Source organism: Bufo gargarizans, chromosome 6 (assembly GCF_014858855.1).
Source record: "Bufo gargarizans isolate SCDJY-AF-19 chromosome 6, ASM1485885v1, whole genome shotgun sequence".
Lineage (NCBI taxonomy): Eukaryota > Metazoa > Chordata > Amphibia > Anura > Bufonidae > Bufo > Bufo gargarizans.
Genome location: NC_058085.1, coordinates 13,486,328 through 13,558,416, shown reverse-complemented (window position 1 = coordinate 13,558,416; position 72,089 = coordinate 13,486,328). Strand labels below are relative to the sequence as shown.

The window sequence follows — 72,089 nt, the reverse complement described above, 5'->3', positions numbered from 1 at the left end:
GAATTAGACTTGGAAATGCACAGTAGCGTGTGTGTGAAGTTATTCAGAATGACCCTATGTGCACCTTGAATCTGATATACCCTTTTAGGGAAAGATTTAAAATGGCTCTGATACAGCAGAAACCACTAAATTAGTAAATTGCTAAATTGGGAATTGTATTTCAACCCAGAACAAAAACTGTGCTTTGACGGACACTAAATAACTTGACCAGCCACAGCAGTAACGACAGATTTAGCTGGATATAAATTTGAGGCCTAGTACTTAGGCGCTGGGTGACAGGTATAGGTTTACTGACAGAATTAGACTTGGAAATGCACAGTAGCGTGTGTGTGAAGTTATTCAGAATGACCCTATGTGCACCTTGAATCTTATATACCCTTTTAGGGATAGATTTTAAATAGCTCTGATACAGCAGAAACCACTAAATTAGGAAATTGCTAAATTGGGAATTGTATTTCAACCCAGAGCAAAAAATGTGCTTTGACGGACACTAAATAACTTGACCAGCCACAGCAGTAACGACAGAGCTGGATATAAATTTGAGGCCTATTATTTAGGCGCTGGGTGACAAGTATACGTTTACTGACAGAATTAGACTGGGATATGGCCAAAAAATAACCACACTATTGATGGTTAAATGCACTTGGTGTGACAGCTTGACCCTGATGTAGGATTTAGCCAAAAAACAACCTCACCATTGAGTGTTAAATGCACTTGGTGACAGCTTGCCCCTGATGTAGTATATGGCCAAAAAATAACCAGACTATTGATGGTTAAATGCACTTGGTGTGACAGCTTGACCCTGATGTAGGATTTAGCCAAAAAACAACCACACTACTGAGGGTTAAATGCACTTGGTGACAGCTTGCCCCTGATGTAGTATATGGCCAAAAAATAACCTGACTATTGATGGTTAAATGCACTTGGTGCGACAGCTTGACCCTGATGTAGGATTTAGCCAAAAAACAACCACACCATTGAGTGTAAATGCACTTGGTGACAGCTTGCCCCTGATGTAGTATATGGCCAAAAAATAACCAGACTATTGATGGTTAAATGCACTTGGTGTGACAGCTTGACCCTGATGTAGGATTTAGCCAAAAAACAACCACACTATTGAGGGTTAAATGCACTTGGTGACAGGCTCAGCTTGCCCCTGATGTAGTATATGGCCAAAAAATAACCAGACTATTGATGGTTAAATGCACTTGGTGTGACAGCTTGACCCTGATGTAGGATTTAGCCAAAAAACAACCACACCATTGAGGGTTAAATGCACTTGGTGACAGGCTCAGCTTGCCCCTGATGTAGTATATGGCCAAAAAATAACCACACTATTGCTGGTTAAATGCACTTGGTGTGACAGCTTGACCCTGATGTAGGATTTAGCCAAAAAAACAACCCCACCATTGAGGGTTAAATGCACTTGGTGGCAGCTTGTGCTGGCGCACCACAAGACACGAATTGGCCGCCGATCACCCCAGAAAAAAGTGACTGAAAAACGCTCTGGGCAGCCTAAAAACTGTGAGCAATTCAATAGCAGCAGTTCAATCATCCACAGCTGCAGATCGATCTCTGAATGAAGTCTTTTGGAGGAGTTAATCACTGCCTTATCTCGCCCTAACGTCGCAGCTGCAACCTCTCCCTATGCTGATCAGAGCAGAGTGACGTGCGGCGCTATGTGACTCCAGCTTAAATAGAGGCTGGGTTACATGGTGCTCTGGCCAATCACAGCCATGCCAATAGTAGGCATGGCTGTGACGGCCTCTTGGGGCAAGTAGTATGACGCTAGTTTATTGGCTGCTTTGCAGCCTTTCAAAAAGCGCCAAGAAAGCGACGAACACCGAACCCGGACTTTTATGAAAATGTCCGGGTTCGGGTCCGTGTCACGGACACCCCAAAATTCGGTATGACCCCGAACTATACAGTTCGGGTACGCTCATCCCTAATTCTGAGGGAATTTGGAAATTTAAAGAATGGAAGTCACTCATTAAGTACCGATGATGTAAGTTTTGATTATGACGTGTATATAATGTTTTTTCTTTGTTGTATGTGAGTGTTTTTTTTGTGTAATGAAATATTTCAATAAAAAAAAATATATATAATCTGTTCTTATCAGTTTAATATCTGATACGTCCCCTATCTGGGGACCATATATTAAATGGATTTTTCGAACAGGGAGATGGAAAAAGAGCTTGCTCTGTCCTGGTATTGCAGTACCTCCAGGACCGGTGCACCCTTTCTATTCCAGTATAAAAAAACTGAATGAAATTGAGTGATTGATTTCAAGGATCCTTCCAGCAAGCAAGTGGAAAGTTGCTGTGTCCTGCTGCTGCCTCAGGAGTCTGCACTTCAGCTTCTCCTTCGTCTGTGATGGCTGTGCTGCTTTCTGCATACCTGCTGCTGCTGCCTCTAGCCTGTCAATCTCCTAATTGCATCAGCTGTGTGTGGGTTTGTTCCAGCACCAAGCAACCCAGCCAGCCATTCAGTCACCTCTCCTCACAGTCCAAATCCAATTAAGATTGATGGCTTAATTGTTAGGTAAATTGGCTTATCACCTGAATGAATGAAGTGTTTGGATATCACCTGAATGAAGTGTTTGGACCTCCACTCCACGCACCTTGGGATTGATTTGGGCCTGTTGTGCACACCTGGGCGGGCTGCTGAGTTGTTCCTGGGAATTGACCCTTTTGTAGCAAGGTGGATTGAAGTAACCAATTTTGTTTTCCTATTTCTTTATTAAATAAGTGAAGTTTGTTTTCCTGTGTCTTCCTCTTGTGGCTCTATTAAACTGGATGACTTGTAGGTAGGCTAAAATGTAGTCCAGCACTTCCTATGTATCAGCAGCAGCTGGACCTGCCTTGTCTGGCCAATGGACGGAACACTGCACGTGTCACAAGAGGCCTGTCAGGTCAAAGGTCAAGTAAGGTAAGGTCAGTGGATGACATCACAAGGGCCCTGACAGAACACTCAACAATGGGCCCGTGACATCACAATCAACAATGCATACCCCTTTTTAATTTTTTTCCTCACTACTCTCCATTCACTCCTTATCGGTCTTTCTGCTTGGCGTGCTTTGGCACCAGGAATTTCGTGCAAATAAAAGGCGCGACCAAAAGTGGTGGGCGGAGCTATGCAGATACGAAAAACACAAAGTGGAGCATGCTGTTGATTTCAGAGCGTAGGACGCACGTTTTCCCTGGTTTCTGAGAGAAATAAGCCTCCCGGACTGTCTCTGCAGCTGGGGCCTGTAGCCTATCGCCTTCACAAGTGTTCTGCATTGAGGACCATAGGCCTGTAGGGCGAACCCTTTTCTGGTTATCGCTTCTCTGCCTTTTGGCTAAGATCAAGTGTTCTTTTAAGAGCAGCGAGTTTGACTGTGCTTAGCCAGAGGGTCTAAAGGGAAGGCGAAGTCGAGAAAGAAGCTGAGTTATGGCTGGCGAGTTCCCGAGTGCTCCGAATACAGTGAGGCTGTTTGTTCCTGTGGAGAAGAAAGAGACCTGGAGTATCGTTAATGTCCATGGCGGAATTATCGAAGAGACTCTGAAGATGAGCCGAGAACAGATCTTCTGCGTCCAGGTGTTCAAGAGTCAAGGTTTCTACGACATTACCTTTGTGAACCAGGATGCCCTGATGACTTGTATGGCGAGGAGTCAAGAGTTGAAGGACCACCCGGATCTTCAGGAAGTAAGGTTGGTGACTTCTAGCCCCAGGGAAAGGGGTGAAAGGCGGAAGAGAACCCCTATCACCGTGCAGATGTATAATCCTTTTGTCATGCATGAGGAAATTATAGCCTTTTTGAAAAGGTATGCAAGCTATGTTTCACCTGGGGAGAAGAGGCGTAATGTTTTGGGGACATTTAATGGCCAATGCCGATTCTGGGTGGAGCTATTGCCTGATACTGATGGATACATGGGGGTGTGTCATCCACCCCAGACTTTTGCTATTGGTCCCAATCGGAGTTTTCTCTTTTACCCAGACCAGCCCACTTTTTGCAGAAATTGCTTTTGTTTTGGGCACACTAAGGAGGAATGTACAACTGGCCCTGTGTGTCGGAACTGTTTCATGGGCGGTCATAGAACCGCAGATTGCATGGAGGCCAGAAAGTGCCACTTCTGTGGTTCTGAGGATCATCTGGCCAGGTCCTGTCCGAAAGTGAACGTGCCCAGTCAAAGATCCTTTGCGGAAGTGGTGGGAGGGAGTGGGCCAGCACCCATAGGATTTGGGGGCTCTTTAGAAGTCCCTTAGGACATTGAAACCCAAGGCGTGGAGCAGGATGTTGTGCCAGAGACTGTCCCGGACCCCTTGGTGGCAGAGGGGGATGAGCTCCAGATGCAGGAAGGTTTAGAGGTTGGAACTTCTCTGGAAATGGTTGAAGAGACTCCAGGAATAGAAATTGAAGTGGCTTCTCTCAAAAGGAAGTCAAAGACTGAGGACTCTTAAAAAAAAGGGGGAAAAGGTAAGGCTGTGGCCCCTCCAAGCCAGGGAAGTGGGGAGGAGGGAGAGGCTTCAGTGGACTCGAATATAGACTCTGACAATTCATCTTTAAGTCAGGAATATTTAGACAGTAGATCTGTTTCCAAATTGACCCATACCCTAAATTTTGTAACGGTAGTGCAGGATGTTATAAAGGGGAGTGCAGAGTGGAAGGAGATGCAGGGAGTACATATGCCCAGCTCCTGCACTCCACCCAAAGAGAGTAGGGCTCGGGCTCGAAAAGAGAAATGAGATGCATGATATGTATGATGTTTTCTTTTCTACCATTATGTAACATATGACGAAGCTTACTATAGGTTCCTTAAATGTGAGAAGTCTAAGATCTGCTTCTAGGAGGGCTGCAATTTTTTCTGTTATTTCTGCATATTATAACGATATGATTTGTTTACAGGAATGCAGTCTGGAGGAGGAACCTTTAATAGCTGGGTGGACAGGAGGACCTAGTGTCTGGTCCACTTGTACACAAAAAAATGGTGGGGTGGGAATTTTATTTTGAGGTTTCGATATACAAATAAAAGAAGTTACTCATATTATCCCAGGTAGGGTAGGAGTTATTAGAAAAATTAAATTTTTTCTTGGGTGGGAGAGAACATACTATTTTAGTTGGGGACTACAACTGTATAATTAGGGATGGGGATAGAACAGTTGGTGGGGATAGAAAAATTGATAGGAGTGGAAAACAACTTAAGGAGATAATTAGTCTTTTTGGTTTACAGGATGCTTTTTTACAGCAAAGTGATCATCCTGATGGTTTTACCTTTTTTTCTGACAAAGGAAATGTAAATTCTCGTATTGATTTCTGTTTTCTTTCCAGGTTCTTTAAGGTTAAGAGTTTTTCGTTAAGACGAGTTCCGTTCTCGGATCATGCCTGGCTTGAATGTGTTGTAAGCATTGATGAAGAATGTCCGTATGGAAGAGGGGTGTGGAAGTTGAATGTGTCTTTGTTAGATGATGAGCGTGTGTGTGATAATTATTGTGAGTGGTTTAGTAGTTGGGTGAATAAAAAAAGTGAGTTTGAGAATGTGAAGGATTGGTGGGAATGGGTGAAGGGAGAAACAAAGAGTTTTTTTAATAAAAATATGATGTGAGAAAGTGAGGAAGGAACGTGAGGAGTACGAGAGATGGCAGGTTAGGCTGCAATACTTGGAAGATTTACAAAAGCATGGCTGGGATATGAAAAATGAAATTAAGGATGCTAGAGAATGTGAGGGTGTTTTTAAATGAGAAAGGGGAAAAAATTATATCACAGGCAAGGATGTTAGTGAAAGAGAAGGATGAAAAGTGCACAAAATTTTTCTTTAAAAAGGTTTATGGGAAAAAGGTTGGTTTTGAAAGCGTACTTAATGAAGTGGAGGAAGTAAAAGGGAAGGATGGTGTGCTGGATGAGATATGGAAGTTTTATTCTAAGTTGTTTGCAAGGAAAGATAGAGAGGTAAGCTTGGAGGAAGAATGTATAGAGAATATTGAGAAAGTATTAGGTAGAGAGGATAGAGAGGGCTTGGGTGAAGATTTTAGGATAGAAGAGGTCGGGGGTGTGTTAAAGAATATGAAGAAAGGAAAGGTGGCTGGAAGTGATGGTTTGCCGGTGGAGTTTTATAATACATTTTGGGGGCTGATTGGGAGTCATGTGTATGAGGTATTCAAGGAAGTTCTAGAGAGTGGGAGATTAACTAAAAGTATGGGTGAGAGTGTGGTGGTGGTGTTGTATAAAAAGGGGGATAAAAGTCATCTAAAGAATTGGAGGCCTATTGCGCTCCTTAACTGTGACTACAAAGGTGATAGCTGACAGACTGAGGAGAGTGATAAGTAAGATGGTTGGTGAAGAACAAGTGTGTGCTGTACCGGGTAGGCAGATTTGTGAGAGTCTGGTGAGTTTGCGTGATGTGATTCATGACTGTAAGGAAAGGAAGCAGTCGGTCGCCGTAGTAACGGTGGACTTTGAAAAAGCATATGACCGGGTGGAACATGACTTTATGCTGAGTGTGTTGCGTAAGATGGGTGTACCTGAGCAGATGGTTGAATGGATTAGGGTATTATATAGCGGCATAGTGAGCAAAATACAGGTCAATGGCTTTTTACGTCGTGATGTAGAAATTAAGTCAGGGGTGAGGCAGGGGTGTCCTCTGTCTCCCATATTGTTTATTTGTATTATTGAGCCTTTGTTGGGGATGTTTAGAAGACATAAAGTAATGCATGGGGTAGAGGTACCAGAAAGTCGTGGGAGAGATTTAAGAATGATTGGATATATGGATGACGTGACTATTGTGTGTAAATCTGATGCGAGTGTGAGGAGAGCTAAATTATTAATTTAGTGTTTTTGTCTTTCGAGTGCTTTTAAGTTGAATGTGGAAAAGAGTGGGTGTAAGTATTTTGGGGAGTGGAAAGAACGTGAACCGTGCGTTTGGCCAATGAGGGAAGGAGGGATTGAGGTGTTGGGAATTACTTTTAATGATGATTTAATAGAGAGACAAAGTTGGGATTTAGTACATAATAAAATAAAAAAGAAAATAGATTTTTGGTCTCTTAGGACTTTATCGCTAGAAGGCAGAGTACTTGTCATTAAGGCAGTTATTATTCCAATTATTTTATATGTTAGTAATGTGTTCCCAGCTCCATATAGGGGTCTAAAGAAGATTATTAGATTCATTTTTGAGGTTTTTTTGGAACTCTAAGGTGGAGAAATTGAGTCGTGCGAAAGTGAAGAAAAGTAGGAAGAATGGTGGTAAAGGTGTACCTGATGTGGAAAAGTTTTTGATTGTAAAGTATGTGAGTAATTGTATAAAAATGTGTAATAGTGATAGTGTGGCTGGTTGTATGGGGAGATTTTTGGCTGGGAGTGTCTTGAGGAAGTATAAATTGTTGGATACCGATTTAAGAAGACCTCTTAAGTTCAATGCGCCATGGTTTTATGTTAGGATCGAGAGGTGCATTAGGAGGTATGGTTTGGATGAGTGTGATAGTAAAAAAGTAATGCAAGAATTAGAAACGAAAGAGATTGTAGAGTGTGTGAATGGTTTGAATTTGACAGAGAGTGTACAAGTATGGAAAAAGGTGAATGACAAGGCTTTAGTCAATAGACGGAAAGACATGGCCTGGATGGCAGCTCATGGCTGTCTCCCAACAAGGGAGTTTCAAAGGAGAAGAGGTCTGGTTGACAGTGAAGTATGTCCTAGAGAGTTAGAGTGAAATAGACGGCTCTACCACTTGGGTAAATGCTAGAGGTGCGGGCTGCTTGAACTGACTCACCCAGTCAGGGGCATGTAATCATAGAAAGAAGGAGATTAAGCAGGCACACTCTATTTGGGTTCAATTAAATATTTATTTATATTAGTAATATGATGTTAGATTATTTAGTGTTTGGGTATATATGATTATGAGGGTACTGTATGAGTAATATCACTCTATAGTGAATGTCCTGGAAACGAGGTGGCAATATAAAAAAAAGTGGATAAAAATAAAATACTCTGTGGTGAGTATCTTGGAAACAGAGTAGCAGTATATAAAATATATAGAATGGTCTGGAATAAAAAATGATGCAATAAAAACTGCTGCAATAAAAAGACAGCTATAATAAAAGATTTGAAGTAGGCAATAAGTCTGTTAGGTCTTTCAAGTACTGTTTTCTTTGTCACAGTGGCTGCTGTTAAAAGGACAGAGATAAATCAAGTATAGTTGGTGAGGATGTCCTGAGTACAGTATTATTCCTTTATAGAGACAGTTCATCAATAATGTTGCCGCTTAATCCACGGTAAGTGCTGCGCTTGTATCAGTGTTTTTATATATCATTAGCATGTATGTATCTTTGCTGTACACGCTGTGGAAGGAAGCGGGGCTCTGTGCCTGGGTGCGGCGTCCCGCACTGTCTCTGGCTACAGAGATCACTTACCCTTCCTTGCGCTGGCACTGTTCTCTTCTGCTGCAGGTCGGAACTTCCTAGGAGGCTCTCTGTTCAGTAGCGTCCCTCGTGTTGCCTTGGATGCTGGGGGCGTGGCTCGCGCGTCTTGGTGGATGACGTCAGCGGCCCGTAGTAGCGATCCTGGTCAGCGCTTGAATTTCTCTGCTGCTCGTACTCTAGTCCAGAGTAGCAATTAGTGTGATGATCCCCGGCTGCTTAAACGCGTTTCGGGACTTATTCCCTTCATCAGTAAGTGGAGGATCATAAATATCACAACATGGACTATGATCCTCCACTTACTGATGAAGGGACTAAGTCTCGAAACGCGTTTAAGCAGCCGGGGATCATCACACTAATTGCTACTCTGGACTAGAGTACGAGCAGCAGAGAAATTCAAGCGCTGACCAGGATCGCTACTACGGGCCGCTGACGTCATCCACCAAGACGCGCGAGCCACGCCCCCAGCATCCAAGGCAACACGAGGGACGCTACTGAACAGAGAGCCTCCTAGGAAGTTCCGACCTGCAGCAGAAGAGAACAGTGCCAGCGCAAGGAAGGGTAAGTGATCTCTGTAGCCAGAGACAGTGCGGGACGCCGCACCCAGGCACAGAGCCCCAAGGAAGTGTGGAGATGTATGAGAAGTATGATTAGAGGGTTGACGGATGTAGAGTGCTTATCTGTAAGAATGAGGATGTTTGGGTTGTCAAGTTTGGAAAGACAAAAAGCTAGAGTGTTGTGGTTTTTGGTTAATTGTGTGAAAGAGGTTCTTTGGGATGTGAGGAATATTTTGATCTTTAATAGGAATGTGGTTGATGTGAAAGACTGTGTGGGCATGATCCGAGGTAAGTTATTTTTGTATTTTTTGTCTGATGTAAGAAAATTTGGTTCTGTTGATGCAGAAGGTATCTGGAAATTCAAAAAATGTCATCGGGTGGATCCAGTGACGAAATGACCTGAATCAGAATGACTCCTCTGAAGAGAATTATAAAGAACTCCTCATGGAGTTGCTTGTTTAGAGTGTTATGAAATAAAATAAATGAACAATGTCTAAAATATTAAAAATCTCCTCTCTTAATGTCAGGAGCATTAAGGGGGCAACTAGAAGAGCTGCCATGTTTTCATATCTAGAGACGGTGGATAGTGACATTATTCTTCTACAGGAATGTGGCTTAGAGTATTCTCAGAATTATGCGGAACTAAGACAAGAGTGGACAAAAGGACCCTCACTGTGGTCTGCCGAGAATAGTAATAAGGCTTCTGGAGTCGGGGTATTATTCAAAGGTAATGACTGTCAAATACTGTCCTTTAGGCAACTAATTCCAGGGAGAGCCTTGCTGACAAATATAAAATATAATGAAAAGGAAATAAAACTACTGAACATATATGCTTCTCCGGAAATCCATGAAAGGGCTGAATTGTTAGAAGATGTACAGCCTTTTTTAGTAGGCCAGACACCGATTATTAAAGGAGGAGACTTTAATTGTGCATGCAAAGATAAAGATAGAAACGGTGAACAAACAAGACGGTTTGACAGAACAGTACAACAATTAAATAATTTAATATCAGACTTAAACTTGATAGATGTCTGGTCAAATACAAATGATAGAGATCCAGTATATACATTGAGCAATACTTCTGTGCAATCTAGGTTGGATTACTTCTTCATTTCCAAAACGTTCAAGCCAATAAATATGTGTGTGAAAGAAAACATCTTTTCTGACCATAAAATGATCCAAGCAAAAATAGAAATACCAGGTGGTGAAAAAGGCAAATGTACATGGAGATTGAATGTAGAATTGCTGGAAGATAAAAACATAAAAGATGAATTTGTTCAAAATTACAAAAAATGGACCAAACTCAAAAATAGTTTTGAAACAATTCTAAAATGGTGGAAGTATTTCAAGACAAAAACCAAAGAATTCTTTATAAAATCTGGAAATAAAAGAAACAATGGTTCAAAGTCTTAAACACAAAATTACAGACATACTTGAAACTCAAAGAAGCTGGTGTGGAAGTATCGGAACTAATAAAATAAAATAAAAGAAAATATAAAAAAAGACATCTACAATAAAGAGAAAGAGATCATCTTTAATAGTAAAGTAAAACAATTGGAAGATAATGAGAAATGTTCGCGATTCTTCTTCAAAAAGGTCATGAATTCAAAAAGTGCCATCACAAAAATAGCAGATAAAACTGAGAAAGAAGACATGCTAAAGGAGGCCAAAATGTTCTATCAGAGACTGTTTGACAAAAAAAAGATTGACAATTCTTTTGTAAACGACACCTGGAAGGTAAATTCGGACGAGAAGAGCAAGAGCATCTCAATATACAAAGGCATGGGCGGAGCTATGAAGATGTAAAACACGAAGAGGAGCATGCTGGTGATTCCTGAGCATGTTTTGCCTGGTTTGTATGAGAAAGAAGCCTCCCGGACTGTGTCTGGGGCCTATAGGCTGTTGCCTTGAGAAGTGCTCTGCATTGGCGAAAAGCGGCACCGTCGTCGAGGCCGAGCAGGTATCGATTCTCGGCCTTTTGGCTAAGATCAAGTGTAGTATCGAGAGGTGCTGCACTTTCTTCTGCGTCAGAAGGTAGCTCTCGAGTACCCTCTCTCTCGGCCTGGGGGGATCGTCCTAGGTTTATCGCCTGGACTTCACCCCCCCTGTTGCTAATGGGAGAGAAGCTTAGTCCCGGGGGCATCGTGTTGTGATCCCCGTTACCCCTAGAAGTCTTTTGACATCTGGGGGAGCACACATTTCTTTGCTTTCAGAGAGAAACAAAAAACGCCAAGTAACATCATGGCAAAGGACCCCGGAGGAGGAGGAGGAAGAGGAGGAGGAGAAGATCCTGAACCCATGGAAGGAGACGGCTTTATCTTTGTGGGAGGAAAAAGACAAAAGAAGAAGGAGAAATCCCAAAGGAAAAATTCTAAAGATGAAAGAGCCGGAGAAGGAACCAGTGGAGGAAGAACCAGTGGAGGAACAGAAGAGTTAAAAGAGAATGTACCCCGACAAGGAGAAGAGAACCAAATCCCGCAATACGCCAGAATAAAAGACACAGTCCGCCTGTTTGTAACAGAGAGCAAGAAAGAGAAGTACAACCTAGAATATTTGATTAAAAAAAGTGTTATATGGAGGATTTGGGGTACAAAAACATGAAATTTTAGCTATACAAGATTATCCAAGACGTAGAATTTATGATGTAACTTTTATGCAAAATGGTATTTTTTAAAGATTTTATGGCAAAAGTACCATCAATACTTAGCGATAAAAGAGTGGAAGGTTTAAAAATATATGAGCATGAAGTTGATGAGACAAAAAATGTGGTTATAAAAATGTACTGCCCATTTGCCGATGTAAATATTGTTAGTGCGTTTTTAGCTACTTTAACCCCTTAAGGACACAGGACGTACCGGTACACCCTATTTCCCGAGTCCTTAAGGACACAGGACGTACCGGTACGTCCTGGCTTAAAATCGGGATTCCTGCGCTGCGGGGGTTAATCGGAACGGGATGCCGGCTGAAATAATTCAGCCGGCATCCCGTAACAACGCAGGGGGGGTCATTTGACACACCCCCCCCCCCCCCCGTATCGGCGATTGCAGAAAACCGCAGGTCAATTCAGACCTGCGGTTTTCTGCGTTTCCGGTCCATTCGGGTGTCCTGTGACCCGATGAACCGGAAAAAGACTGCGATCGGTGGCGTAATTATACACCACCAATTGCAGTCCGAAGATTTGGAGAGGCGGTGCTGGCCCTGGTGCTGAACGCCGCTGTCCAGGGTGCTGATTGGTGCAGGGGAGAGAGGCGCGAGATTCAAACTTCCTGCGCTCCTCTTCCTGTCCAGCACCCTGACCGTGCAGCATCGTCCAGCACCAGCTCCTGTGTCCCCCTAATCGCCATCCATCACCCTCCTGCACCCATCGCCACCCAGGTAGGTTAGGGTGAGTGAGGGAGAGGCACCGTTAGGCAGGGAAAGAAGGGAAAAGTAAGTTAGAGAAAAAAAAAGAAAAAGTACTTTTATTCCAAACTTCCATCCATCCATCTATCAGACCCCAGACCCCCCCCCCCCCCCCCCCACCAGCCTCGGATGAACGATGTTAAAAATTTATAATAAAAACTGTGCCAAAACTTCAATTTGAATCCATTTTGCCGGTAATAAAGCAAGGGTTAACAGCCAAACAAAACTAAATATTTATTGCCCTGATTCTGTAGTTTGCAGAAACATATGTGGTCGTAAATGGCTATATAGCCGCACGGCAGGGCATAGAACGAAGGGAACTCCATACGGTTTCTGGAAGGCAGATTTTGATGGACATTTTTTTTTTTTCACCATGTCCCATTACAAGCCCCCCCTGATGTAGCCTAGACTAGAAACTCCAAAAAAGTGACCCCATCTAAGAAACACCCCTCAAGAATACACCCCTCAAGGTATTCAAAAGTTACTTTACAAACTATGTTAATAATTTAGGTGTTCCACAAAACTAAATAGCGAATGTAGAAACCATTTTAGAATTTAATTTTTTTGTTACATTGCCTCAAAAAAGAGTAATATAGAGCAACCAAAAATCAAATTTACCCCAAAAATAGTCCCAAAACAACAACCACCTTATTCCATAGTTTCCTAGATGGGGTCACTTTTATGGATTTTCTACTCTAGGGGTGCATCAGGGGGCTTGAAAGGGTACATGGTGTAAATTAACCAGTCCAGCAAAATCTGCCTTCCAAAAACCATATGACGTTCCCCTTCTTCTATGTCCTGCCGTTTAGCCAAATAGTAGTTTACGACCACGTATGGGGTGTTTCTGCAAACTACAGAATCAGGGCAACCCATTTTGAGTTTTGTTTGGCTGTTAACCCATTTTTTCCAGTAATAAAGTAAGGGTTAAAATGGAAATTTCTAAATTGTTTCTCCATCTGCCATTAACTCTTGTGGAACACCTAAAGGGTTAACAAAGTTTGTAAACCCAGTTTTGAATACCTTGAGGGGTGTACTTTCTTAGATGGAGTCACTTTTTTGAAATTTCTATTCTAGGGGTGCAACAGGGGGCTTCAAATGGGACATGGTATAAACAAAACCAGTCCTGCAAAATCTGCTTTCCAAAACCCATATAGTGTTCCCCTCCTATGTGCTACCGTTCGGCCAAACAGTAGTTTACGACCACATATGGGGTGTTTCTGCAAACAACAGCATCAGGGCAACCCATTTTCAGTGTTGTTTGGCAGTTAACCCTTGTTTTACTCCTGGAAAAAATTGATTATATTGGAAAATTTTCCAAAAAATAGAAATTTTAAAATTGTTTCTCCATCTGCCATTAACTCTTGTGGAAGACCTAAAGGGTTAATAAAGTTTGAAAAAACTGTTTTGGGAGGTTTCTATTATCTAAGCCTCACAATATGACTTCAAACCTGAACTGGTCCATAAAAAGTGGGATTTTGAAGATTTCTGAAAAATTTTAAAATTTGCTTCTAAACTTCTAAGCCTTGTAACATCCCCAAAAAATAAAATATCATTCCCAAAATGCTACAAACATGAAGTAGACATATGGGGAATGTAAAGTCATCACAATTTTTGGCAGTATTACTATGTATTACAGAAGTAGAGAAACTGAAACTTTGAAATTTGCTAATTTTTCAAAATTTTGGGTAAAAATTTTATTTTTTATGCTAAAAAAAATTCTTTTTTGACCCAATTTTAGCAGTGTCATGAAGTACAATATGTGACGAAAAAACTATTTCAGAACGACCTGGGTAAGTCAAAGCGTTTTAAAGTTATGAGCACTTAAAGTGACACTGGTCAGATTTGTAAAAAATGGCCTGGTCCTTAAGGTGAAATAGGGCCGTGTCCTTAAGGGGTTAAAAAAAATCATTTCTGTTACTAAATTTACTGTAGAAGGTGCAAACAATATGGACATATCATGTAAAATTGTCAAAGTACTTGTAAAAATTGTGGTAGCACCCAACATGATATAAGCGAATGTACAGCTGGGAAAAAGTGCTATTCATGTCAAAAAGGGCGGCAGAAGCAACCAGAGGAACGAGCGGAACCCCAACCATAAGGAGAGGAGCCAAAGGCGGATACAGAAGAACAGATGTGTACTACCAGCGGACACCCCCAACCAGGTGACCAGAGAGAACAAAGACGAAACAAACAGAAGCGGAAGTCCAGTGATCAGCCGACGGACAAACACCCTCAAGGTATGGAGAGGGGCCAGCCAAATGAAGCTGATCCGCCGGTAAGCTCCGCAGAGGATCCCGGTGGAGCCGCGGTATCTAAAAAAAGGAGGGATTACGTGGATGCGGTGAAGGGGAGCCGGAAGGGGGAGCCTACTGGTGGACCAGGGGCTGATCCTGAAGGCTCCCAACAGAGTATCCCTCCCCACCCAAGTGTTGAAAAAGAAACCGGAATAGTTGAATTAGAAAATACAGTACTAGAAACGGTACTAAGTGAAACGTCTGCTCGGAAAGGGAGAGGAGTGATGCCGCGGCTCCGATACCTGAAAGTGCTTCAATTAGCTCGATCTGGAACGCAGAATAGGCGCTGGCTGCAGGGGGGGGGGGTCTGCTGAGTGATGGCAGCTCCTCTCCAGGTTCTATGAATACGGTGACATCTGGGGCTTTTGGTGGTGACATCGAAGAGAGCGGAAGCGATACCTCTGGTCCTGCTTACGCCGTCTGAAGCTGTGTCTGGGTATTTTAAAAGATAATAACTCCCCTTTTATTCTTTTACCATGGCTTTTTTAACAGATATTTCCCTTAACACCAGGAGTGTTCACTCAAAAACTAGGAGAGTAGCCGTAGCCGTAGCCGAGAGTATTACAAACCGGATTCCAAAAAAGTTGGGACACTATACAAATCGTGAAAAATAACTGAATGCAATGATGTGGAGGTGCCAACTCCTAATATTTTATTCAGAATAGAACATAAATCACGGAACAAAAGTTTTAACTGAGAAAATGTACCATTTTAAGGGAAAAATATGTTGAATCAGAATCTCATGGTGTCAACAAATCCCCAAAAAGTTGGGACAAGGTCATTTTCACCACTGTGTGGCATCTCCCCTTCTTCTTACAAAACTCAACAGACGTCTGGGGACCAAGGAGACCAGTTTCTCAAGTTTAGAAATAGGAATGCTCTCCCATTCTTGTCTAATACAGGCCTATAACTGTTCAATCGTCTTGGGCCTTCTTTGTTGCACCTTCCTCTTTATGATGTGCCAAATGTTCTCTATAGGTGAAAGATCTGGACTGCAGACTGTCCATTTCAGTACCCAGATCCTCCTCCTACGCAGCCATGATGTTGTGATTGATGCAGAATGTGGTCTGGCATTATCTTGTTGAAAAATGCAGGGTCTTCCCTGAAAGAGATGACGTCTGGATGGGAGCATATGTTGTTCTAGAACCTGAATATATTTTTCTGCATTGATGGTGCCTTTCCAGACATGCAAGCTGCCCATGCCACACGCACTCATGCAACACCATACCATCAGAGATGCAGGCTTCTGAACTGAGCGTTGATAACAACTCGGGTTGTCCTTGTCCTTGTCCTCTTTGGTCCGGATGACATGGCGTCCCAGATTTCCAAAAAGAACTTTGAATCGTGACTCGTCTGACCACAGAACAGTCTTCCATTTAGCCACACTCCATTTTAAATGATCCCTGGCCCAGTGAAAACGACTGAGCTTGTGGATCTTGCTTAGAAATGGCTTCTTTTTTGCACTGTAGAGTTTCAGCTGGCAACGGCGGATGGCACGGTGGATTGTGTTCACTGACAATGGTTTCTGGAAGTATTCCTGAGCCCATTCTGTGATTTCCTTTACAGTAGCATTCCTGTTTGTGGTGCAGTGTCGTTTAAGGGCCCGGAGATCACGGGCATCCAGTATGGTTTTACGGCCTTGACCCTTATGCACAGAGATTATTCCAGATTCTCTGAATCTTCGGATGATGTTATGCACAGTTGATGATCATAGATGCAAAGTCTTTGCAATTTTTCGCTGGGTAACACCTTTCTGATATTGCTCCACTATCTTTCTGCGCAACATTGTGGGAATTGGTGATCCTCTACCCATCTAGGCTTCTTAAAAGCCACTCTGAGAAGCTCTTTTTATACCCAATCATGTTGCCAATTGACCTAATTAGTGTTAATTGGACTTCCAGCTCTTTGTTATGCTCAAATTTACTTTTTCCAGCCTCTTATTGCTACTTGTCCCAACTTTATTGGGATTTGTTGACACCGTGAAAATTTGAATCAATGTATTTTTCCTTTAAAATGATACATTTACTCGGATTAAACGTTTGATCTGTCATCTACGTTCTATTACAAATAAAATATTGACATTTGCCATCTCCACATCATTGCATTCAGTTTTTATTCACAATTTGTTTAGTGTCCCAAATTTTTGGGAATCCGGTTTGTATTTATCTGTTTTTACTGCTACGGTCTTTTTTTTTTACAATAGTGTTGTGTACCCCATAAGCAAAATTATAAAAAATATCAAGATGATTGGAAATATGGACCCTCAGTGTGGTCGGGGTCGAATGGAAGCAAGTCCGGAGGTGTCGCAATTTTATTTAAGAGAAATATTTTAATAGACCATGTGAGTGAGATTTTACAGGGAGAATTTTTTTTAGTAAAAGCTTTTATTGATGGTATTAAATGGCAGTTTTTGTTTTTTATGGTTCTGCAGACAAAAAAGAGAGAATAGAAATGTTAGAAATGTTACCATTATTTATTAATGATTCTGAACCTATGATTTTAGCAGGAGATTTTAATTGCATTTTAAATGGGGAACGCCGGTTCTCTAACGCGATGAGTCGGAATTATGACAGATCCTCCTCTATGCTAAAAGATATAATTTTAGACTTCCGACTCACTGACGTTTTAAAAAAATGTAATAATAGTCTACCTTAAGCAATATTAACTGTAAGTCCAGAATTGATTTTATCCTCTGCTCTTTTCAAATACTGCCTTTTAGCTTTTATCTAATTTATTTTCAGATCATAAATTATTATCTTTTAAGATACAGTATAATGGCAAGTATAAAAAGAAAAAAACATGAAAACTGAATGTCTCTCTTTTAAAGGATCCAAAGATTTTATCCGATTTTATCACCTTTTATAAGCGCTGCAGACGGGTAAGAAATATCCAAGTGCCCATTTCAGAATGGTGGGAAAAAATGAAAATTAAGACTTTTTTTATAAATAAGGGGAGAGATAAAGCCCAAGAAAAGAAAGATTTCTTTGAAAAATTAAATACCCGTCTGCAGACTCAGTATAAGCTCTGAGATTTGGGTATAGATATGGCTAAAGAGATTACAGACAGCAAAAAAGAAATATCTCAGTGCCTAGAGCAAAGAGGTAAAGAAATTATATTTCGCTCAAGGGTTAAACACCTAGAAGAAAACGAAACCTGCTCCAGGTACTTTTTAAAAAAAACTTACCCAGATTGCGGAGCTTGATGGAGAAAGAAATATAAAAGGTATTTTAAAGAAGGCACATGAGTTTTATTCTGAGCTTTTTAATGAGAAAAAGATAAATATTTTATGAAAGACTCACTGAAGGTGATTGAAAGTGTTTTAGATCATGACTCTCAAGGATTTTTATTACAGGATATAACAGATCAAGAGGTTTTAGAAACTATAAAAAATTTTAAGAAGGAGAAAGTTCCTGGTCTGGATGGTATACCTATTGAATTTTATATTACATTTTATGGCGTTTGAAAAGAGGATTTGTTTTATCTTTTTACAGAAGTTTTTAAGGAAAAGACTCTTCAGAGCTCCTGGAAAAAAGGGGAAGTAACCCTACTTTACAAGAAGGGCGATAAAACAGATATTAAAAACTGGAGGCCTATAACATTATTATGCTGTGACTATAAGATAATGGCAAAACTATGTGCAAATAGACTGAAAAAAAATAATTCATAAAATAATGCACCATAACCAGGTTTGCGGGGTGCCCGGGAGAAGTATTTGTGATAATTTAAATCTTTTAAAAGACGCTATTAATAATGTCAAGGAGAGAAAGGGAAACGTGGCGATTTTATCTTTAGACTTTGAAAAAGCCTTTGATCGTGTATCACACTTTTATCATTTTCAGGTTTTAAAGAAAATGGGTATACCAGAAGGTTTTATACAATCTTTGAGAGCATTTTATGACCATTGTACAAGTAAGATTTTAATCAATGGTTTTAAGACTCAGGATGTCGTTTTAGAATCAGGAGTGAAACAAGGGTGCCCCTTGTCCCCACTACTTTTTATTTGCGCCCTAGAGCCTCTTTTAATTAAGATAAAACAAGACAAGCAGATACGTGGTGTCCCCCTGCCAGGCGGAGGGGGACTAGAGGCCAAAGTAGTGGGGTCCATGGATGATGTGGTGGTAATTAGAGTTGAGCGAACACCTGGATGTTCGGGTTCGAGAAGTTCGGCCGAACATCCCGGAAATGTTCGGGTTCGGGATCCGAACCCGATCCGAACTTCGTCCCGAACCCGAACCCCATTGAAGTCAATGGGGACCCGAACTTTTCGGCACTAAAAAGGCTGTAAAACAGCCCAGGAAAGAGCTAGAGGGCTGCAAAAGGCAGCAACATGTAGGTAAATCCCCTGCAAACAAATGTGGATAGGGAAATGAATTAAAATAAAAATTAAATAAATAAAAATTAACCAATATCAATTGGAGAGAGGTTCCATAGCAGAGAATCTGGCTTCCCGTCACCCACCACTGGAACAGTCCATTCTCAGATATTTAGGCCCCGGCACCCAGGCAGAGGAGAGAGGTCCCGTAACAGAGAATCTGTCTTCATGTCAGCAGAGAATTAGTCTGCATGTCATAGCAGAGAATGAGGCTTCACGTCAGCCACCACTGCAACAGTCCATTGGCATATATTTAGGCCCAGCACCCAGGCAGAGGAGGGAGGTCCCGTAACAGAGAATCTGTCTTCATGTCAGCAGAGAATTAGTCTGCATGTCATAGCAGAGAATGAGGCTTCACGTCAGCCACCACTGCAACAGTCCATTGGCATATATTTAGGCCCAGCACACACACAGGCAGAGGAGAGAGGTCCCGTAACAGAGAATCTGGCTTCATGTCAGCAGAGAATCAGTCTGCATGTCATAGCAGAGAATGAGGCTTCACGTCAGCCACCACTGCAACAGTCCATTGGCATATATTTAGGCCCAGCACACACACAGGCAGAGGAGAGAGGTCCCGTAACAGAGAATCTGGCTTCATGTCAGCAGAGAATCAGTCTGCATGTCATAGCAGAGAATGAGGCTTCACGTCAGCCACCACTGCAACAGTCCATTGGCATATATTTAGGCCCAGCACCCAGGCAGAGGAGGGAGGTCCCGTAACAGAGAATCTGTCTTCATGTCAGCAGAGAATTAGTCTGCATGTCATAGCAGAGAATGAGGCTTCACGTCAGCCACCACTGCAACAGTCCATTGGCATATATTTAGGCCCAGCACACACACAGGCAGAGGAGAGAGGTCCCGTAACAGAGAATCTGGCTTCATGTCAGCAGAGAATCAGTCTGCATGTCATAGCAGAGAATGAGGCTTCACGTCAGCCACCACTGCAACAGTCCATTGGCATATATTTAGGCCCAGCACACACACAGGCAGAGGAGAGAGGTCCCGTAACAGAGAATCTGGCTTCATGTCAGCAGAGAATCAGTCTGCATGTCATAGCAGAGAATGAGGCTTCACGTCAGCCACCACTGCAACAGTCCATTGGCATATATTTAGGCCCAGCACCCAGGCAGAGGAGGGAGGTCCCGTAACAGAGAATCTGTCTTCATGTCAGCAGAGAATTAGTCTGCATGTCATAGCAGAGAATGAGGCTTCACGTCAGCCACCACTGCAACAGTCCATTGGCATATATTTAGGCCCAGCACCCAGGCAGAGGAGGGAGGTCCCGTAACAGAGAATCTGTCTTCATGTCAGCAGAGAATTAGTCTGCATGTCATAGCAGAGAATGAGGCTTCACGTCAGCCACCACTGGAACAGTCCATTCTCAGATATTTAGGCCCCGGCACCCAGGCAGAGGAGAGAGGTCCCGTAACAGAGAATCTGTCTTCATGTCAGCAGAGAATTAGTCTGCATGTCATAGCAGAGAATGAGGCTTCACGTCAGCCACCACTGCAACAGTCCATTGGCATATATTTAGGCCCAGCACCCAGGCAGAGGAGAGAGGTCCCGTAACAGACAATCTGGCTTCATGTCAGCAGAGAATCAGTCTGCATGTCATAGCAGAGAATCAGGCTTCACGTCACCCACCACTGCAACAGTCCATTGTCATAAATTTAGGCCCAGCACTAGTGTTGAGCGGCATGTCCCATATTCGAATTCGCGAAATTTTGTGAATATTCGAAAGAATATTCGTAAAATATTCGCGATTATTCAAATTCGTTATTATTTCGCATATGCGATAATTCGAATTATCGCATAATACATATGCTATGCAAAATTCACATGTGCGCTAATGAAATCGCCTTACGAAGATTCGCAACTCAATTCAATCACTAATGTATGAATGCAATGCCCTTTGCCTCTGTTCTGGGACAAGTGTAGATATTCGCATGTGCGCTAATAAAATCGCCTTACGAAGATTCGCACCTCAATCACTTTCTAGGGAATGTGAGACTTTTGGGAATCAATCGAGATACAGTGGGGGGTGATGACAGTAGTTGACAGAGTACAGATCAATGTAATCTGTAAGGTGGAAAGTAAAATAAAAAATACGAATATTCGTAAATCGAATTTTACGAAGTTCTACGTATTCGCGAATATGGTGCTATACTATATGAATGCACAGGCCTTTGCCTCTCTGTTCTGGGGACAAGTGTAGATATTTGCATTTGCGTTAATAAAATCGCCTTACGAAGATTCGCAGCTCAATTCAATCACTAATGTATGAATGCAAAGCCCTTTGCCTCTGTTCTGGGACAAGTGTAGATATTCGCATGTGCGCTAATAAAATCGCCTTACGAAGATTCGCAACTCAATTCACTAATGTATGAATGCAAAGCCCTTTGCCTCTGTTCTGGGACGTGCCGATATTCGCATGTGCGCTAATAAAATCGCCTTACGAAGATTCGCGCCTCAATCACTTTCTAGGCAATGTGAGTAAGATCTGAGCTGTTGGACCTTTGGGAAACAATCAATTATATGTGTACTGTAATTTTGTGGGGGGGGGGGGAAACAAAAAACGAATATTCGTTTTTACGAATATATAGCACTATATTCGAAATATTCGCGAAATCGCGAAGTTGCGATATTCGCGAAAAAAATTTGCTTTTCGAATATTCGCGCTCAACACTACCCAGCACCCAGGCAGAGGAGAGAGGTCCCGTAACAGAGAATCTGGCTTCATGTCAGCAGAGAATCAGTCTTCATATCATAGCAGAGAATCAGGCTTCACGTCACCCACCACTGTAAGAGTCAATTTTCATAAATTTAGGCCCAGAACCCAGGCAGAGGAGAAAGGTCCCGTAACAGACAATCTGGCTTCATGTCAGCAGAGAATCAGTCTTCATATCATAGCAGAGAATCAGGCTTCACGTCACCCACCACTGCAACAGTCAATTGTCATAAATTTAGGCCCAGCACCCAGGCAGAGGAGAGAGCTCCCGTAACAGAGGATCTGGCTTCATGTCAGCAGAGAATCAGTCTGCATGTCATAGCAGAGAATGAGGCTTCACGTCAGCCACCACTGCAACAGTCCATTGGCATATATTTAGGCCTAGCACACAGGCAGAGCAGAGAGGTCCCGTAACAGACAATCTGGCTTCATGTCAGCAGAGAATCAGTCTGCATGTCATAGCAGAGAATGAGGCTTCACGTCACCCACCACTGCAACAGTCCATTGGCATATATTTAGGCCTAGCACACAGGCAGAGCAGAGAGGTCCCGTAACAGACAATCTGGCTTCATGTCAGCAGAGAATCAGTCTGCATGTCATAGCAGAGAATGAGGCTTCACGTCACCCACCACTGCAACAGTCCATTGGCATATATTTAGGCCTAGCACACAGGCAGAGCAGAGAGGTCCCGTAACAGACAATCTGGCTTCATGACAGCAGAGAATTAGTCTGCATGTCATAGCAGAGAATGAGGCTTCACGTCAGCCACCACTGCAACAGTCCATTGGCATATATTTAGGCCCAGCACCCAGGCAGAGGAGAGAGGTCCCGTAACAGACAATCTGGCTTCATGTCAGCAGAGAATTAGTCTGCATGTCATAGCAGAGAATCAGGCTTCACGTCAGCCACCACTGCAACAGTCCATTGTCATAAATTTAGGCCCAGCACCCAGGCAGAGGAGAGAGGTCCCGTAACAGACAATCTGGCTTCATGTCAGCAGAGAATTAGTCTGCATGTCATAGCAGAGAATGAGGCTTCACGTCAGCCACCACTGCAACAGTCCATTGGCATATATTTAGGCCTAGCACACAGGCAGAGCAGAGAGGTCCCGTAACAGACAATCTGGCTTCATGACAGCAGAGAATCAGTCTGCATGTCATAGCAGAGAATCAGGCTTCACGTCAGCCACCACTGCAACAGTCCATTGTCATAAATTTAGGCCCAGCACCCAGGCAGAGGAGAGAGGTCCCGTAACAGAGAATCTGGCTTCATGTCAGCAGAGAATCAGTCTTCATATCATAGCAGAGAATCAGGCTTCACGTCACCCACCACTGTAAGAGTCAATTTTCATAAATTTAGGCCCAGAACCCAGGCAGAGGAGAAAGGTCCCGTAACAGACAATCTGGCTTCATGTCAGCAGAGAATCAGTCTTCATATCATAGCAGAGAATCAGGCTTCACGTCACCCACCACTGCAACAGTCAATTTTCATAAATTTAGGCCCAGAACCCAGGCAGAGGAGAAAGGTCCCGTAACAGACAATCTGGCTTCATGTCAGCAGAGAATCAGTCTTCATATCATAGCAGAGAATCAGGCTTCACGTCACCCACCACTGCAACAGTCAATTGTCATAAATTTAGGCCCAGCACCCAGGCAGAGGAGAGAGCTCCCGTAACAGAGGATCTGGCTTCATGTCAGCAGAGAATCAGTCTGCATGTCATAGCAGAGAATGAGGCTTCACGTCACCCACCACTGCAACAGTCCATTGGCATATATTTAGGCCTAGCACACAGGCAGAGGAGAGGTTCATTCAACTTTGGGTAGCCTCGCAATATAATGGTAAAATGAAAATAAAAATAGGATTGAATGAGGAAGTGCCCTGGAGTCCAATAATATATGGTTATGGGGAGGTAGTTAATGTCTAATCTGGACAAGGGACGGACAGGTCCTGTGGGATCCATGCCTGGTTCATTTTTATGAACGTCAGCTTGTCCACATTGGCTGTAGACAGGCGGCTGCGTTTGTCTGTAATGACGCCCCCTGCCGTGCTGAATACACGTTCAGACAAAACGCTGGCTGCCGGGCAGGCCAGCACCTCCAAGGCATAAAAGGCTAGCTCTGGCCACGTGGACAATTTAGAGACCCAGAAGTTGAATGGGGCCGAACCATCAGTCAGTACGTGGAGGGGTGTGCACACGTACTGTTCCACCATGTTAGTGAAATGTTGCCTCCTGCTAACACGTTGCGTATCAGGTGGTGGTGCAGTTAGCTGTGGCGTGTTGACAAAAGTTTTCCACATCTCTGCCATGCTAACCCTGCCCTCAGAGGAGCTGGCCGTGACACAGCTGCCTTGGCGACCTCTTGCTCCTCCTCTGCCTTGGCCTTGGGCTTCCACTTGTTCCCCTGTGACATTTGGGAATGCTCTCAGTAGCGTGTCTACCAACGTGCGCTTGTACTCGCGCATCTTCCTATCACGCTCCAGTGCAGGAAGTAAGGTGGGCACATTGTCTTTGTAGCGTGGATCCAGCAGGGTGGCAACCCAGTAGTCCGCACAGGTTAAAATGTGGGCAACTCTGCTGTCGTTGCGCAGGCACTGCAGCATGTAGTCGCTCATGTGTGCCAGGCTGCCCAGGGATAAGGACAAGCTGTCCTCTGTGGGAGGCGTATCGTCATCGTCCTGCCTTTCCCCCCAGCCACGCACCAGTGATGGACCCGAGCTGCGTTGGGTGCCACCCCGCTGTGACCATGCTTCATCCTCATCCTCCTCCACCTCCTCCTCATCCTCGTCCTCCTCGTCCTCCAGTAGTGGGCCCTGGCTGGCCACATTTGTACCTGGCCTCTGCTGTTGCCAAAAACCTCCCTCTGAGTCACTTCGAAGAGACTGGCCTGAAAGTGCTAAAAATGACCCCTCTTCCTCCTCCTCCTCCTCCTCCTCCTGGGCCACCTCCTCTTCCATCATCGCCCTAAGTGTTTTCTCAAGGAGACATAGAAGTGGTATTGTAACGCTGATAACGGTGTCATCGCCACTGGCCATGTTGGTGGAGTACTCGAAACAGCGCAACAGGGCACACAGGTCTCGCATGGAGGCCCAGTCATTGGTGGTGAAGTGGTGCTGTTCTGTAGTGCGACTGACCCGTGCGTGCTGCAGCTGAAACTCCACTATGGCCTGCTGCTGCTCGCACAGTCTGTCCAGCATGTGCAAGGTGGAGTTCCACCTGGTGGGCACGTCGCATATGAGGCGGTGAGCGGGAAGGCCGAAGTTACGCTGTAGCGCAGACAGGCGAGCAGCAGCAGGATGTGAACGCCGGAAGCGCGAACAGACGGCCCGCACTTTATGCAGCAGCTCTGACATGTCGGGGTAGTTGTGAATGAACTTCTGCACCACCAAATTCAGCACATGCGCCAAGCAAGGGATGTGCGTCAAATTGGCTAGTCCCAGAGCTGCAACGAGATTTCGCCCATTATCACACACCACCAGGCCGGGCTTGAGGCTCACCGGCAGCAACCACTCGTCGGTCTGTTGTTCTATACCCCGCCACAACTCCTGTGCGGTGTGGGGCCTGTCCCCCAAACATATGAGTTTCAGAATGGCCTGCTGACGTTTACCCCGGGCTGTGCTGAAGTTGGTGGTGAAGGTGTGTGGCTGACTGGATGAGCAGGTGGAAGAAGAGGAGGAGGAAGCCGAGAAGGAGGAGGTGGCAACAGGAGGCAAAGAATGTTGCCCTGCGATCCTTGGCGGCGGAAGGACGTGCGCCAAACAGCTCTCCGCCTGGGGCCCAGCTGCCACTACATTTACCCAGTGTGCAGTTAGGGAGATATAGCGTCCCTGGCCGTGCTTACTGGTCCACGTATCTGTGGTTAGGTGGACCTTGCTACAGATGGCGTTGCGCAGTGCACACTTGATTTTATCGGATACTTGGTTGTGCAGGGAAGGCACGGCTCTCTTGGAGAAGTAGTGCCGGCTGGGAACAACATACTGTGGGACAGCAAGCGACATGAGCTGTTTGAAGCTGTCTGTGTCCACCAGCCTAAATGACAGCATTTCATAGGCCAGTAGTTTAGAAATGCTGGCATTCAGGGCCAGGGATCGAGGGTGGCTAGGTGGGAATTTACGCTTTCTATCAAATGTTTGTGAGATGGAGAGCTGAACGCTGGCGTGTGACATGGTTGAGACGCTTGGTGACGGAGGTGGTGGTGGTGGTGTTGGTGGTACATCCCCTGTTTGCTGGGCGGCAGGTGCCAACGTTCCTCCAGAGGCGGAGGAAGAGGCCGAGGCGGCAGCAGCAGAATAGGCCGAGGCGGCAGCAGCAGAAGAGGTAGCAGGGGGAGCCTGAGTGACTTCCTTGGTTTTAAGGTGTTTACTCCACTGCAGTTCATGCTTTGCATGCAGGTGCCTGGTCATGCAGGTTGTGCTCAGGTTCAGAACGTTAATGCCTCGCTTCAGGCTCTGATGGCACAGCGTGCAAACCACTCGGGTCTTGTCGTCAGCACATTGTTTGAAGAAGTGCCATGCCAGGGAACTCCTTGAAGCTGCCTTTGGGGTGCTCGGTCCCAGATGGCGGCGGTCAGTAGCAGGCGGAGTCTCTTGGCGGCGGGTGTTCTGCTTTTGCCCACTGCTCCCTCTTTTGCTACGCTGTTGGCTCGGTCTCACCACTGCCTCTTCCTCCGAACTGTGAAAGTCAGTGGCACGACCTTCATTCCATGTGGGGTCTAGGACCTCATCGTCCCCTGCATCGTCTTCCACCCAGTCTTGATCCCTGACCTCCTGTTCAGTCTGCACACTGCAGAAAGACGCAGCAGTTGGCACCTGTGTTTCGTCATCATCAGAGACATGCTGAGGTGGTATTCCCATGTCCTCATCATCAGGAAACATAAGTGGTTGTGCGTCAGTGCATTCTATGTCTTTCACCGCTGGGGAAGGGCTAGGTGGATGCCCTTGGGAAACCCTGCCAGCGGAGTCTTCAAACAGCATAAGAGACTGCTGCATAACTTGAGGCTGAGACAGTTTCCCTGGTATGCATGGGGGTGATGTGACAGACTGATGGGGTTGGTTTTCAGGCGCCATCTGTGCGCTTTCTGCAGAAGACTGGGTGGGAGATAATGTGAACGTGCTGGATCCACTGTCGGCCACCCAATTGACTAATGCCTGTACCTGCTCAGGCCTTACCATCCTTAGAACGGCATTGGGCCCCACCATATATCGCTGTAAATTCTGGCGGCTACTGGGACCTGAGGTAGTTGGTACACTAGGACGTGTGGATGTGGCAGAACGGCCACGTCCTCTCCCAGCACCAGAGGGTCCACTAACACCACCACGACCATGTCCACGTCCGCGTCCCTTACTAGATGTTTTTCTCATTGTTATGGTTCACCACAACAACAAATATATTATTTGGCCCAATGTATTGTATTCAAATTCAGCGGGATATAAATTTGAGGCCTAGTATTTAGGCGCTGGGTGACCGGTATGGATTTAGTGACAGAATTAGACTTGGAAATGCACAGAAGCGTGTGTGTGTGAAGTTATTCTGAATGACCCTATGTGCACCTTCAATATTATATACCCTTTTAGGGATAGATTTCAAATAGCTCTGATATAGCAGAAACCACTAAATTATGAAATTGCTAAATTGGGAATTGTACTTCAACCCAGAACAAAAAATGTGCTTTGACGGACACTAAATATCTTGCCCAGCAACAACAGTACACCGGTGGGTAACGAGAGATTTAGAGGGAATTAAATTTGAGGCCTAGTATTTAGGCGCTGGGTCACCGGTATGGATTTAGTGACAGAATTAGACTTGGAAATACACAGTAGCGGGTGTGTGTGAAGTTATTCTGAATGACCCTATGTGCACCTTCAATATTATATACCCTTTTAGGGATAGATTTCAAATAGCTCTGATATAGCAGAAACCACTAAATTATGAAATTGCTAAATTGGGAATTGTACTTCAACCCAGAACAAAAAATGTGCTTTGACGGACACTAAATATCTTGCCCAGCAACAACAGTACAGCGGTGGGTAACGAGAGATTTAGAGGGAATTAAATTTGAGGCCTAGTATTTAGGCGCTGGGTCACCGGTATGGATTTAGTGACAGAATTAGACTTGGAAATGCACAGAAGCGTGTGTGTGAAGTTATTCTGAATGACCCTATGTGCACCTTCAATATTATATACCCTTTTTGGGATAGATTTCAAATAGCTCTGATATAGCAGGAACCACTAAATTATGAAATTGCTAAATTGAGAATTGTATTTCAACCCAGAACAAGAAATGTGCTTGAACGGACACTAAATAACTCGCCCAGCTACAGCACTAGGGACAGATTTAGCTGGATATAAATTTGAGGCCTAGTATTTAGGCGCTGGGTGACAGGTATGGGTTTAGTGACAGAATTAGACTTGGAAATACACAGTAGCGGGTGTGTGTGAAGTTATTCTGAATGACCCTATGTGCACCTTCAATATTATATACCCTTTTAGGGATAGATTTCAAATAGCTCTGATATAGCAGAAACCACTAAATTATGAAATTGCTAAATTGGGAATTGTACTTCAACCCAGAACAAAAAATGTGCTTTGACGGACACTAAATATCTTGCCCAGCAACAACAGTACAGCGGTGGGTAACGAGAGATTTAGAGGGAATTAAATTTGAGGCCTAGTATTTAGGCGCTGGGTCACCGGTATGGATTTAGTGACAGAATTAGACTTGGAAATACACAGTAGCGGGTGTGTGTGAAGTTATTCTGAATGACCCTATGTGCACCTTCAATATTATATACCCTTTTTGGGATAGATTTCAAATAGCTCTGATATAGCAGGAACCACTAAATTATGAAATTGCTAAATTGGGAATTGTACTTCAACCCAGAACAAAAAATGTGCTTTGACGGGCACTAAATAACTTTCCCAGCTACAACAGGACAACGGTAACGAGAGATTTAGAGGGATTTAAATTTGAGGCCTAGTATTTAGGCGCTGGGTGACAGGTATGGGTTTAGTGACAGAATTAGACTTGGAAATACACAGTAGCGGGTGTGTGTGAAGTTATTCTGAATGACCCTATGTGCACCTTCAATATTATATACCCTTTTTGGGATAGATTTCAAATAGCTCTGATATAGCAGAAACCACTAAATTATGAAATTGCTAAATTGGGAATTGTACTTCAACCCAGAACAAAAAATGTGCTTTGACGGACACTAAATATCTTGCCCAGCAACAACAGTACAGCGGTGGGTAACGAGAGATTTAGAGGGAATTAAATTTGAGGCCTAGTATTTAGGCGCTGGGTCACCGGTATGGATTTAGTGACAGAATTAGACTTGGAAATACACAGTAGCGGGTGTGTGTGAAGTTACTCTGAATGACCCTATGTGCACCTTCAATATTATATACCCTTTTTGGGATAGATTTCAAAGAGCTCTGATATAGCAGGAACCACTAAATTATGAAATTGCTAAATTGGGAATTGTATTTCAACCCAGAACAAGAAATGTGCTTGAACGGACACTAAATAACTCGCCCAGCTACAGCACTAGGGACAGATTTAGCTGGATATAAATTTGAGGCCTAGTATTTAGGCGCTGGGTGACCGGTATGGATTTAGTGACAGAATTAGACTGGGATATGGCCAAAAAATGAACAGACTATTGCTGGTTAAATGCACTTGGTGTGACAGCTTCACCCTGATGTAGGCTTTAGCCAAAAAACAACCACACCATTGAGGGTTAAATGCACTTGGTGACAGGCGCAGCTTGCCCCTGATTTTGTATATGGCCAAAAAATGAACAGACTATTGCTGGTTAAATGCACTTGGTGTGACAGCTTCACCCTGATGTAGGCTTTAGCCAAAAAACAACCACACCATTGAGGGTTAAATGCACTTGGTGACAGGCGCAGCTTGCCCCTGATTTTGTATATGGCCAAAAAATGAACAGACTATTGCTGGTTAAATGCACTTGGTGTGACAGCTTCACCCTGATGTAGGCTTTAGCCAAAAAACAACCACACCATTGAGGGTTAAATGCACTTGGTGACAGGCGCAGCTTGCCCCTGATTTTGTATATGGCCAAAAAATGAACAGACTATTGCTGGTTAAATGCACTTGGTGTGACAGCTTCACCCTGATGTAGGCTTTAGCCAAAAAACAACCACACCATTGAGGGTTAAATGCACTTGGTCGCAGCTTGTGCTGGCGCACCACAAGACACAAAATGGCCGCCGATCACCCCAGAAAAATGAGACTGACAAACGGTCTGTGCAGCCTAAAAACAGTGAGCAATTGAGGATCAGCAGCTCAATGATCCACAGCTGCAGATCGATCAGTTAATCAAGTCCTTTGGAGGAGTTAATCTGCCTAATCTCGCCCTACTGTCGCAGCCGCAACCTCTCCCTACGCTAATCAGAGCAGAGTGACGGGCGGCGCTATGTGACTCCAGCTTAAATAGAGGCTGGGTCACATGGTGCTCTGGCCAATCACAGCCATGCCAATAGTAGGCATGGCTGTGATGGCCTCTTGGGGCAAGTAGTATGACGCTTGTTGATTGGCTGCTTTGCAGCCTTTCAAAAAGCGCCAAGAAAGCGTCACAAAAGCGCGAAGAAAGCGACGAACACCGAACCCGAACCCGGACTTTTACGAAAATGTCCGGGTTCGGGTCCGTGTCACGGACACCCCAAAATTCGGTACGAACCCGAACTATACAGTTCGAGTTCGCTCATCCCTAGTGGTAATCTGTAGGGACACCCTGTCAATCCAAAAAGCCTCCAAACAAGTTTAACACTTCTGCTGCTCCTTCCCGGTTTTAAAGTCAATTTTAATAAAAGTTGTATTTTAAATATTGGAGACATGATTTTAAGGAACATTGACATTCCTGAGTCTGAAACAGTAAAAATTTTAGGCGTCACCTTCAGTGAGTCCAATGAAAAGATAAACAAAAAGATATTTATGTGGAATATGAGAAATTTAACAATGGAAGGGAAGGTTTTAATTATAAAAATGATTATTTTACCTATTTTAATTTATTTAAGTATGGTTTTTCCTCAGTCTAATGGTCTTTTAAAAAAAAGTTAACAAAGCTTGTTTTAATTTTTTTGGGGGCTCTAGGATGGATAAATTACGGAGAGACTTGGTTGTACTTCTCAAGCATAAGGCTGAGTTCACACGGGCGTGACAGATTTGGTCCGGATGCGTTCAGGGTGCGTTCAGTTAAACTCGCACCATTTTGCAAGCAAGTTCAGTCAGTTTTGGCTGCAATTGTGTTTAGTTGTTCAGTTTTTTCCGCGCGGGTGCAATGCGTTTTGATGCGTTTTTCACGCGCGTGATAAAAAACTGAAGGTTTACAAACAACATCTCCTAGCAACCATCAGTGAAAAACGCATTGCATCCGCACTTGCTTGCAGATGCAATGCGTTATTAACGCAGCCCCATTCACTTCTATGGAGCAAGGGCTGCGTGAAAAACGCAGAATATAGAACATGCTGCGATTTTAAAGCATTGCAGAACTGATGCATGAAAAAAAACGCTCATGTGCACAGCCCCATTGAAATGAATGGGTCAGGATTCAGTGCAGGTGCAATGCGTTCACCTACTGCATTGCACCCGCGCGGAAATCTCGCCCGTGTGAACGCAGCCTAAGGCCCCTTTCACACGGGCGAGATTTCCGTGCGGGTGCGATGCGTGAGTTGAACGCATTGCACCCGCACTGAATCCTGACCCATTCATTTCTATGGGGCTGTGCACATGAGCGGTGATTTTCACGCAACACTTATGCGTTGCGTGAAAATCGCAGCATGTTCTATATTCTGCGTTTTTCACGTAACGCAGGTCCCATAGAAATGAATGGGGTTGCGTGAAAATCGCAAGCATCCGCAAGCAAGTGCGGATGCGGTGCGATTTCCACGCATGGGTTCTAGGTGACAGTCTATTCACTGTATTATTTTCCCTTATAACATGGTTATAAGGGAAAATAATAGCATTCTGACTACAGAATGCTTAGTATAATAGTGCTGGGAGGGTTAAAAAAAATAAAAAAGTTAACTCACCTTATCCCCATGATCGCCTAGTTCCCGGTCGGTCTCTTCTTTAGCTGTGACTAAAGGACCTGTGGTGATGTCAGATCACATGCTCCATCACCATGGTGATGGACCATGTGATTGGAGCATGTGATCTGACATCACCAAAGGTCATTCAGCCCAAGCCCACAGCTAAAGAACAGACCGACCGGGAACTACACGATCATGGGGATAAGGTGAGTTAACGTTTTTATTATTTTTTTAACCCTTCCAGCGCTATTATACTAAGCATTCTGTATTCAGAATGCTATTATTTTCCCTTATAACCATGTTATAAGGGAAAATAATAGAATCTACAGAACATCAATCCCAAGCCCGAACTTCTTTGAAGAAGTTCGGGTTTGGGTACCAAACATGCGCGATTTTTCTCACGCGAGTGCAAAACGCATGACAATGTTTTGCACTCGCGCGGAAAAATCGCGGGTGTTTCCGCAACGCACCCGCACATTTTTCCGCAACGCCCGTGTGAAACCAGCCTAAAGGCGGTAAAGACCTTCCTGATATAAAAGCCTTCCATTTAATTAAATACTTCTGTTTGTGTTTTAATACCCTTTTTAAAGTAAATTATTGGTCTTATTTTTTACGTTATGGTACTAGTTATTTTATGAGGAAAAACAAATGGTTAGAAACAGTTTTAAATTCCCTATATGCTTTTAACCTGCCTAATTTTTATAAGATTTTAGAAAAAATAACGACCTCTTTTAATTTAAGTAATAAAAGGGTAGAAGATTTAAAAAATAGTAAAAAAAAAATAAAAGAAATTTAAGATGAAAAGATAATGGTTCCTATTAAAAGTTTTAATGATAATAAATGTAAGCAAATATGGAAGGAAGTCAATATTAATGATCTTTTTAATTCTTAGAAAGACCTGGCCTGGAGCTGCGTACACGAGTGTCTTCCATGCCGGGCATTCCAGCACCAAAGAGGATTGACCAGCACTGCAGAATGTCCTAGGGTAGCATGCAGAGAAGAGGAGGACGTTTTTCACCTATTTTGGTATTCTTACTTTGCACAGAAGATATGGACTAAAATATTCCCCTTAATGAAGAAGATTTCCAGATTAACGGTTTTAACAATGGACGGTGTATTTTATGGAGGTCTGGAATGCCCATCAAGGATTAAAAAGACGATGACATGGAAGATCACCAACTGTGTTAAAGCAGCTCTGTGGATGGCAAGGAATATTTTATGTTTTAAAAAAGATCTTATTTCTGAAGAAAATGTTTTAAAAATGGTTTTAGAAGAAATGTATAAATATTATTTATTCACCTGGATCGACACAGTCTTGTATGTAAACAAGGGTGTACCTCCTTAATATATATATCAACAAAAGAGAACTGGTACTGATAGATACCCAATAAAATGTAATCTTTATTTAGACGTAAAAACGGACTAAAATACATAAATGTGGAGACCATACAGAGTGCCTGCCAGGGACAGTCCACAAAGAGCACTGTGGTCACAGATAACAGATATTTCAATACTTCAATAATTGCAGTGTGAGAGTCAATAAATAGTATGTGTAGGTCAGCATATATATATATACAGGCTGTCTCTAGTTATAAATGATCTCTCACTATAAGTGTGTCTGGTATGACTGCGACAGGGGCATAGTTATCAAACTTAGCCAGTGGTGGGTGCCTAGTAGATACCATATCAAATCACATGAAATGCTAACATGTGAGCACAAAACCGATCTGAATCCCTCTCACCCGCTATCCAGTGACATAAAAGTGGGCTCTCTCTGGCTGGCGTGATCCTCAACGCACGTTTCGCTTGATGCTTCTTCAGGAGGATATACTTTTTAAATGGCTTTGGAGGTCTTTTTATTTGGTTTGTAGCCAATGGCTGGCTGTATAGGGGTCATGTGTTCCTGCTACGTGTGGTCTATTTCCTATAGTGGCGCATACACATATTTCCTACAGTGGCAAGATCGTCAGATGCGGATGTTACAGGGACTTCCGCCCTTCCGTCTGCGCGGTCCGAGTGAGGGCAGAATGCGTCTGACGTCACAAGGACCACGCCTGACGGAACGGCGCAAGTCCTCCCATCTGCGATCTGCGATGCGCTAAGGAATCCCTATATTCTTTATCTACAGGTATAGGTGGCTGGAGATTACTTTAAATATATTGCGTTTCTTGTTGTTATTTAGTCTGGAGTTTCTTAATATAGTATTTGTATTAGTTGTGGGTTCAAGATGTCATGGAGAATAGTGATGATATTACTAGTGCGGTGATGGCATAAATAATAACCCATATTGTCACTGAATATCTAGATATTATAGGGTTCAGATCAATTCTGTTTTGCTATATTCACTATATTTACACTTAATTATAGTGTGTTTACATATGTTATCATATTATATTGCTGTATCTGCATTTTCCCAATGCCATCTCCATTTCTATATTCCTTTCATATGATGAGATGTGGTATACGATTCACAGATACACAACCACATAAAGGTAATTTGAACGCATACATAATGACTGCAATATATTTACTACTCATAGTGTGAAGATAGAATTTCCACACATATATATAATTCTCAGATGTGCAGTCATCCAGTTAAATCCCATATATGCATATATATCTATCAAAAATGTAGCTATGTAAGAAAATCGCACACCACATCTCATATATATCTATGATACATCCACCTATCCATATCTGTATCCATCATTCTGGATCAATTAAAAAGTGTTGTGTTCATAAAATTGGTACCTTATGGAATTACTGGATATAAGTTCGCCCGGAGATCACTTCAACGCCCGCGTGGCATACGCGATACATTCCCACATTGTTCAATGTAGAGATGCATCACACATACACACGTGCATCAAGAATGTATCCCCAAAGTCATACATCCGCTAATCCATATCTAAATACATATTCCAAATCTATCTACAAAAGTGTCATGTGCATAAAATAAAGTGCAAACTACTTGTGTCATACTAATGTATCCATGGGCGAGTAAATCTAGTCACCCATATATACATATTTATACCAAATTGTCATAAATATAAAGTGTCATGTGCATTTCCAATATCAAATTCTCCTGACTAAATCTTATTTTCTATATTTATAAATCTTATTGTATGATATACATTCCGTGATTTTACTTATATCTAACAAATATATATTATTTATAGGTATCTCCAATAGTACAATATCTACTTGTTATCTCGCTGTATATCATTCAATTAGTGCAAATATATTGAATACTATAAATCTATTATAATAGTGCAAAGTGCTAAATTCTAGTTAATAACAGTTGATAGGTATAAAAATTACTGTTCATATATATTGTGTGAATTATCAATCTTAAAATACTTTCCACTCCATCATTTTGTCCACTTACTTATATATTTTGTATATACCATCAGTAACTCATACACGCATGTATATATTTCTAGAATATCAAAATCTTCTTTTTTTCCTTTTCTTCTTTATTCTTCAATCTTGTATTTCTTTGTCTATAGGTTCCAATAATCGATCACGAACACATGAAGTCAGCCATCGTCCACTCCAAGGTAACCAGGTAGGTTCTACATAGATCAACATAAGACAGTATTAAAATATTATATATCTATCTCTAAATTAAAAAAAAAACTAATCTAAAACCTCCTACAGTTAAAGGAAGGAACTAAATCCCAGGGTTTCATTCAGTCCCTTGGGTGCCATCGTCCCCAATCTGAAGATCCACTTACTCTCAATTTGGGCCAACTTTTTACCAAGATCTCCTCCTCGTATTCCCATGTGGATCTGGTCTATTCCTGTGAACCTTAGGAGTTTTTCATTGCTCTGGTGATATAATTTAAAATGTCTGGGTATTGTTTTGAGGTTATTCAGGTCTTCTTCTTCTTTACTTTTCTCTATATCACGTATGTGTTCCCTGATTCGTATTCTTAACTCTCTGGTTGTGAGACCTATGTAGATCGTGTCACAGGGACACCTAGCATGGTATATTACTCCTTTTGAGGAACATGATCTCTGATTTTATATCTTTTGTTATGGTTTAAGCCAGTAAATTCTGTGGTTTTTATCATGTTTTTACATGCCTTGCATGTTCCACAGGGGAATGATCTTTTTAATTTATCTAAGCCGTCACTGCCAGTTTTACTAATGTAATAGACAAAAAAAATGCTCCTTTTATGTGCCACAAATGGTTTTTAAGGGAATGGGGGTCAATTATATAATATTTATATGTTTCTGTAAAACTGTTTTATTAATTTATTATGAGCTTCTTATGTAAAGATTGATTTTAATAAAATATATCCCTTTGGGATAGTCAACTTAAAAAAAAAAAATCTGTTCTTATCAGTTTAATATCTGATACGTCCTCTGTCTGGGGATCATATAATAAATGGATTTTTCGAACAAGGAGATGGAAAAAGAGCTTGCTCTGTCCACTCCACGCATTGACCTGGTATTGCAGTGCCTCCAGGACCGGTGCACCCTTTCTAATCCAGTATAAAAAAAAACAGGATGAAATTGAGAGATGGATTGCAAGCATCCTTCCAAGCAATCAAGTGGAAAGTTGCTGTGTCCTGCCTTAGGAGTCTGCACTTCAGCTTCTCCTCTGTGAGGGCTGTGCTGTGCTGTGTTCTGCTTTCTGCATTCCTGCTGCATCTAGCCTGTCAATCTCCTAATTGCATCAGCTGTGTGTGGGTTTGTTCCAGCACAAAGCACCCCAGCCAGCCAGTCAGTCAGTCACCTCTCCTCACACCCCAAATCCAATTAAGACTGATGGCTTAATTGATGGGTTAATTGGCTTATCACCTGAATGAAGTGTTTGAATATCACCTGAATGAAGTATTTGGACCTCCACTCCCTGCACCTTGAGTTTGATTTGGGCCTATTGTGCACACCTGTGCAGGGTGCTGAGTTGTTCCTGGGAATTGACCCTTTTGTAGAAAGTTTGCTTCATGTAACCAATTTGCTTTTCTAGTGCTTTAGTAAATAAGTAAAGTTTGTTTGCCTGTGTCTCCTTCTTGTGGATCTTTTAAACTGGATGGATGACTTGGAGGCTAAAAAGTACTCCAGCACTTCCTATGCATCAGCAACAGCTGGACCTACCCTGTCTGGACAATGGACGGAACACTACACGTGTCACAAGGGGCTTGTCAGGTCAGAGGTCAAGTAAGGTCAGGTCAGTGGATGACATCACAAGGGCCCTGACGGAACACTCAACAATGGGGCCGTGACATCACAATCAACAATGCATACTCTTTTTTTTTTTTTTTTTTTTTTTTTTACTACTCTCCATTCACTCCTTATCAGTTTTTCTGCTTGGCGTGCTGTACTTAACTTCTATAAGTGCATGCCATAATTTCCATATGTCTTTGAAACATGAAGAAAATAACCCTGCTCTGGAAGGACTTACTTTCGTATTGCTTTATAATCAGGATGTTCATCTTGTGGTGTTGATGTATAATCTGCATGTACGTTTAGAGCACATTGAAGCTTTTCTAAGGAACTACTGTGACTTTGTGCAGTTCTCACATAAAATAAAAAATTCGGAATCCCTATGGACAGGGAAGTATACATTTTTTTTTCGGTTTGCTGCAGACCCCAATGGTCCCTGGGGTATGCGCTACCCTCCGCAGAAATTCACTATCGGGAGGGATGCAGGCATACTGTTTTTTACTGGTATAACTAGCTTCTGTAGGAGATGTAGGGTATACGGTCACACAAGGGAAACCTGTATGGTTCCTATCCTGAGATGCACAAAATGTAACAAAACCGGACATCTGGCAGGGGGATGTGTTGACCTGATTGTTTGCAATGTATGTGGAGAAGTAGGCCATGCGTTTAAGAACTGCAATCTCCGAATAGGGAAAGAACGCCAATATGCAGATGTGGTAAGAGGTGGAACTGCAGGGGAGGTGGAGGAGACAGAGGAAAGGGAAGAATCAGCAATGCAGATAGCAGAAGTAGAAATCCCAGAAGCAGAAGTAGAGGATTTCATATCCCAGCTCTCAGGTGCCCAGACTGGCTTGCAGGGAGAAGGAGAGGGTAAAGGAGAAATGTCTGTTTCTTCTTCCCTTTCTAGAACACCAGTTTTAAACTGGAGTGAAGCATCTGCACCCCCAGAGGGTGGAGGACAGGGGGACTATAATAAAGCTCAAATATGGCCGTCAGAAGACATGACGAATCAGGCACCTAAAAGACCCCGAATAGCAGTTTCACCTTTAAGTATGGATGGGGTGAGCCCTGTTAGGGAATCATACCCAGAGTCTGTGATTCCTGACAATGCATCTTTTTTAGATGTAGGAGAAAGCAGGGATTATTTCTCCGGCTTCCCACCCCCAGGAGGAGTCGGCTGAAGAAAATATGGGGTATAGGAAATTACACCAGGGATAAAGTTAAAATATGGCTGCCGAAGTTACACTTAATGTCTTATCCCTAAACGTGAGACTTTTGAAATTTAAGCCAAGGCGTATGACTATTTATGATTTTTTACAAAAACAAAAAGCGGATATTATTTCACTTAAAGAATGTGGAATTTCCGAATCTTTGAGCAGACTAGACTGGCCTGCTGGAGAGTCTATTTGGTCTGGCTCGTGTGCAAACAGGAATAATGGTGTAGGAATACTGTTAGGGAATAGAAATTTTAGTTTTGAGGAATACACAGTGATAGAGCCAGGAAGGTGTGTGATGGCTGTGGTTAAATACAGAAACTGGAAGATTAAAGTTGTGAATGTTTATTGTGCGACTGGAAAGGAGGAGCGAATGGATTTATTAGAAAGACTGAGTGTTTTTTTGGTCGGAAGAATGCCTATTGTTTTGCTTGGAGATTTCAACTGTAGCATTGAAGGAGATAAAATGGATGTTACAGGAAAGAAGTTAAGGTAATTAGTGTCAGACCTCTCTTTAATGGACGCTGCTGAGGTGGGGGGTAAACCATTACCTCCAACCTTTAAATCAGATAGGGGTGATATTACATCTAGGATAGATATTACTTTTACCTCTAATAAGTTAACCTGTAGGAATTTTGCACAAGAAGATGTATTTTTCTCTGACCATGCGTGTTTGACTTGTTGTGTGGAAGGAGAAGGAAAGTGTTTATATGGTCGTGGGTTTTGGAAACTGAATGTAAGTTTGTTGGAGGATGAATGTGTTTTGAATGCTTTCAAATCTAAGTATGAGGGGTGGAAAAGGAGTAAAAAGGAATTTAAGTTTATCTTAGAGTGGTGGGATTGGATGAAAGTTATGTTTAGATCTTTCTTTAAGAAGTGGGGTTATAAAAAGGCAAGAAAGCGTAGGAATGAATATAAGAATTTGAATCTGAGATTGGGGAAGTTACATGGTTTAGGAGTGGATGTAAAGGATGCACTGGATGAAGTAATAAAATAAAGGTAAGAGATAATTGAGAAAAAAGGGTAAAGAAATCATATATAGGTCAAAAGTGGAGATATTAGATAAAGATGAGAAGTGTACGATATTCTTTTTTTTAAAAACCTGTGGGAAAAAAGAGGATATGAATACCTTAATTAATAATGTAGGAGAGTCTGTCAATAGGAAAGATGTGTTGAGAGTGGTTGAATCCTTTTAGTCAGAACTGTATGAAAATAAATGGGTGGATAAAAGTTTGGGGATGGATGTGTTAAACGGTTTGGAAGCAAAATTGAGTGAAGGTGAATGTCAATCTATGTGTGAAGAATTTTCAAGTGAAGAGGTGAAGAAGGTTGTGATGGGAGCAAAGAGGAATAAAACTCTCGGGAGTGATGGTATCCCAGTAGAATTATATGTTAAAACTTGGGAGGTTTTAGGTGAAGACTTGGTAGAGCTATGTGAATACATGAGGAAGAATGGTAGGATGTGTCAGTCTATGAAAGGGGGGATTGTGGTCCTGATTTATAAAAAAGGAGAGAAAAATAGATTGGAGAACTGGAGGCCAATCTCCTTATTAAATACGGACTACAAGTTGTTCAGTAAATTACTTGCAAATAGAATGCGTGAGGTAATTGGAAGTGTGGTTGAGGAAGATCAAGTATGTGCAGTGCCTGGAAGGAGCATGAATGACAATCTTTTACTGTTAAGAGATATGATAGGGGATTGCCTGATTAGGAAACAAAAATGTATGCTGTTTTCTATTGATTTTGAAAAAGCTTTCGATAGGGTGGCTCATGAGTTTATGTTTGCAGTATTAGAGAGAATGGGAATGCCTGCAGCCTTTATTCAATGTGTTAAGTGTTTGTATGAGAATGTGTCAAGTAGGTTTTTGGTTAGTTAATATTTGTTCTGGTGTGAGACAAGGTTGTCCAATGTCGCCTGTGCTTAAGTGTGATTGAGGTTCTGATGTGTTTAGTGCGAAAGGATACGTTTATAAAAGGATTGTTGGTGCCAGGATCTATGGGTAAGTGTGTAAAGGTTTTGGGGTACATGGATGATATTGTTATTTTAAGTGAGAATATAGCTGAGGTAAGGAGAGGAAAATTGTTGTTAGATTTCTTTTGTGGTGCGTCAGCCTTTAGGGTTAATTGGGGTAAATGTAATTTTAAGTGTTTTGGGGATAAAAATATTAAGTTAGAGTCTGTTAGTAATGTGGAAGATGTGATAAAAGTGCTTGGTATTTGGTTTAATGAGGACCTGAAAGGAATGGAGAGTTGGAATGATTGTGAAAAGAGGATTCAGAAATAAATGAATTTTTGGCGTATGACAGATCTTACGTTGAGTGGTAAAGTTCTAATTATAAAAACAGTTGTGTTGCCAATTATACTACCAGTATTTATGAAAGTAGAGAAATAGTGTTTTACGTTTCTGTGGGGCAGCCGGATGGATAAATTGAAGCGTGAATGGGTTCATAAGACCCTTTTGAATGCTGGATTAGATCTCCCAAAGTTTGAAATTGTCTTTTTTGTTAATTATATTAAAATGCTTGTAGTATTATTTGGGAAAAATAATAAGTCTGCATGTATGTTTAAATATATGGCTGAACGAGATGCAAGGGTGCCAGTTTCCTTTAAGAGTCCAATTTGGTATGTGGCTATTGAGAAATTTATTAGAAAATATGACCTATGGGTAATAAGGATGTTTGATTTCAAGGATAAAAAGAAGGTTATGAAGAAAGTACGTGAGAAAGAGATGGCATGTGATATTGTTGGATTAAGATCAAATGAGGCAGAGGGAGTATGGAAAAAAATGTTAACTGCTGGAATGTCGAATAGACAAAAGGACATAATTTGGATGAGTTGCCAGAATATTTTGCCAGTGAGAAATTTTCAAAAAAAGAGAGATTTAATTAGATCTGAAAAATGCCCAAGGGAAGGATGTGGCGAATGTGAGTCGGTAATACATTTAGTATGGCAGTGTAAGTATGCAAAAACGGCTTGGGGTAAAATTGGGAATTTTGTCAAGGAACTGACGGGTGTGGCCAGTGTATCTTGGAAAGTGACCCTGTTTGGAATGGGAGCAAGTGGGAAAATGAATAAAAGGTTGTTATGGTTTATTATGATTTGTATGAGAGAAAGTCTATGGGATGTAAGAAATTTGCTTGTGTTTAAAAGAAAGACAATGCTTGAATCTGAATGTATTAAGCTAATGTTGTCTAGACTCTATGTGATTTATGTATGGGATAAGAAGAAGAACTCAAGCATGGATGCGGAGGGCGTATGGAAGTGGAGGCATTTAATTAGATAGATAAGGTTTTCTTTCTCACAATATTCAAAATAAAAAATAAAAAGATATGTAAACTGACTGCAACTTATGGGCGATCTTGATTATTCAAGAAAACTATGTGGTTGCTCTTGATTGAACTGATATGGTTATAAAAAAAATCTTGTGTGCTGCGGTTGGTTCTGGTTGGAAGGAGTATATCAGGGTCCTCCTTGCAGGGGGCCCTGGGGTATGATCGAGTGCGATCTGTAGGCAAACTTTTTTGGGAGCCTGCCAATTTAAAAATTTAAAAAATTATGTCTCGTGGACTCGAGGACACCGTTCGACTTGAGGTCGAGGATGGATACCGTTTGAACATCGGACTGGACAAGATCGTGGGAGAGGTTCTGAAGAAACTTTCCTACCTTAAGGTAACAGATGTGCTTGCACTGAAAGATTTTCCTAAACAGGGCATTTATGATTTGACTGTCTCTTCTGAGGGTTTATGCCAAAGGATCTACAGGTCCTTCAAAAAAAATTAGCATATTGTGATAAAGTTAATTATTTTCTGTAATGTACTGATAAACATTAGACTTTCATATATTTTAGATTCATTATACACAACTGTAGTAGTTCAAGACTTTTATTGTTTTAAAATTGATGATATCTAAAAAAATTAGCATATTTCATCCGACCAATAAAATACAAGTGTTTTTAATACAGAAAAGTCAACCTTCAAATAATTATGTTCAGTTATGCACTCAATACTTGGTCGGGAATCCTTTTTCGGGAATCCTTTTGCAGAAATGACTGCTTCAATGCGGCGTGGCATGGAGGCAATCAGCCTGTGGCACTGCTGAGGTGTTATGGAGGCCCAGGATGCTTCGATAGCGGCCTTAAGCTCATCCAGAGTGGTGGGTCTTGCGTCTCTCAACTTTCTCTTCCCAATATCCCACAGATTCTCTATGGGGTTCAGGTCAGGAGAGTTGGCAGGCCAATTGAGCACAGTAATACCATGGTCAGTAAACCATTTACCAGTGGTTTTGGCACTGTGAGCAGGTGCCAGGTCGTGCTGAAAAATGAAATCTTCATCTCCATAAAGCTTTTCAGCAGATGGAAGCATGAAGTGCTCCAAAATCTACTGATAGCTAACTAGATTGACCCTGCCCTTGATAAAACACAGTGGACCAACACCAGCAGCTGACATGGCACCCCAGACCATCACTGACTGTGGGTACTTGACACTGGACTTCAGGCATTTTGGCATTTCCCTCTCCCCAGTCTTCATCCAGACTCTGTCACCTTGATTTCCGAATGACATGCAAAATTTGCTTTCATCCGAAAAAAGTACTTTGGACCACTGAGCAACAGTCCAGTGCTGCTTCTCTGTAGCCCAGGTCAGGCGCTTCTGCCGCTGTTTCTGGTTCAAAAGTAGCTTGACCTGGGGAATGCGGCACCTGTAGCCCATTTCCTGCACACGCCTGTACACGGTGGCTCTGGATGTTTCTACTCCAGACTCAGTCCACTGCTTCCGCAGGTCCCCCAAGGTCTGGAATCGGTCCTTCTCCACAATCTTCCTCAGGGTCCGGTCACCTCTTCTCGTTGTGCAGCGTTTTCTGCCACACTTTTTCCTTCCCACAGACTTCCCACTGAGGTGCCTTGATACAGCACTCTGGGAACAGCCTATTCGTTCAGAAATTTCTTTCTGTGTCTTACCCTCTTGCTTGAGGGTGTCAATGATGGCAGTCAGGTCGGCAGTCTTACCCATGATTGTGGTTTTGAGTAATGAACCAGGCTGGGAGTTTTTAAAAGCCTTAGGAATCTTTTGCAGGTGTTTAGAGTTAATTAGTTGATTCAGATGATTAGGTTAATAGCTCGTTTAGAGAACCTTTTCATGATATGGTAATTTTTTGAGATAGGAATTTGGGGTTTTCATGAGCTGTATGCCAAAATCATCAATATTAAAACAATAAAAGGCTTGAACTACTTCAGTTGTGTGTAATGAATCTAAAATATATGAAAGTCTAATGTTTATCAGTACATTACAGAAAATAATGAACTTTATCACAATATGCTAATTTTTTTAGAAGGACCTGTACATGGATTTGATAAAGATGAAGGAGGAGAAGAGGTCGGCTTTTTTGGATCATGTGAAGATTACGCCATCATTTCAACTGGTAAAACAGGCTATTATTGTGCATATGTACAACCCTAAAGTGGATGACCATACTGTGAGTGTTTTTCTAAGGAGATATTGTGATGAAGTGAACTTTAACCGGAGGCTTACTAACAAACATGGCTATTTGAATGGTAAAAGGAGATTTTTTTGTCAAGTTTAAGAAAAATTGTGCTGTCCCTGCAGTTTTGTCGATTGGTGGAGAGAGGGGCTTTTGATTCTATCAAGGCCAGTTGAAATACTGCAGACATTGTTTTACCTATGGTCATTTGCAGGAAGAGTGTCCTGAGAAAGGGGAGGTCTGTAGAAATTGTGGAAAGTCTGGTCATAGTGTGAAAGAGTGTCAGGAAAAAAATACTGTGATGTCTGTGGAAGTGGTGATCATTTGGCAAGGAAATGCATGTATTTTAGTACAAGGCAGTCTCATGCGCAGATTGTGGAGGAAAAAAGAGGGAGATTTGGGCAGAGTAAAAAAGATGGAACATATGCTGACAAAGTGAAAGGGGGAACAAGTGTAATTGTGCAAAACACTGTAAGTATGGAAAGTGTGATTGCTGGTGGAAGTGGTGGTGGTGGACATGACAGTAGTGTGGATACAGAGGAGAAAATTGAGGAGATTGTTTGTGAGAATGTGGAGTGAAAAACTGTTTTGGAGGGAAAAACTGTTTTGGAGGGAAAAGATGGTTTGGCGGGAAAAACAGATGCAAATAAAGGGGCGGGGCTAAAGGGAGCTGGGAAAAAGAAGTCAAGGTCCCAGGAGGCTGAAGCTGCTATCAAGGATTTGATGGGAGAGATCTCTAGCAGTCAGGCAAGTAAGGTGGAGGAGTGTCCGGATCATGTGGTTGGTGAAGGGGAAGAAATGGAGTGCCAGGAAGAGCGTGATTTTGATGCCCCTATAACTCAGGGACAGAGATGTTATAGTGAGGAAGACCTTGAAATTGATGAGGAGGATTATGCTGGTTCTAATACTAAACGTTATAAAAAAGGTGAAAAAGGGAACTGGTTGGGTAATCAGAGTGATCCTGACAGGGATTCCAACCTAGGATCGCCTGATGTTGGTCACATGATAGAAAGAAGGGTGTTGAGTCAGGTTTCCTTAAAATTAGGAATGAGCGAACCCGAACTGTATAGTTCGGGTTCGTACCGAATTTTGGGGTGTCCGTGACACGGACCCGAACCCGGACATTTTCGTAAAAGTCCGGGTTCGGGTTCGGTGTTCGTCGCTTTCTTGGCGCTTTTTGAAAGGCTGCAAGGCAGCCAATCAACAAGCGTCATACTACTTGCCCCAAGAGGCCATTACAGCCATGCCTACTATTGGCATGGCTGTGATTGGCCAAGGCACCATGTGACCCAGCCTCTATTTAAGCTGGAGTCACATAGCGCCGCCCGTCACTCTGCTCTGATCAGCGTAGGGAGAGATTGCGGCTGCGACAGTAGGGCGAGATTAGGCAGATTAACTCCTCCAAAGGACTTGATTAATTGATCGATCTGCAGCTGTGGATCATTGAGCTGCTGATACTCAATTGCTCACTGTTTTTAGGCTGCCCAGTCCGTTTGTCAGTCACTTTTTTCTGGGGTGATCGGCGGCCATTTTGTGTCTTGTGGTGCGCCAGCACAAGCTGCGACCAAGTGCATTTAACCCTTAATGGTGTGGTTGTTTTTTGGCTAAATCTGTCACACCAAGTGCATTTAACCAGCAATAGTCTGTTTATTTTTTGGCCATATACTACATCAGGGGCAAGCTGAGCCTGTCACCAAGTGCATTTAACCAGCAATAGTCTGTTTATTTTTTGGCCATATACTACATCAGGGGCAAGCTGCGCCTGTCACCAAGTGCATTTAACCCTCAGTAGTGTGGTTGGTCAAGCTGTCACACCAAGTGCATTTAACCAGCAATAGTGTGGTTATTTTTTGGCCATATCCCAGTCTAATTCTGTCAGTAAACGTATACCTGTCACCCAGCGCCTAAATACTAGGCCTCCAGTTTATATCCAGCTAAATCTGTTGTTACTGGTGTGGCTGGTCAAGTTATTTAGTGTCCGTCAAAGCAAATTTTTTGTTCTGGGTTGAAATACAATTCCCAATTTAGCAATTTCCTAATTTAGTGGTTTCTGCTGTATCAGAGCTATTTGAAATCTATCCCTAAAAGGGTATATCAGATTCAAGGTGCACATAGGGTCATTCTGAATAACTTCACACACACGCTACTGTGCATTTCCAAGTCTAATTCTGTCAGTAAACGTATACCTGTCACCCAGCGCCTAAATACGAGGCCTCAAATTTATATCCAGCTAAATCTGTCGTTACTGCTGTACTGTTGTGGCTGGGCAAGTTATTTAGTGTCCATCAAAGCACAGTTTTTGTTCTGGGTTGAAATACAATTCCCAATTTAGCAATTTCATAATTTAGTGGTTTCTGCTGTATCAGGCCTACTTTAAATACATCCCTAAAAGGGTATATCAGAATCAAGGTGCTGATAGGGTCATTCTCAATAACTTCACACACATGCTACTGTGCATATCCCAGTCTAATTCTGTCAGTAAACCTATACCTGTCACCCAGCGCCTAAATACTAGGCCTCAAATTTATATTCAGCTTAATTTGAATACAATACATTGGGCTAAATAATATTTGTGTTGTTGTGGTGAACGATAACAATGAGGAAAACATCTATAAAGGGACGCGGACGTGGACATGGTCGTGGTGGTGTTAGTGGACCCTCTGGTGCTGGGAGAGGACGTGGCCGTTCTGCCACATCCACACGTCCTAGTGTACCAACTACCTCAGGTCCCAGTAGCCGCCAGAATTTACAGCGATATATGGTGGGGCCCAATGCCGTTCTAAGGATGGTAAGGCCTGAGCAGGTACAGGCATTAGTCAAATGGGTGGCCGACAGTGGATCCAGCACGTTCACATTATCTCCCACCCAGTCTTCTGCAGAAAGCGCAGAGATGGCGCCTGAAAACCAACCCCATCAGTCTGTCACATCACCCCCATGCATATCAGGGAAACTGTCTGAGCCTCAAGTTATGCAGCAGTCTCTTATGCTGTTTGAAGACTCTGCTGGCAGGGTTTCCCAAGGGCATCCACCTAGCCCTTCCCCAGCGGTGGAAGACATAGAATGCACTGACGCACAACCACTTATGTTTCCTGATGATGAGGACATGGAAATACCACCTCAGCAAGTCTCTGATGATGACGAAACACAGGTGCCAACTGCTGCGTCTTTCTGCAGTGTGCAGACTGAACAGGAGGTCAGGGATCAAGACTGGGTGGAAGACGATGCAGGGGACGATGAGGTCCTAGACCCCACATGGAATGAAGGTCGTGCCACTGACTTTCACAGTTCGGAGGAAGAGGCAGTGGTGAGACCGAGCCAACAGCGTAGCAAAAGAGGGAGCAGTGGGCAAAAGCAGAACACCCGCCGCCAAGAGACTCCGCCTGCTACTGACCGCCACCATCTGGGACCGAGCACCCCAAAGGCAGCTTCAAGGAGTTCCCTGGCATGGCACTTCTTCAAACAATGTGCTGACGACAAGACCCGAGTGGTTTGCACGCTGTGCCATCAGAGCCTGAAGCGAGGCATTAAAGTTCTGAACCTTAGCACAACCTGCATGACCAGGCACCTGCATGCAAAGCATGAACTGCAGTGGAGTAAACACCTTAAAAACAAGGAAGTCACTCAGGCTCCCCCTGCTACGTCTTCTGCTGCTGCCGCCACGGCCTCTTCTACTGCTGCCGCCTCGGCCTCTTCTGCTGCTGCCGCCTCGGCCTCTTCCTCAGCCTCTGGAGGAACGTTGGCACCTGCCGCCCAGCAAACAGGGGATGTACCACCAACACCACCACCACCTCCGTCACCAAGCATCTCAACCATGTCACACGGCAGCGTTCAGCTCTCCATCTCACAAACATTTGAGAGAAAGCGTAAATTCCCACCTAGCCACCCTCGATCCCTGGCCCTTAATGCCAGCATTTCTAAACTACTGGCCTATGAAATGCTGTCATTTAGGCTGGTGGACACAGACAGCTTCAAACAGCTCATGTCGCTTGCTGTCCCACAGTATGTTGTTCCAAGTCGCCACTACTTCTCCAAGAGAGCCGTGCCTTCCCTGCACAACCAAGTATCCGATAAAATCAAGTGTACACTGCGCAACGCCATCTGTGGCAATGTCCACCTAACCACAGATACGTGGACCAGTAAGCACGGCCAGGGACGCTATATCTCCCTAACTGCACACTGGGTAAATGTAGTGGCAGCTGGGCCCCAGGCAGAGAGCTGTTTGGCGCACGTCCTTCCGCCGCCAAGGATCGCAGGGCAATATTCTTTGCCTCCTGTTGCCACCTCCTTCTTCTCGGCTTCCTCCTCCTCTTCTTCCACCTGCTCATCCAGTCAGCCACGCACCTTCACCACCAACTTCAGCACAGCCCGGGTTAAACGTCAGCAGGCCATTCTGAAACTCATATGTTTGGGGGACAGGCCCCACACCGCACAGGAGTTGTGGCGTGGTATAGAACAACAGACCGACGAGTGGTTGCTGCCGGTGAGCCTTAAGCCTGGCCTGGTGGTGTGCGATAATGGGCGAAATCTCGTTGCAGCTCTGGGACTAGCCGGTTTGACGCACATCCCTTGCCTGGCGCATGTGCTGAATTTGGTGGTGCAGAAGTTCATTCACCATTACCCCGACATGTCAGAGCTGCTGCATAAAGTGCGGGCCGCCTGTTCGCGCTTCCGGCGTTCACATCCTGCCGCTGCTCGCCTGTCTGCGCTACAGCGTAACTTCGGCCTTCCCGCTCACCGCCTCATATGCGACGTGCCCACCAGGTGGAACTCCACCTTGCACATGCTGGACAGACTGTGCGAGCAGCAGCAGGCCATAGTGGAGTTCCAGCTGCAGCACGCACGGGTCAGTCGCACTGCGGAACAGCACCACTTCACCACCAATGACTGGGCCTCCATGTGAGACCTGTGTGCCCTGTTGCGCTGTTTCGAGCACTCCACCAACATGGCCAGTGGCGATGACGCCGTTATCAGCGTTCCAATACCACTTCTATGTCTCCTTGAGAAAACACTTAGGGCGATGATGGAAGAGGAGGTGGCCCAGGAGGTTGAGGAGGAAGAGGGGTCATTTTTAGCACTTTCAGGCCAGTCTCTTCGAAGTGACTCAGAGGGAGGTTTTTTGCAACAGCAGAGGCCAGGTACAAATGTGGCCAGCCAGGGCCCACTACTAGAGGAAGAGGAGGACGAGGATGAGGAGGAGGTGGAGGAGGATGAGGATGAAGCATGGTCACAGCGGGGTGGCACCCAACGCAGCTCGGGCCCATCACTGGTGCGTGGCTGGGGGGAAAGGCAGGACGATGACGATACGCCTCCCACAGAGGACAGCTTGTCCTTACCCCTGGGCAGCCTGGCACACATGAGCGACTACATGCTGCAGTGCCTGCGCAACGACAGCAGAGTTGCCCACATTTTAACGTGTGCAGACAACTGGGTTGCCACCCTGCTGGATCCACGCTACAAAGACAATGTGCCCACCTTACTTCCTGCACTGGAGCGTGATAGGAAGATGCGCGAGTACAAGCGCACGTTGGTAGACGCGTTACTGAGAGCATTCCCAAATGTCACAGGGAAACAAGTGGTAGCCCAAGGCCAAGGCAGAGGAGGAGCAAGAGGTCGCCAAGGCAGCTGTGTCACGGCCAGCTCCTCTGAGTGCAGGGTTAGCATGGCAGAGATGTGGAAAAATTTTGTCAACACGCCACAGCTAACTGCACCACCACCTTATACGCAACGTGTTAGCAGGAGGCAACATTTCACTAACATGGTGGAACAGTACGTGTACTGACTGATGGTTCGGCCCTATTCAACTTCTGGGTCTCTAAATTGTCCACGTGGCTAGAGCTAGCCTTTTATGCCTTGGAGGTGCTGGCCTGCCCGGCGGCCAGCGTTTTGTCTGAACGTGTATTCAGCACGGCAGGGGGCGTCATTACAGACAAACGCAGCCGCCTGTCTTCAGCCAATGTGGACAAGCTGACATTCATAAAAATGAACCAGGCATGGATCCCACAGGACCTGTCCGTCCCTTGTCCAGATTAGACATTAACTACCTCCCCTTAACCATATATTATTGTACTCCAGGGCACTTCCTCATTCAATCCTATTTTTATTTTCATTTTACCATTATATTGGGAGGCTACCCAAAGTTGAATGAACCTCTCCTCTGTCTGGGTGCCGGGGCCTCAATATATGCCAATGGACTGTTCCAATGTTGGGTGACGTGAAGCCTGATTCTCTGCTATGACATGCAGACTAATTCTCTGCTGATATGAAGCCAGATTCTATGTTACGGGACCTCTCTCCTTTGCCTGGGTGCTGGGCCTAAATATATGACAATGGACTGTTGCACTGGTGGCTGACGGGAAGCCTGATTCTCTGCTATGACATGCAGACTGATTCTCTGCTGACATGAAGCCAGATCCTCTGTTACGGGACCTCTCTCCTCTGCCTGGGTGCTGGGCCTAAATATCTGACAATGGACTGTTGCAGTGGTGGCTGACGTGAAGCCTGATTCTCTGCTATGACATGCAGACTGATTCTCTGCTGACATGAAGCCAGATTCTCTGTTACGGGACCTCTCTCCTCTGCCTGTGTGCTGGGCCTAAATATATGCCAATGGACTGTTGCAGTGGTGGCTGACGTGAAGCCTGATTCTCTGCTATGACATGCAGACTGATTCTCTGCTGACATGAAGCCAGATCCTCTGTTACGGGACCTCTCTCCTCTGCCTGGGTGCTGGGCCTAAATATATGCCAATGGACTGTTGCAGTGGTGGCTGACGTGAAGCATGATTCTCTGCTATGACATGCAGACTGATTCTCTGCTGACATGAAGCCAGATCCTCTGTTACGGGACCTCTCTCCTCTGCCTGGGTGCTGGGCCTAAATATATGACAATGGACTGTTGCACTGGTGGCTGACGTGAAGCCTGATTCTCTGCTATGACATGCAGACTGATTCTCTGCTGACATGAAGCCAGATCCCCTGTTACGGGACCTCTCTCTTCTGCCTGGGTGCTGGGCCTAAATATATGACAATGGACTGTTGCACTGGTGGCTGACGTGAAGCCTGATTCTCTGCTATGACATGCAGACTGATTCTCTGCTGACATGAAGACAGATTCTTTGTTACGGGACCTCTCTCCTCTGCCTGGGTGCTGGGCCTAAATATCTGACAATGGACTGTTGCAGTGGTGGCTGACGTGAAGCCTGATTCTCTGCCATGGGACCTCTCTCCAATTGATATTGGTTAATTTTTATTTATTTTTTTTAATTCATTTTCCTATCCACATTTGTTTGCAGGGGATTTACCTACATGTTGCTGCCTTTTGCAGCCCTCTAGCCCTTTCCTGGGCTGTTTTACAGCCTTTTTAGTGCCGAAAAGTTAGGGTCCCCATTGACTTCAATGGGGTTCGGGTTCGGGACGAAGTTCGGATCGGGTTCGGATCCCGAACCCGAACATTTCCGGGAAGTTCGGCTCAACTCTACTTAAAATAGTTATAGTGGCTGTGAGTATTTTTAACTTATTACTCATGAGTTTGGTGGTTGCTAGCCTGAACGTTAGTGGAATTGACTCTAGTACTAGGAGGGCCGCTGTTTTTGATGTTTTAGTAGCTGTGAAAGCTGATATAATCTGCTTACAAGAGTGTGCACCTCACGAATCAGATCTGCACCTCACGAATCGGAATGGGTTTGTGGTAAGTCTTTCTGGTCACCCTGTACAGGTAATAAAAATGAAGGTGTTGGGATATTGCTTAAAAATAATAGTATAAATGTTTTAGAATTTAAAGTGGTGGTGCCAGGGGGGTGTATTCTTTTGTGTTTGGAGTTTTTAGGACAGCGTTTTAAAGTTTTTAGTGTTTATGCACCTGCTGAGAAACGAGAACGTGTGTCATTTTTAGAAACTCTTAAACTTTTTATGCCTGGCAGAGATTTTACTATTATTTTAGGTGATTTTAATTGTATTAGAGATGCACAAGATAGACAGAGTACCGCAGAAGCTAAAACGGATGGGACTTCTAAACTGCTAAATGAAATGGTGCAAGATTTGCATTTCAGGGACGCTGACTGATGGTCACTGGAGATGAGAGATATACGTATATTGCAGACAGTGGTCGATCCAAGTCTAGGATTGATTATATTTCAGTTTCTGATGGGATGGAAGTGATAAAATGTGACCATATGATGACCAGTTTATCAGATCATAAAGTCGTTCATGCTGAAATATGCATTAAGGATTCTGTGGTATTTGGTAGAGGGTACTGGAAACTTAATATAAGTATGTTACAAGATATGGAAGTTAAAAATGGTTTTAGGGAAATGTTTTTATCTTGTGTCAGACAACAAAAAAGTTTTACCTGTATTTTGGATTGGTGGGACTGGACCAAGGTTAGGATTGCTGTATATTTTAAACGTGTTTGTGTGAAAAGGGCGCAAGAAAAAAGGAGGAAGGAGGAATTGTTCATCTATAGACTTGAAGCACTGTATAAGCTGAGGAATTGTGGGTTGGAGGTGGACAGAGAGATCAATGAGATAAAAGAGGAGAGGAGAAAAGAATTGGTGGACAGGGGTAAAAATATTGTATATAAATCAAAAGTACAGCATCTAGAAGAAGACGAAAAATGCTCTAGATATTTTTTTAAAAAGAGTTTTAAAGCTAAAGGTGTTTTTAAGTCTGTTTTATCTAATGAAGGAGAAGTGTTTGGCGATGAGATGATTGCAAATATTTGTGGGTTTTATGAGACACTTTTTAGTAATGAGAGTAAAGCAACTGATAGAGAAATTCGGGAATATTGCAATGTGTTATCCGATGATATTCCAAAAGAAGGAAAAGAATTGTTGACAGAAGATGTTAATGAGGAGGAGGTTAGAAACGCTGTGCAGAGGATGGCAAAGGGGAAGACTCCTGGAAGTGATGGCCTCCCTGCAGAATTTTATTGTTTTTATTGGGATATAATCGGGAAAGAGGTGAGTCGTGTGGTGCAGTTTGTTTTTAATAATGGTTTTATTTCTTCCTCTATGAAAAAAGGGATTGTTACCCTAATACATAAAAAAGGTGATGAAAAAGAGATTAAGAATTGGCATCCTATTACACTACTAAATTGTGATTATAAACTTATTGCTAAAATTATTGCTAGTCGACTTAGTGAGGTGATCGGTCATATGGTAGGGGAGTACCAGGTTTGTGCAGTCCCTGGAAGAAGGATCTCTGATAACTTGATTTTATTGCGTGACATTATTTATTATGCTAGTTTTAATAATATTCCCTTATTTATTGAAACTACAGACTTTGAGAAAGCTTATGATAAAGTGGCGCATAGGTTTTTATTTAGTGTGTTGGAGAAGATGGGGATCCCTATGAAAATAGTGAACGTGATTAAAGGTATGTACAATGGGGTTTTTAGTCATGTTTTAATCAATGGTAAAATTAGTCCAGCGGTTGATATTAAGTCTGGCGTTAGGCAGGGATGCCCTCTCTCCCCAATCCTTTTTATTTGTGCAGTGGAACCACTTTTAAAGTCCATACAGAAGGACAAATGTTTGGATGGTGTTTTTTTTACCCGGAGGTATAGAGAGAAGAGTTAAATCCTTCGGGTATATGGACGATATCGTTTTTGCATGCCAATCACAAGCGGATTTAAATAGGGTGAACCTGCACTTAAAGATTTTTTGTAGTGTAGCAGGCATGAATGTTAATTGGGGAAAATGCCAACTTGTGAATTATGGAAAACTCGAACAGAAAAGTTCATAAAAATATGCTCCGGTTCACGAACTCCGCCTCGGTTCACGAACAGGAGCCGCGGCCATTTTAATGCATTTTCCAGGCTGTCACATGGTCGTGACTTCCTGTAGGAAGACCGTGGAGAGAAGAAGAGACACAGAAAGAAGTACTGTGAGTACTCTGCAAACATTTTAAGTGATTTTTTGATTTTTGGTGTGCTTTTTAGCACATACAGTACTGTACTGTACTACAGTACTGTACTTACTGTATTGTACAGTTCCCCCTGATGTCCTTATGGAGGGGGACTCTCCCTCCAAACAATAACTGCCTCTCACCTGCCTTCCTCCATGCCAGAAATCATCTGAAGCAAGGTTAGTGTCCTCTCTTTATACATTACTATACTGTACTAATGTGTATTGTAATTTGTTTCATATTTTTGTGCTTCAAAAACCCCCAAAAAAAGGTCAGCACGGATTAACCGGATTTACATTGAACCCTATGGGAAAATGTGCCTCGGTTCGCAACCAATTCGGTTCGCGACCAGAGTCAGTTCACGAATTAAGTTCGTGAACCGAGGTATCACTGTATATTTGAAAAAGACAATAAAGGGAATAAGAGCCATGCTGTGTTAGAAGGGAAAGTGGAGAAAATAATAATAACCGGAAGACTTGTGAACAGTTGGGCTTGCAGGAGAGCGAGTTTGTTGATTTTAGAGTATTATGTGACCTCCATGAGGAAGGTTCACATATACCGGGCCAGGGCCCAGTCACTGACCTTCGTCCGAAGAGCAGGAAATTACCTCCACCTATGAATTATGACCACATCGAGATATTCTTACAGATGGTCACCGAGGAGATTAATAAACTGCCCCCTAAGAAACCATATTTCCACAATCTGTCCGGTGATGAGACAGAGGCACTCCGTAATCTCAAGAGGGATGCCTCAATTATAGTGAAACCGGCAGATAAGGGAGGAAACCTTGTGGTGATGAGGCACTTGCAATATAAACATATGTGCAAACAACTGCTGAACGATAAGAACTGCTATCGTGTGCTGCCCTCCGACCCTACTGAGATCTTTCTGGGAGACCTCACATCTATACTCAAGGACGGTTTGTTGAGCAATGTGATTAGTGATGCTGAGTACCGCTTTCTACTTCCCACTAAACCCAGACAGCAACGTTCTACGGGTTACCGAAAATCCACAAGGGGGCGTCCCCCCTTAGGGGTCACCCAATCGTGTCAGGGGTAGGTTCCATCATTCAGAATAGTGGGATATACATAGATAGTGTCCTAAAAGGTTTTGTATCCACCTTCCGTCCTACACAAGAGACACAATGGACTTTTTGCGCAAAATTGAAGCGCTGAATATCGAACCATTGTGGTCTCTTGGTAGCGTTGATGTGGAGTCACTTTACAGCTCGATTCCCCATGATAAGGGCCTTATGGCCACAAGAGCATTTATGAAAACCAGGGCAGTTTGTCACAAGTTACATAATACTTTTGTGGTGACCCTCCTCGAGTTTGTGCTCACACACAATTTCTTTCTCTTTGATGGGCAATTCTTCCACCATCTCAGGGGGACCGCTATGGGAAGCCCATGTGCCCCGACTTATGCAAATCTCCTCCTGGGCTGGTGGGAAGATCAAGTGGTCTTCCCTGACAAACAAACTTGGTGGGGGTGACAAGATCGTCTTCTGGACCAGGTATATAGATGATGTTTTCATCATCTGGAATGGAAGTTCGGACGAATTTGACTCATTTATTAGGGCCCTAAATATCAACGAGCTGGGGCCAGTGGCGTACTGCCAATATAGGCAGACCACGCCGTTGCTATGGGGCCCGCAGCACAGGGGGGCCCGGAGTGCATGGAAGGCTCCGCCCCCTACTCTGCACAAGACAGTGACAGTTTATTCATAGTTTCAGGCGGCGTTCTTGAACTTCTCCCTCCGGCTCCAACCCCACCCATTGTTCGGCCTGCATCTCCCTCCCAGGCAAGGATCCTGCTGCTGCTGATTGGCCAGTGTATCAGGCAGCAGGAGCAGCGCAGCCAGGCACACATAGAGACTAGGGTGGCCACTGGCTTCACGGACCTCGCCGGCCACGCCCCTAGAACTTACAAACCACGCCCGCCTCCGCTAAGCCACGCCCCCATCGACTGCCGGGAACCGGGTGGAGGAGAGGTAAGAACTTGTGGAGGGGTCATGGGTGTCCTGGAGGGACAGTAGTAGTTATTAACGGTAACTCCTTTCAGCAGTACCCTATTCACAGTATTTATTAACCCTTTTCAGCAGTCCCCTGAGGGCTTAATAAATACTGTGAATGGGGAACTGCTGAAAGGGGTTAATAAATACTGTGAAGGGCCTTCACATAGACCCTTTTCAGCAGTCCCTCATTCACAGTATTTAACCCCTTTAAGTCCCCTCTTCACACTTATTTATTTCCCCCTTTCAGCTGTTCCCAGGACCCACACAGTAGGTATTATTAACCCCTTTCAAAATTACCAGCGCCTGCCCTTCCCCCCTTTGAGCAATCCCCGACGCCCCACAGCACAGACCAGGGAGTACCGCAGCTGCGTTCCTCAGAGTCTGTTCCTCCACTTCATGCATGGCCGCGCCTGCACAAACCAGAATTGACTGTCGGTGCGCTCTATGCCATGATGCGAGTGATCCTTAAAGTGCCCCGTACTCGTCGAGTCTAGAGTCGCTGATGACCACAAAAAAGGAGGACTTCTGGCAGTCGGTCCTGGCCTTGTGCCGGACGGAGGACCAGGAGTCTAAAAACCGGACATCTGGTCATCCTAATAGAGGAGTGCACTCGGCGTGGCAGAGTTATCCTCTGCGCTCACGTTCTGCCCGCCATCTGCCGCCCGCCCTCAAGACAGTCATCAGCCAGTGAGTGCCCCACACCCCTGGCCCATACTGAAGGACTGGTCAGTGAAGTGTGCCACAGTAAGAGGACAGCAGCAGACTTAATATAAAGCTCATATATGGTATTGGTTGGATATGGGTATTCTTGATAGGGGGAGGGCAGCAGCAAGCAGTGGGGTTTGGGGGGAAAGGGGCCTGTAGGGATCATAGAGGACTCCGGAGGACAGTGTGCTTTCCTCCTACTCCCCCCACCCTCACTCCCCGGGGAGAAGAGGGTGGAAGCACACTGTCCTTCTGAGTCCTCTATGATCCTACAGGGCCCCCCAGCATATCAGTCACCTTGCAGGGGCGGGGGGAGAATATGATTGGTGGCTATGTGCACACTTAGCATCAGCAGCAATGAGTTAAAGGGGTTATCCAACCCCTATAATGCCCCCCAAAATGCTCGGGGCCAGGCACCTTACTTACCGCATTGCTCCTGATGCCCACACAGCCGCCACTGCCTCCCTCCCATCACGCAGATTAATACATCCAGCGACATAGGGGGGAGCAGCCAATAGCAGGCCACAATGGGAACGAGCCTCCCTAGCATCGCGGGTGACACTAGAGAGGCTCATTTCCGACGCAGCCTCCTATTGTCTGCACCCCCCCATTGGGCATAAGTATTAACTGTATGCGGTGCCTGGGCAATTTGGGGGGCATAATAGGGATTAGATAGCCCCTTTAACCCTTAGGATACCAGAGTTTTTTTTTCATTTTTGCATTTTATTTTTCATTTCCTATCTTCCTTGAGCTATAACTTTTTTTGTGGGAAAACCCCACAATCTATCCACCATTTTAGGGGTTTTGTTCCTACAGCTTTACCTTTGTGGCAAAACTGACCTGTGCCCTTCATTCTCTGGGTCAGTACGATTACAACGATACCACATATGTATAAGTTTTTTATGTCTAAATAGTGTAAAAATACATTAACACTGATAAAAAAAAAATTACTTTTTTACATCACCATATTCTGACCCCCATAACTTTTTTATAGTTATATGATCTACTGAGCTGTGTGGGGGCTCATTTTTTGCGGGATGAACTGTAGTTTTTATTGATACCCTTTTGGAGTGTGTCTGACTTTTTAAATCACATTTTATTGCATTTTGTGGGGTGAGAGATGTGATGAAAAAATGGTGCTGGTAACAAAGCTGTGTCAGGCTTTACCGCAGTGCGCACAGTCAGGAGGAGTGATATATATGCGGGCTCCTTCCCTGCACTCGTTCAGTTGTGCTCGCATACATATGGCGCCCTGTGCCCACTCTGCTAAAGCCTGACATCGCCCATTTATGCCCGACTTGACCAAAGCAGACAGGCAGGAGGAGTGATGTGTGCTGTACATGGCTGAGATCCTTACTCCCATACAGAGAGAGTATAGATTATAAAGCGCTATAAGCACCTGAATTCAGCAGCTATTTCTTAAAGGTTTCTAACGGTTTCAGTAGAACATGTATACATTTTTTTATTGGCAAATGGGGGTGTGGCAGGGGTGGGTAGTGGGCGCGGTTGGGGGCCCAATTCAGACTCTTGCTATGGGGCCCAGTGATTTCTGTGTACGCCCCTGGCTGGGGCTCTCTTTTACTTCTGAATTTCACCCTGAATCGCTAACGTTTTTGGATGTCAGGGTTACAAAGACCAGAGGCGGTCTTGTCACCTCCACTTTCAGGAAGACCACTGCCACTAATAGTCTGCTACATTGGGATAGCCACCACCCAGTGAGACTCAAAAAGGGTATACCCCGCGGACAATACATACGCATGAGAAGAAATTGTTCGGACCAAGAGGGTTTTCACCATGAATCTAGAAAACTACAAAAGAGATTCTCCACTAGGGGTTACCCACAATGTGTCCTTAAGGCAGCCTTCCAGAACGCATCTATATGTGAACGTGTTACCCTCCTGATACCGAGAGAATGTAAAGGGTAAGATGATGTTATTAGGATCATCTCAACCTTTGATGCCATGAGTCAGGAGGTTAGGGATATCATCAACAAATACTGGCCTATCCTCTTGATGGATCCAGACGTATCGGATAGACTTTCCCCCTGCCCCAGTATAACTTTCAGAAGGGGCAGATGCCTCCGTGATAGGTTAGTTCACAGCCATTATTCGGGACCTATTCCCAAAGGAACCTGGTTAGACCGGAAACCACTGGGCACATTTCGCTGTGGATCCTGCCTAGCGTGTAAGAATATAAATAACACTAAACTTAATGTCTGCTCGGTCACGGGGAAAACTTTCGACAACCGGGACTTTATCAACTGTCGCAGCGAGGGGGTGGTCTACCTAGCCCAATGTGCATGCCCAAAAGACTATGTGGGCATGACCTTCAGGGAGTTTCGGAGGCGCATACTTGAACACCTGAATGACATTAAGAATAAAAAGGACACTCCACTCGCTAACCATATGTGGGAAGTCCATCACGGAGATCCTAGACTTCTTAGGTTCTCCGCATTGGAATTGGTCAGACCTTCACCAAGGAGGGGCGACTAGGACCGCAGGATCCTCCAGAAGGAATCTGAATGGATCTTCCGGTTCCAGTCGCAATCTCCGGCGGGATGGAACGAACAGCTTACGTTTTCTTGCTTCTTATAATGCATTTGGCCCCCGGCATTTTTATCCTTGTCTTTACCCGCAAATTTCTCCTCGTATGACAGAAATAAAAAGATTATCGACACGCGAAGTGTCAATATATAGAATCTAGGACTAATCTACATTAGGATGGTCCGCTGATCATCTATCCCCTTGTATCAGTTGCTTATATACTTCTCGTCAATTGCAGACAGTTTGTAGACCAATATATGACTTACCCCTACTCCACATGTATCATCATGGAGTGGGCTTCAGTGAACTCACCATGACATATACCCCCAGTCTGTGGTTGCCCACTAATGAGACACCTGTCCACAATGCCCTGGGCCAAACTGATAAATGGCCGGCCGAGTGTACTTTTCATTATCAAATATCTGTTTATTGTTTTTTTTTTTCCCGCAAATAAGAAACATATGCACAATATGCAGTCATAAAGGATAATGTAAAATTACAAATTCACTTTTACATATTTATAAATACATAGGAAAAGGAATAACAATCCCTCGTCAAAGCGTGAGGATAAGGCTACTTTCACACTAGCGTTCGTCGGTCCGCTCGTGAGCTCCGTTTGAAGGAGCTCACGAGCGGACCCAAACGCCTCCATCCAGCCCTGATGCAGTCTGAATGGAGCGGATCCGCTCAGACTGCATCAGTCTGGCGGCGTTCAGCCTCCGCTCTGCTCGCCTCCGCACGGCCAGGCGGACAGCCGAACGCTGCTTGCAGCGTTCAGCTGTCCGCCTGGCCGTGCGGAGGCGTGCGGATCCGTCCAGACTTACAATGTAAGTCAATGGGAACGGATCCACTTAAAGATGACACCATATGGCTCAATCTTCAAGCGGATCCGTCCCCCATTGACTTTACATTGAAAGTCTGAACGGATCCGATCAGGCTACTTGCGCACTTGCAAAATTTTTCTAAGTTATTAATGCAGACGGATCCGTACTGAATGGAGCCTCCGTCTGCATTAATATGATCGGATCCGTTCAGAACGGATCCGATCAAGCGCAAGTGTGAAAGTAGCCTAAGGGCACTACCTGAATAAGAGAGACAGGCAGTTACTCTGGTAGATTTGACCGGACTTACAGCCCCTTGAATATTGCATTTATCCTTGTATGAAGTCCTGCAGACCAAGACGGGGGTAAAACAACTTGAACTCACAGAGGGGGGGGGGGAGTACCCTCTGTGTAAGAAAAAACGTAACTCAGGCTGATCTCAGTGCAGCTCTTTAGAGAATATCTAGGTGTAGTTTATGATTATAAGCTCATGTGTGATAGAAGGCTGAAGGCGTCTCCTTCAACTTAGGATTCTTTGTATTTAATCCATGGTTTCCATAACCGCAAGAATTTGACGTGGGATCTATTTGCCCAACTGCTGAGTTCTTCCATGAGGCATAATTGGTTCACTTTTATTTCCCATTGGGGGATGGTAGGAGGATCTGGGTCAAGCCAATGCAGTGGAATAAGGGACCTAGCAGCGTGAACAAGCCAGGTGGGGAGGTCAAAAGGTTTAGGAGACCAGCTCTTGGATGGCAACCATAATAGTACTGAGGTAGGAGTAAGCTGGACAGAAGTGCCACATATTTGATTTATTTTTGTTTCAATAGCGGACAAGAAACTGGTGATTAATGGGCAGAACCAAAATATGTGTCCCAGGGTGCCTATATCTCTGTTGCACCGCCAACATTTATTTGTTTTTGATAAGCCCATTATATAGAGTTTACTGTGGTAGTTATACCATCTGACCATCATTTTATAGGAATGTTCCTGTATTTTTACGCATCTAGAAAATCTGTGGGATCTTAGATGTATTTGGTTAATCTCTGCTGCATTAAATGATGCCCCCAGATCTCTCTCCCATTGATTGATGTATGCGGGTTTAGTAGTTTGCTGTAAACGCAACAGGTTCCTATAGATATTGGAAACTACGCGTTTAGTTGATGTTTGACCTTGTACTAGTTTTTCGAACCAAGTACTTTCTTTAATTATTTTATATTTATCTTGTAGTTTGGAACATGTGTCTTTGAATATTTTTAAGTCTAGGAAATTGGCATGTTTCAAGCGGGTGACGCAGAATGTATTTAATGTTGAAATTGTATTTGTCTGAGACAGTAGTTCCTCCGTATCTAAGTCTTTAAATAAGTTCCAGAAATCTGGAGGATCGGGGATGTTGGGATAAATCAAGTACGGGCTTAATGTCGAAGGTAATAGCTTTGGCGGATCCGAGAGCAAGCGTGTATGTTTGGATAGGGTGTTGAACACTGAATAAATCCCTCTGGCTAGTCCCTCTATTGGGGGAGTGGGTGTCCCAATGCCCCATAAGCCCGCTAGTTGGCGATTAGTTAGGGTGAATAGTTCAATATCTGAACCTAATATTCTTAGGCGTGGGATGCATAATTGAAGCCACCTTTTCAGTTGGATCGCTCTATAGTAGGACTGGGCATCAGGGAGGCCCATACCGCCCTGTGGGCGGGTTCTAATTAATTTGTCATAAGCTAAGCGTGATTTTTTGCCCTTCCAGAGGAAAGATGTAAATATAGATTGTATGACATTAAAAAAGAATTGCGGGAGGTGGATGGGGATCATTTGAAGGAGGTATAGTAGTTTAGGCATAATGTATGCTTGCAGAAGGTTCTTTCTACCTAGCCATGATATAAAGGGGAGGGATAATGAGTTTAGTTGGTCTCTGATTTTTTTTCAGTAAGGGAGTATAGTTCATGGAATATAGGTTTGTTGGTGTGTTTGTTAAGAAAATACCTAGGTATTTAATTTTTTCCCGTTGCCATGTAAAAGGGTAAGAAGATCTCAGACTATGAATTTGGGGTGTCGGAACAGAGATGTTGAGCGCTTCAGATTTAGAGTAATTGATTTTAAAATTTGATAAAGTGCCGAATTGTTTGAATAGTGACATTAGCGGTGGAAAAGCCGAGTGTACTTTTCATGGCATGTTTTATACATAATAATGAGGCTTATATTTGCTTATTTATTAATCCATATTTGAGGATGACCCATCAGCACCCTTACCCTATCAGTTTGATGCCAATATGAGCACCCATCGGCTAATTCTGGGGCCGGAGCTGCATCAATTCGGCGGTGGAACGCATAACCACGCCCCTTTCATGCCGCTGTGGAACGCAAGCACCTAGGCCTGCAGCACTGTGATGATGCAGGCAGGTTGGGATTGGCTGCCTATGGTGGAACGCACGGCCATTTTTGAGACCTCGGCGTGCGTTCCACCCACGATCCTGTACAGCAAGAGCTCGGCATAGGGATCTTCCTGTGACTGTTGAGAAGTAATGAAGGTCTAACATAGACACTGACTGGGATATTTAATAATAAGCCAGGTTTACTATCTCTTAAGCCCCATAAACTGACATCTGAACATTGGGTCACATGATGAAATGAGGCATGGTGGTTGGTGCATGAGAATGGGGGACCGCCCCTCTTAGGGTATAACTAGTCACATTATCAGTCTGCAAGTTGGAGCCTCATCTTGTTTGCCCCCTGGAGCACCCCTGACCGCGGACCACTGGCGTTTGTGATCCCAAAATTTTATGTGGCGCTCGGGTCCTTTTATGATCAATATGGATTAAGCTCTCTAAGTAAAACTGATAAATGTGAGATAATAAAAGTAGGAAGGAAAGAAAAGATACAATGTTATGTTCCATTCTGTAATACCACACAGGCTGCAAAAATGTGGAAACTTTTTTAATGTTTTAGGCCTTTCTAACAAGCAAAGGGATGTAGCATGGCTCTGTTTTCATGGGTGCCTTCCAACCAGATCTTTTATGAATTCCAGGGGGTGAATGTGTCAGAGAGATGCCCCAGGGAAGGTTGTGGAGGCACTAAAGATCTACATAATTTGTTATAGGACTGTTTTTACGTTAAACAAGTTTTTTGTATTCTTAAAGGTTTTTTTTATTGCACTTACGGGGTGGAGAAATTTTAGCTATGAGAAAGTTTTTATTGGTCAAGATTTTAGAATTGTATCCAACTCACGAGGTTGTTGGTTGTGTTTTACCGTTTCTAAAGAGGCAATGTGGGATACCAGAAATCTTGTGATTTTTAAAAATGTCATTTTATCTCCGAAAGAATGTTCAAAAGTGTTTTTATCCAGGATCCATACGATTTACTTGCTGGATAAGAAAAGAAAAGAATAGGAGAGAGTGAAGCAGAGAAAATATTGAAGGTATCCCACTGGAAGAACTATGTGAGTAAATCTTGACTTATTTTTGGGTTTATAGTTTTGGGTTTTGGTAGAATTCCAGTGATGTTTTATAGACATCATAAGGTTAGAGCCACGTTGGAGTGGACTGATAAGTCAAACTGAAGTCTATCTTACTAAGGAAAAAAAATAAAAAATAAATCTATTCTTATCAGTTTAATATCTGATACATCCCCTTTTTGGGGACCATATATTAAATGGATTTTTCGAACAGGGAGATGGAAAATGAGCTTACTCTGTCCACTCCATGCATTGACCTGGTATTGCAGTACCTCCAGGACAGGTGCACCCATTCTAATCCAGTCTAAAAAAACAGAATGAAATTGAAAGATGGATTGCAAGCATCCTTCCAGCAAGCAAGTGTAAAGTTGCTGTGTCCTGCCTCAGGAGTCTGCACTTCAGCTTCTCCTCTGTCAGGGCTGTGCTGTGCTGCTTTCTGCATACTTGCATCTAGCCTTTCAATCTCCTAATTGCATCAGCTGTGTGTGGGTTTGTTCCAGCACCAAGCAACCCAGCCAGCCAGTCACCTCTCCTCACACCCCAAATCCAATTAAGACTGATGGCTTAATTGTTGGGTTAATTGGCTTAACACCTGAATGAAATGTTTGGACCTCCACTCCACCCACCTTGGGTTTGATTTGGGCCTGTTGTGCACATCTGGGCGGGCTGCTGAGTTGTTCCTGGGAATTGACCCCTTTGTAGCAAGTTGGCTGGATGTAACCAATTTGCTTTTCTAGTGCTTTAGTTAGTAAATAAGTAAAGTTTGCTTGCCTGTGTCTCCCTCTTGTGGATCTTTTGAACTGGATGACTTGGAGGCTAAAATGTAGTCCAGCACTTCCTATGTATCAGCAACAGCTGGACCTACCTTGTCTGGCCAATGGACCGAACACTGGACATGTCACAAGAGGCTTGTCAGGTCAGAGGTCAAGTAAGGTCATGTCAGTGGATAACATCACAAGGGCCCTGACTGAACACTCAACAATGGGGCCGTGACATCACAATCAACAATGCAAGTTTTTTTTTTCTTCCACAACTTCTCCATTCACTCCTTATCAATTTTTCTGCTTGGCGTGCTTTGGCACCAGGAATTGTGTGCGAAGAAAAGGCGTGACCAAAAGTGGTGGGCGGGGCTATGCAGATAGGAAAAACATAAAGAGTAGCATGCTGGTGATTCCAGAGCGTAGGACGCACGTTTTCCCTGGTTTGTGAGAGAAAGAAGCCTCCCAGACTGTCTCTGCAGCTGGGGCCTGTAGCCTATCGCCTTCACAAGTGTTCTGCATTGGGGACCATTGGCCTGTAGGGCAAACCCTTTTCTGGTTATTGCTTCTCGGCCTTTTGGCTAAGATCAAGTGTACCTCTGCTCGCTTGGTCTGGTCTAGGGTGCTTGGGGTACCCGGCTGTTCGGCCTGGGGGGATCGTTCGGGTTTATAGCCCGGACTTCATCCCCTTGCTGCTATTGGGCAGTTGGCTTAGTCCCCAAGCAACGGGAAGCGACCTTCCTTTGGGAAGTGTGGAGAGCGCATTGTGGTTTGCGGTATGGGCGCCCCAAATGCCCCTTTTACAGTTCGGCTGTATATCCCAGAGGAGAAGAGGTTCCAGTGGGGAATTCTACACATTCAGAAGACGATCCTGGAGGAAATTTTGAACATGCCAAGGGAGAGCATATTTTGCCTGCAGTACTTTCCGAAGCTTGGTTTCTTCGACGCCACTTTCCGGTGCCTTGATGAGATGAGGACCTGTTATACCCGGGCTCAACAATGTCTTCGCCATCCTGATGTTGACGTTGTCCGTTTTGTTGCCCACAAGACGAAGGAGCGGATACAAATTACTGTCCAAATGTACAACCCCTTCACTCATGATGAGGAGATCCAGGCTTTCTTGAGGAGATATGCCACGTATGTTTCTGGTGCTGAATGGCGCAAAAATATCTTTGGAACATTTAACGGCCTAAAGAGGTTTTGGGTGGAGCTCCGGAGGGACCCTGATGGAATCCAGGGGCTATGCCACCCTCCTCAGAACTTTGCTATTGGCAACAGCCGTGGATTCCTGTTCTATCCGGGACAGCCATCTTTCTGCCGAGACTGTTTCTCTTTCGGACATACAAAAGAGGATTGCACAGTGGGCCAGGTATCCAGTGATTGTTTCAGTCCTGGACACAGGACTGTGGACTGTGATCAGAACCGGATGTGTCACTTCTGCGGTGCTGGTGACCATCTTGCTCGACAGTGTGGAGAGAGAGTCAGCGAGGGAGCCAGCAAGAGAGCCTCGTTCCTATGCGGCCGTTGCCAGGGGGGATGTTGCTGTCGACCCCCTGGACCCCCCGGCCCTTCTGTCGTCATTCCTGTGGTGGATCCAGGAGATATGACCCCTCCACTGGAAGATATTGCATCTGTTGAGGACATTGTTGGTGCGGCAGTGATGGAATTTGCAGCGGCCCCCGATCCTCTGGTTGCCGAAGGGGAGGAGCCCTGGTCACCTACTGTGGTCCAGGAGACTCCCTCAGAGGAGATGGACTTGGGCAAAGCTTCTTTGAAGAGGAAACCACCTGAAACCACTAGTCCTCCTCTTAGTGCCATCATTGAGGAGGTCCTGAGTCCTGGTGGTTCAGGTGGAGAAAGTACGTCTGCTGCCATTGAGTCTGTCAGAAAAATTATGTATTAAGTGGTCGAAATTAACAACGTTTATGTATCTTTATATCTTGGGACTAGGGATGAGCGAACTCGAACTGTATAGTTCGGGTTCGTACCGAATTTTGGGGTGTCCGTGACACGGACCCGAACCCGGACATTTTCGTAAAAGTCCGGGTTCGGGTTCGGTGTTCGTCGCTTTCTTGGCGCTTTTGTGACGCTTTCTTGGCGCTTTTTGAAAGGCTGCAAAGCAGCCAATCAACAAGCGTCATACTACTTGCCCCAAGAGGCCATCACAGCCATGCCTACTATTGGCATGGCTGTGATTGGCCAGAGCACCATGTGACCCAGCCTCTATTTAAGCTGGAGTCACATAGCGCCGCCCGTCACTCTGCTCTGATTAGCGTAGGGAGAGGTTGCGGCTGCGACAGTAGGGCGAGATTAGGCAGATTAACTCCTCCAAAGGACTTGATTAACTGATCGATCTGCAGCTGTGGATCATTGAGCTGCTGATCCTCAATTGCTCACTGTTTTTAGGCTGCACAGACCGTTTGTCAGTCTCATTTTTCTGGGGTGATCGGCGGCCATTTTGTGTCTTGTGGTGCGCCAGCACAAGCTGCGACCAAGTGCATTTAACCCTCAATGGTGTGGTTGTTTTTTGGCTAAAGCCTACATCAGGGTGAAGCTGTCACACCAAGTGCATTTAACCAGCAATAGTCTGTTCATTTTTTGGCCATATACAAAATCAGGGGCAAGCTGCGCCTGTCACCAAGTGCATTTAACCCTCAATGGTGTGGTTGTTTTTTGGCTAAAGCCTACATCAGGGTGAAGCTGTCACACCAAGTGCATTTAACCAGCAATAGTCTGTTCATTTTTTGGCCATATACAAAATCAGGGGCAAGCTGCGCCTGTCACCAAGTGCATTTAACCCTCAATGGTGTGGTTGTTATTTGGCTAAAGCCTACATCAGGGTGAAGCTGTCACACCAAGTGCATTTAACCAGCAATAGTCTGTTCATTTTTTGGCCATATACAAAATCAGGGGCAAGCTGCGCCTGTCACCAAGTGCATTTAACCCTCAATGGTGTGGTTGTTATTTGGCTAAAGCCTACATCAGGGTGAAGCTGTCACACCAAGTGCATTTAACCAGCAATAGTCTGTTCATTTTTTGGCCATATCCCAGTCTAATTCTGTCACTAAATCCATACCGGTCACCCAGCGCCTAAATACTAGGCCTCAAATTTATATCCAGCTAAATCTGTCCCTAGTGCTGTAGCTGGGCGAGTTATTTAGTGTCCGTTCAAGCACATTTCTTGTTCTGGGTTGAAATACAATTCTCAATTTAGCAATTTCATAATTTAGTGGTTCCTGCTATATCAGAGCTCTTTGAAATCTATCCCAAAAAGGGTATATAATATTGAAGGTGCACATAGGGTCATTCAGAGTAACTTCACACACACCCGCTACTGTGTATTTCCAAGTCTAATTCTGTCACTAAATCCATACCGGTGACCCAGCGCCTAAATACTAGGCCTCAAATTTAATTCCCTCTAAATCTCTCGTTACCCACCGCTGTACTGTTGTTGCTGGGCAAGATATTTAGTGTCCGTCAAAGCACATTTTTTGTTCTGGGTTGAAGTACAATTCCCAATTTAGCAATTTCATAATTTAGTGGTTTCTGCTATATCAGAGCTATTTGAAATCTATCCCAAAAAGGGTATATAATATTGAAGGTGCACATAGGGTCATTCAGAATAACTTCACACACACCCGCTACTGTGTATTTCCAAGTCTAATTCTGTCACTAAACCCATACCTGTCACCCAGCGCCTAAATACTAGGCCTCAAATTTAAATCCCTCTAAATCTCTCGTTACCGTTGTCCTGTTGTAGCTGGGAAAGTTATTTAGTGCCCGTCAAAGCACATTTTTTGTTCTGGGTTGAAGTACAATTCCCAATTTAGCAATTTCATAATTTAGTGGTTCCTGCTATATCAGAGCTATTTGAAATCTATCCCAAAAAGGGTATATAATATTGAAGGTGCACATAGGGTCATTCAGAATAACTTCACACACACCCGCTACTGTGTATTTCCAAGTCTAATTCTGTCACTAAATCCATACCGGTGACCCAGCGCCTAAATACTAGGCCTCAAATTTAATTCCCTCTAAATCTCTCGTTACCCACCGCTGTACTGTTGTTGCTGGGCAAGATATTTAGTGTCCGTCAAAGCACATTTTTTGTTCTGGGTTGAAGTACAATTCCCAATTTAGCAATTTCATAATTTAGTGGTTTCTGCTATATCAGAGCTATTTGAAATCTATCCCTAAAAGGGTATATAATATTGAAGGTGCACATAGGGTCATTCAGAATAACTTCACACACACCCGCTACTGTGTATTTCCAAGTCTAATTCTGTCACTAAATCCATACCGGTGACCCAGCGCCTAAATACTAGGCCTCAAATTTAATTCCCTCTAAATCTCTCGTTACCCACCGGTGTACTGTTGTTGCTGGGCAAGATATTTAGTGTCCGTCAAAGCACATTTTTTGTTCTGGGTTGAAGTACAATTCCCAATTTAGCAATTTCATAATTTAGTGGTTTCTGCTATATCAGAGCTATTTGAAATCTATCCCTAAAAGGGTATATAATATTGAAGGTGCACATAGGGTCATTCAGAATAACTTCACACACACGCTTCTGTGCATTTCCAAGTCTAATTCTGTCACTAAATCCATACCGGTGACCCAGCGCCTAAATACTAGGCCTCAAATTTAAATCCCTCTAAATCTCTCGTTACCCACCACTGTACTGTTGTTGCTGGGCAAGATATTTAGTGTCCGTCAAAGCACATTTTTTGTTCTGGGTTGAAGTACAATTCCCAATTTAGCAATTTCATAATTTAGTGGTTTCTGCTATATCAGAGCTATTTGAAATCTATCCCTAAAAGGGTATATAATATTGAAGGTGCACATAGGGTCATTCAGAATAACTTCACACACACGCTTCTGTGCATTTCCAAGTCTAATTCTGTCACTAAATCCATACCGGTGACCCAGCGCCTAAATACTAGGCCTCAAATTTAAATCCCTCTAAATCTCTCGTTACCCACCGCTGTACTGTTGTTGCTGGGCAAGATATTTAGTGTCCGTCAAAGCACATTTTTTGTTCTGGGTTGAAGTACAATTCCCAATTTAGCAATTTCATAATTTAGTGGTTTCTGCTATATCAGAGCTATTTGAAATCTATCCCTAAAAGGGTATATAATATTGAAGGTGCACATAGGGTCATTCAGAATAACTTCACACACACCCGCTACTGTGTATTTCCAAGTCTAATTCTGTCACTAAATCCATACCGGTGACCCAGCGCCTAAATACTAGGCCTCAAATTTAATTCCCTCTAAATCTCTCGTTACCCACCGGTGTACTGTTGTTGCTGGGCAAGATATTTAGTGTCCGTCAAAGCACATTTTTTGTTCTGGGTTGAAGTACAATTCCCAATTTAGCAATTTCATAATTTAGTGGTTTCTGCTATATCAGAGCTATTTGAAATCTATCCCTAAAAGGGTATATAATATTGAAGGTGCACATAGGGTCATTCAGAATAACTTCACACACACGCTTCTGTGCATTTCCAAGTCTAATTCTGTCACTAAATCCATACCGGTGACCCAGCGCCTAAATACTAGGCCTCAAATTTAAATCCCTCTAAATCTCTCGTTACCCACCACTGTACTGTTGTTGCTGGGCAAGATATTTAGTGTCCGTCAAAGCACATTTTTTGTTCTGGGTTGAAGTACAATTCCCAATTTAGCAATTTCATAATTTAGTGGTTTCTGCTATATCAGAGCTATTTGAAATCTATCCCTAAAAGGGTATATAATATTGAAGGTGCACATAGGGTCATTCAGAATAACTTCACACACACGCTTCTGTGCATTTCCAAGTCTAATTCTGTCACTAAATCCATACCGGTGACCCAGCGCCTAAATACTAGGCCTCAAATTTAAATCCCTCTAAATCTCTCGTTACCCACCGCTGTACTGTTGTTGCTGGGCAAGATATTTAGTGTCCGTCAAAGCACATTTTTTGTTCTGGGTTGAAGTACAATTCCCAATTTAGCAATTTCATAATTTAGTGGTTTCTGCTATATCAGAGCTATTTGAAATCTATCCCTAAAAGGGTATATAATATTGAAGGTGCACATAGGGTCATTCAGAATAACTTCACACACACGCTTCTGTGCATTTCCAAGTCTAATTCTGTCACTAAATCCATACCGGTCACCCAGCGCCTAAATACTAGGCCTCAAATTTATATCCCGCTGATTTTGAATACAATACATTGGGCCAAATAATATATTTGTTGTTGTGGTGAACCATAACAATGAGAAAAACATCTAGTAAGGGACGCGGACGTGGACATGGTCGTGGTGGTGTTAGTGGACCCTCTGGTGCTGGGAGAGGACGTGGCCGTTCTGCCACATCCACACGTCCTAGTGTACCAACTACCTCAGGTCCCAGTAGCCGCCAGAATTTACAGCGATATATGGTGGGGCCCAATGCCGTTCTAAGGATGGTAAGGCCTGAGCAGGTACAGGCATTAGTCAATTGGGTGGCCGACAGTGGATCCAGCACGTTCACATTATCTCCCACCCAGTCTTCTGCAGAAAGCGCACAGATGGCGCCTGAAAACCAACCCCATCAGTCTGTCACATCACCCCCATGCATACCAGGGAAACTGTCTCAGCCTCAAGTTATGCAGCAGTCTCTTATGCTGTTTGAAGACTCCGCTGGCAGGGTTTCCCAAGGGCATCCACCTAGCCCTTCCCCAGCGGTGAAAGACATAGAATGCACTGACGCACAACCACTTATGTTTCCTGATGATGAGGACATGGGAATACCACCTCAGCATGTCTCTGATGATGACGAAACACAGGTGCCAACTGCTGCGTCTTTCTGCAGTGTGCAGACTGAACAGGAGGTCAGGGATCAAGACTGGGTGGAAGACGATGCAGGGGACGATGAGGTCCTAGACCCCACATGGAATGAAGGTCGTGCCACTGACTTTCACAGTTCGGAGGAAGAGGCAGTGGTGAGACCGAGCCAACAGCGTAGCAAAAGAGGGAGCAGTGGGCAAAAGCAGAACACCCGCCGCCAAGAGACTCCGCCTGCTACTGACCGCCGCCATCTGGGACCGAGCACCCCAAAGGCAGCTTCAAGGAGTTCCCTGGCATGGCACTTCTTCAAACAATGTGCTGACGACAAGACCCGAGTGGTTTGCACGCTGTGCCATCAGAGCCTGAAGCGAGGCATTAACGTTCTGAACCTGAGCACAACCTGCATGACCAGGCACCTGCATGCAAAGCATGAACTGCAGTGGAGTAAACACCTTAAAACCAAGGAAGTCACTCAGGCTCCCCCTGCTACCTCTTCTGCTGCTGCCGCCTCGGCCTATTCTGCTGCTGCCGCCTCGGCCTCTTCCTCCGCCTCTGGAGGAACGTTGGCACCTGCCGCCCAGCAAACAGGGGATGTACCACCAACACCACCACCACCACCTCCGTCACCAAGCGTCTCAACCATGTCACACGCCAGCGTTCAGCTCTCCATCTCACAAACATTTGATAGAAAGCGTAAATTCCCACCTAGCCACCCTCGATCCCTGGCCCTGAATGCCAGCATTTCTAAACTACTGGCCTATGAAATGCTGTCATTTAGGCTGGTGGACACAGACAGCTTCAAACAGCTCATGTCGCTTGCTGTCCCACAGTATGTTGTTCCCAGCCGGCACTACTTCTCCAAGAGAGCCGTGCCTTCCCTGCACAACCAAGTATCCGATAAAATCAAGTGTGCACTGCGCAACGCCATCTGTAGCAAGGTCCACCTAACCACAGATACGTGGACCAGTAAGCACGGCCAGGGACGCTATATCTCCCTAACTGCACACTGGGTAAATGTAGTGGCAGCTGGGCCCCAGGCGGAGAGCTGTTTGGCGCACGTCCTGCCGCCGCCAAGGATCGCAGGGCAACATTCTTTGCCTCCTGTTGCCACCTCCTCCTTCTCGGCTTCCTCCTCCTCTTCTTCCACCTGCTCATCCAGTCAGCCACACACCTTCACCACCAACTTCAGCACAGCCCGGGGTAAACGTCAGCAGGCCATTCTGAAACTCATATGTTTGGGGGACAGGCCCCACACCGCACAGGAGTTGTGGCGGGGTATTGAACAACAGACCGACGAGTGGTTGCTGCCGGTGAGCCTCAAGCCCGGCCTGGTGGTGTGTGATAATGGGCGAAATCTCGTTGCAGCTCTGGGACTAGCCAATTTGACGCACATCCCTTGCTTGGCGCATGTGCTGAATTTGGTGGTGCAGAA

The 72,089-nt window shown here is 44.0% G+C and overlaps 2 non-coding genes and 1 pseudogene across 2 annotated transcripts; all 3 read left to right on the top strand.

The window, feature by feature from the left end:
• The first annotated feature begins 2,077 nt into the window (after positions 1-2,077).
• LOC122942823 lies at positions 2,078-2,242 on the top strand (annotated as a pseudogene).
• Positions 2,243-36,094: 33,852 nt separating this feature from the next.
• On the top strand, positions 36,095-36,283 carry LOC122942736. The gene has a single exon (XR_006390676.1). It is a non-coding gene; the product is annotated as a U2 spliceosomal RNA (small nuclear RNA).
• Positions 36,284-63,198: 26,915 nt separating this feature from the next.
• LOC122942811 lies at positions 63,199-63,384 on the top strand. Its single transcript, XR_006390726.1, has one exon. It is a non-coding gene; the product is annotated as a U2 spliceosomal RNA (small nuclear RNA).
• Positions 63,385-72,089: the final 8,705 nt, after the last annotated feature.